Source organism: Lygodium microphyllum, unplaced genomic scaffold, assembly GCF_053477565.2.
Source record: "Lygodium microphyllum isolate KBCC unplaced genomic scaffold, Lygodium_microphyllum_v1.1.10 scaffold_31, whole genome shotgun sequence".
Taxonomy (NCBI): domain Eukaryota; kingdom Viridiplantae; phylum Streptophyta; class Polypodiopsida; order Schizaeales; family Lygodiaceae; genus Lygodium; species Lygodium microphyllum.
In genome coordinates, this window is record NW_028229514.1 from 14,859,975 (window position 1) to 14,932,063 (window position 72,089).

Sequence of the window (72,089 nt, forward strand, 5' to 3'; positions counted from 1 at the left end):
TGCACCTTGGTTTTTTTTACACCTTTCTATTCCTCGTTCGTGCGAGTTTACAAGGGCCATTAAGCCTTCCCCATGGCTTCAATGGGTCTTAGTCGTGAGAAATTTTGAGGCACCCCCTTCCAAAATCCCTACTTCTAGGAGGGAGCCCTCTAAAACTACTTTCGAACGAACAGTGCAAGGGAGCGACGGTGGAATTCCAAAAAGGAGTGTAAAGCTGATTCCATGTCCAAAAAACTACAATTGCAATGCCTCCTAAGAAAGTCCAAGGCGCAACCGCGGGATGGTTATCTCCCGGTATCCACGTGGATATCTCACCCCAAGCCTAGGTTTTCCTTCTTAATTTTTATTTGATATTGTTGTAATTCAAACATGCAAGGTTAATTATTAGAAATAGGATATATTTCCATCCTAGTTGTTCACAATGAAGGAACTTAGTCATCAATACTTTTAAATAAAACATGCAAATTAAGAAAGTATAAACACGTTTCTAGCAAATAGCTTATGCATTGAAATGAATTATAAGACTAGATTATTATCCATTAAAATAGTATACTTCGGTTAAGCCTAGAAGTATAAATTGCATCTCGCACTATTAATTCATATCGTAATGAATCATCATGGAAAGTACAAAGCATGAAACGACTCTTACGATGCATAAACTTTGTGAAATTATCGTTGTCAACTACATAAATTAGCAAGAAAAAGGTTGCTTATTTAGCATGAATTTTTTTCACAAAGAAAAGGGAAGATTAGTTGAAATTAACCTAACCTATGCCTCAAACCGATAAGTTAGGGTTGAAAAATCAATGTACGCATAGGCAACGAATCATGTGGAAGTAATCTTGAAATTATCTTCTAGAGTTAACCAATTGTCATAAAACTAAAACACCTAAGCCGCGGAGTACTTGTTCGGAATAAGCTAAATTCCAAGAACGCCTATACCTTAAATACTTGCCCACATATACTGAATGTAGGGACAGTGAAATGTAATCGTAAAGTGAGCTAGGGTTTGTCCCTAAGAATCTTACAAGATGAAACTTGGAAACCCTAGGTTTAACAACGTCAGCCTAGTAACCTGAAACATATTGTTTCGTGACTCCATAAACTCATAGTTGGATGTAGCACTTGCGCAACAAGTGCGGAGTCATTTGATCTTGTGATTGGATCACAAGGGGATGACCAAATTCTTGCAATGAGGTTGGCGGATCCTTATGCAAGTTATCTTGCAAGAGGATGAATACTTTAGTATCCTTCTTGAGTAAGGAAGATTAATTGGACTAAAGACAGCCAGTAAACTGAAATAACTGTTGAACTTAAGGTTTGACAAAGTTGGGTTAATAGGGTACGCCCTAACCCAGGATATAGGGAATCTTGCCAAGTTGCAAGTCATCCCGGATCGAGTGCTGGATGCGTTCGAAAGGAAGGATTCATTTCTTAGCAATTTGCCAACAAAAGCGATCAATGGAAATGTTTGTGCTTGCTACAGATTCTAGAGCACTGTTTGGATTTGTTTGATCAATAAATTAAAAGATAAATGGACATCTATACTTCAGGTTGAAGTCCTGAAGGGAGAGGCATCTTCACTTACCTCCGACTGCCTGCCTGACCCTAACCAAGGGGGTTGTTGACTGCGCCGGGAAAGTGGACCAAACCCGCCACGAGAGGTCTCTCCGTTGAGCGCTACTTGGAGCAGGAGGACGCTTGGGTGCCAGGGGGGCTCTGGCCCATAAATCCCTTGCCTTCTGGGCCCTGCACAAGAGGCTAACGTGACTCGGGATTGGATCTCGAGGCTTGCATACTAGTCTACGAGCAAAAACTTGGAATAGTGATCCCTGTGGATTTTTGGATAGCCTTCGGGTAGATTGTGGATAAACCTACGGGCTAGACTCTTTGTATTTCAAAGATAAATATGATAACCTGTTAATAAGGAACTTGTCTGATATTTTTTTTCTATGTCAAGTGATAAGATTACATGAAAGAACTAGTGCCTAATGGGTTAATTAAAGAAGCTGGTTGTTACATGTTCAACTAATGTGTTAGGTAATTAAATAACTAAAACAACCCGAGGAAAGTGCGGAGGATGGGCGATAGGTCCATCCTACGGATGGGTGGTTCCGGTTGGTCGGGAACTTTTCTCAAATTCATGATGGACAACAGGAAGATCGAACAACTAAAGCATTGACCTAGAGTTAAGAGTGAACCCGATTTACGTTGTTTTAGGGGAACGGAATGGGACTATGCCTTATGGAAGAGTGGTTGAGCTTTGCATCCCTCTCGTTTCCCATTCTCCTTGAACCAAGTGCAGCGTGAATCCGCTTTGGACCTGGCGTTTCTGCGTAAAGTAGTTCGATTGGGTCCGACGCTAGTTGCTGTTAGGAAATGACCAATAAGTAAAACCCTAATTCAGATCGATCCTAAGTGGGAAAAATTGGAATACTTCCACTATATAGCAGACGCGGAAAGCCCTAGAACGCAAACCCCGTAACATTCCATGGGAGGGCCAGGCGGAGCTTTCTAGACATCCTTTCTAATGGACTACTAAGACGTGTCCTAGAAGATACAAGCGGACATGTTACACTTGAGCAGCCATGAAATCTTGCATGCTGCCAATGCAACACCCCTGTACTCTGACTCAGTACTAGACAATGCAATCGTTGGTTGCTTCTTGCTGCTCCAGCTAATCATGCCACTTCCAAAGCCAAAAGCATAACCACTCGTAGATCTGCAATCATATGAGTATCCTGCCTAATCCGCATCTGTGTATCCAACCACTTTCAAGGGCTTGTCTCTCATATAGAACAACCCATAATCTACAGTGGACTTAACAAATCTCATAATCTGCCTAACAGCATCCAAATGTGGCTTCCTAGGCTTTTGCATAAACTGACTTATGAGCCCAACTGTATAACTCAAATCTGGCTTAGTGATGGTCAAGTAGATGAGACTTCCAACCATATGCCTGTACATAGTTACATCTTGAATTTCAGCTCCAGTGCTAATGTCTAGCTTGACATTATGATCAAGGGGTGTATCCAATGGTTTGCATTCAACCATGCCATACTTTTTCAGCATTTCCATGGCATAATGTTTATGCATCAGCCATAAACCATTTTCAGCCTTGATTACCTCAATACCCAAAACATACTTCAATTCATCGAGATCTTTCATGTCAAATTCAAATTTCAACATCTTCATTACATGTTGTATGCCCAAGTCATCATCACCAGTGATTATCAAATCATCAACATATATGACCAGCACTACCAAGCCACTGTCAGTCTTCTTTGTAAATAGGTTGTGATCAGCCCTACCAACAGTAAATCCCAACCTCTACAAATAGTCACTGATCCTAGCATGCCAAGCTCTCGGAGCCTTCTTCAGCCTGTATAGTGCCTTTTTTAGCTTGCATACATAATGCTGAAAATCAGGGTGAACATACCGTTCTGGTTGAAAAACCATATAGACATTCTTTGCTAAGTCACCATTAGGAAAGGCATTCTTCACATCCATCTGCTATAATCTCTAGCCTCTAGCAGCAGCAAAGCAATCACAGTGTGTATGGTTGCCATCTTGGCAACAGGGGTGAATGTTTCCTCATAATCAAGTCCATACTGTTAGGCATACCCCTTAGCAACCAGCCTGTCTTTGTACCTTTCCACACTGCCATCCAACTTGCATTTGATTTTGTAGACCCATTTGTAGCCAATGGACTTTTTTTCTTCAGGCAATGGCACAAGATCCCATGTCTTATTTTCAGCTAAGGCATTCATTTCTTCATCCATAACTGCACACCAGTTCTCATCTTCCACTGCTTCAGCATATGTACTTGGTTCTTTGATCTCCATCACTTTTTTCATGTAAGTATAATGCTTTGCAGTGTAGCCACTATATGTCAACCTGTCAATAGGGTATCTGACCCTCTGTGAGCGTCTAGGCTATGGTGCACTTCTCAATTCCTCTCTCTCATGAGGTGGAATGTACCTGCTCTACCTTGCGCCAGGTGTATAGACTGTTGGAATACCAAGTTCACTGTCTAAAGTGTCAATAGACTCATATCGAGAAGTCATTCTACCAGGTGTCATCATACCAGATGCATCCTCAGTAACTTTCTCTTTTCCTTTGCTGTCCAAGACATCATATCTCCCCCTCACTAACATACTGGTGTCAATGGATGGTGAGCTCCTCAATCTCCCTGTCCATGGGGATACTATCTGACTACTAGGTCCTATCATAGCAGTGCTCTGCTGCAAATCAACTGTAGATACATGAGTGGAAGGCATATTCGATGGCACTGTAGCCGATGATACATACCAAGAACCCATCTCATCAAAAATAACATCCCTGCTCACCAAGGTCTCCCTGGTAGAGGGATCATAGCATTTGTATGCCTTCTTCTCTTGCGAATATCCAATGAAAACACACTTATGCGCTTTTGGATCCAGCTTCTTCCCTTTTTCATCTAGAGTATGCACATAAGCAAGACAGTCAAAGACTTTCATATGACTTACATCCGGCTTATAGCCATACAGCTTCTCAACCGGTGTCATCTCATGAATACCTGCAGTGGGAGTCTGATTCAAGATATACATGGCTGTCATAATAGGCTCAGCCCAATAATAGAGTGGCATCTTCTTCTCATTCATCATGGCACGAGTAGCTTCCATTAAGACCCTGTTCTTTCTTTCAGCTACCCCATTCTATTGAGGATTGTAGCTGTAGGTAAGCTGCCTGCGTATGCCATTTTTAGCCATAAAGTTGTCAAACTCATTTGACACATACTTTCCACTGCTATCTGATCTCAAGCAAGAGATATAACAGTCAAATTCCTTTTCAACCTGCTTTTTAAACTGCTGAAAAACAACAAACACCTCATCCTTTGTCTTCAAAATGTAAACCCAAGTATAGCAACTGTAATCATCAATGAATGTCACGTAATACTTCGAGCCTCCCATAGATGCATTCTGGGCTGGCCCCCAAACATCAAAGTTCACTAACTGCAATGGACGTGCACTCTACCTTACATGCCTGACAAATGGCAACCTTGACTGCTTACCAAACTAGCAAGCATCGCATATATGACCAATATCTGAGTATTGGAACTTGGGTAGACTTGTAACGAGCTGTTTTTTTTGCATAATTTGCAGCCTTTGCAAATTCACATTCCCCACTCTCTTGTGCCAAATGTTCAAATCTCTGATAGTGCCAGAACCATGGGCAAACATAGTTGAATTCAGCTCTGGAAAGGTAGCATCAAGAGTAAACATTCTGCCATTCCTGTGACTGCGAGCTATCAACTTGCATCCATTGCCAAACTCTTCAATAAAGCAGCCATGCTTATTGAATCTAACCTACAAGTTCTGCTCTGTCATCTAACCGACAGACAGTAAGTTCTTCGTAATTGAAGGAACATGCAATACATCATGCAAATTTTTCTTTCTGCCATCATGAACCACAAGAGGCACTTTGCATTTATGTTCAATGCTATGCTGCGTGTCATCACCTGTACAGACATAGCCATGTTTTTCAGCCACCATATCAGTGAACCAATCACCGTGAGGAGTCATATGGTTTCATGCCCCCCTAAATCAATATACCAAACTACATCATCAGTGGATTTTTCAGCAACTCTGCCTTTTGAAGTATCATCTGTCTGACTAGATGTAGCAAAGTGTCCATGTTGTTTGCCTTTCTGATTGCCCTGCTTCTTCCAGCAGTCCTTGGCAATATGCCTATACTTCCCACAGTAATGACAGTCCTTATCCTTATTTGGATTGTCAGATGGACGCTGCTATTGCCAAGAGCCTCTACCTCTAGGGCTAGATCTCCCCCTGCCTCTAAAGTTTCCACCACCTCTTGCATTCGATACCTGCTGGTTGATATTGCCATAGGATGCATTCTACTGGCCTTCTCTCCCAGATCCATAGCCTCTACCTCGGCTGCCATAGCCGCACTGATTCGAATAAAAAATTGCATCCTTGTTTTTAGAAATACTTGACCCTATAGCCAAGCCAAGTTTAACCTCCTCATGTATAAGCAATGCAACCAACTCATTAAAATCAGGCATTGCATCCCTCACAGACACAGAAGTGTCAAAAGACTTATACTCAAGCCTAAGCCATTCAAAGTCACAGCAACCATGTCTTCATCTTCAACTTGTGAGCCAATAGATACCAGCTGATCCGCAATGGTCTTAACCTCTGTGACATAATCTTGTATAGATTTGCTCTTCTCTCCATGTTGTTGAACTTCTGCTTCAACTATATCTTCCTGGCACTTGTGGTTGTGCCATAGTACTTGACCAAAATGTCCCATGCATTCTTAGGAGAGCTGTAGTTCATTATTTCCATTACCATGGCATCTGAGATACATAAAGAAAGCCAGTGCAAGACTCTACGAGTTCTTTCTGTCCAAGCTCGATGTAATCGTCTCTAATCAGCTGTAGGTCGATCTGGGAGCTCAGGTTCAGCTTCTGCTCCAATCACCAACTCCCAATAGCCTTTCCCTATTAAGAAGTTCTCTTTGCGGAACTTCCATATGGCATAATTGTTACTGTCAAGCTTTTCCCCCACTATCTGGGTTATGTTGTCAGTCCTCTCTGCATTAGCCATGTCATATGCTCTGTCTGACAACCTGCAAGCCAAAATCTTTCTGACAATTCAGTTTTAGCCTGCAATTGTTTATGACAGTTTTCAGCAACCCCTGTGCTCAAACAATCAGTATTTCAGCCTGAAGACAATGGTACATTCACCTCATGACACTTGATAATCACCTAGGTATTGTAGCCTACATGTACGGACTGCATTCAATGCAAAACCATCATGTATTTGGGAAACCTGTTCATGTACAGACAAGCAGTCTATAGGTTGGCTCAACACAGAGCTCTGTATATGGAGTTCTAGACATGTCAGTCTGACACTATATACATCATGTACTGCAAATATAAGAGGAAGGTACACTTTATGTAAATTTTAGCCAAGCAAAGATAGTCAATGATAGTGTGTTTTACTCCACCAAACTCTTCAAAATGTCACAGACATATGCCACCATACATGGGAACCAATACATGAACCTGTCAACATTGATGACTGTCATGTCTTTAGGAGCAATGTCAGACAATGCATTCACTATTCATGACCAACCAATAGAGTGTCAAAGTATTTGTTTTCTGATCCAAATTTCAGTTTCCAAGAGCATCCAATGCTCATACCAATCCACAACCAATTTAGCAAACATATCCCATGTCATACATGTCATCAAGACTGACAAAAAAAACATGCAATCTTCCAAGATAGATAAGTGCTTCCTATAAACTATGAATGACAGTTTTCAGCCTGTCAAATGCTCACAAATCTGAGTGATTTCATCAAGAAAGTACACCTTTCAAGCATGACACTCAATACATATGTCTTCCTGAGCATATGTATGCTATATAAAGTTCTTCCAGGCATGTCTTAAAGCTCCCAAGCTCATGTCAAAGAAGTATACTTGCTGTGTATTCCGTGTTTGTGGCAGGCTTGGTCTGAATTTCAGATCTATAGAGCTGACTGTTTCAGCTCTTATCTCAGCTCCAACTTAACCATTGCCATGTCAGACTATCAAGATGTCTTCTCAAGCATGTGTACAAGCTACAAATGGCATAGATGATGCTTATCATGTCCATGAGCATCCAATGCAGACCATCAGGCAATTAGGCGCAAACACGCAGGCTATTAGAATGTCTCCAATAGTAGCTTCTCTTCATAATGATGACCAAGGTCTTCTTCCAAGTGCTCAACCAACCCTCCTCAAAGCTCCAAATAGGTCCTCACACACTCTCCTTCAAGTATAATGAAGATGCATTCAATACATACCTCTGCAAAAACAATGACAGTCAATCCTTCTACACAAGAGGTCTTTTTCCTTCAATCTCCAGGTCTTCTTCCATAATGCTACTCTCCACAGAGCCCAGTCATGGGTACTCTGATACCATGTTGAGATTCAGAGAGACAGAGACAGAGTGAAGAGCTGAGTACTCTCTTCTTTATTCTTCATTATCTCATAGACCACACACATAACATAAGTGTATACAATAGTACTAAGGTCCGTAAGACCATTCACACTAGGTCTAATACCACCGACTTATTTAATGTCCCACACTTGCTGATACAACTGGACACAGCTAATGTCAGTCATAAAAATTGACAGGAGAATAATAGGAGCTTGATATTCTAACAATTAAGTGCAGTTTGGGTGATGATACTGTCAGGATGGATGACCTCCCAAGAATATTTTCCTACAAGCTAGTGGGGCTTCTCATGTGTAGCCAAAGGCACCAACGAAGCCTTCATAGCCTATTGCCAAGTATGCCAAGGCCTATGCCTTGGTCACCACCTTGGAGTGATGCCGTCGGAAGATGCAACACATGGTGCTTGCCCCCTCTCTAACATCATCGATGATGTCATCAAATATGTTAAAAGAAAGCGTTCTCTCTTTATCATTGATGATATCATTAAAAACACTAAAAAGCAAGTGTTCTCTTTTTACTCTCTTTCCTCTCCCCCTGATTACTATATAAATAGGGGTAGAGTGTTATGTCAAAACAATAACTCATGTAGAAGTCTCTATGCTATTGACATGGCGAAGCTCTACTACAAGTAGCCTCTCTCTCTCTCTCTCTCTCTCTCTCTCTCTCTCTCTCTCTCTCTCTCTCTAGACCTATGCGGAAGTGCTGGTCAAATCCATCAAGCTTCTCCCATGGGGAGACGTCGAGATGCTGAGCAAGATCATGCTCGGAGAGCTATCCAATGAGAGGAGATAGTCGCTTTGGTGAGGGAATTCATCAAGAAGTTGAAGCACACTAGAAGCTATCCATTCAACTTGAAGGACTGGTTATTCCACAACAAATCGAGATTGCGGCCATAACCCGTAACCACGATGGATGGCTAAATGGAGATAATTAGGTTGGTACATAAGAAAATTATTATGATCAATTAGAACGTACTTAAAATTACAAAAACATATTAGTATTATAAATTTCTTTTTAGGAGGGAACACAAGAATCAATGAAGGGGCTAGATTCTATGCATCTCATACATTGAAAATTGTGCTAAAACTGTTTTATGGTTATGATTGCTTTTGGATCTTTGAATGATGAATTCTGGCTCTTACAATTTTGTGCTTGCACAAAACGATGAGTTGTGGATTGTGGTGGTTCGGGACATTCGGGTGTCCAACCCAATGCTCCCTAACACTTTGCAGAGTATGGAAAAACTCACCTATGAGGTGGGGATCCTATGCTCCCAAGGGAGGTAGGTGTTTTTGGAAAAACTCACCTATGATAGCTGGGGGTCCTATGCTCCCGAGGGAGGTAGGTGTTTTTGATTTTTGATCATTAGAGCACCTAAGAGAGCAAAGGGCCAAGTCATAAGTGCCCCTGTTATGTAGAACGACTCTTGAAGCTCAAGGAAGCTTAGAGGGGCTTTGAGCCAGTAAATTCTATGTTGAACGCAGATGGAGTGTGATCACATACAACCCAGTCTTGAGGGACTAGAAGGTCCTATCCTAGGCTATAAAGTTTATTTCTATGGAAAGACAATTTTGTACCACTTTGTAGAGTGATAGTTCTGGATGTTACTATGAAATAAAATATCTAATTTTTGAATTGTTTATTACGTGTTAAAGATTAAGTTTAACAAACCCATTTTAACAAAGCAATAAAAGAAGGATGATTTTATATGTCCAAACAGTGTGTTAGTATGTTTTTCTAATTAGAAAGCTAAGAAAACCCCATCGAGGAAAGTATAACGTGTCCACTTGTTTCCTTCAAGAGACGTCTTAGCAGTCTATCAGAAAGAAGATCTAGAAAGCTCAGTCCGGCACTCCCGTGGAATGTTACGGGGTTTGCAATCTAGGACTTCCCTCGTCTGCCACATAGCGGAAGTATTCTGGCCATTCCCACTTAGGACCGACCTGAATCAGGGTTTTTCCAATGGTCATTTCCTAAACGGCAACTAGCATTGACCCCCGAGCGAACTACTTTACGCAAAAACACCAGGTTCGAAGCGGATTCACGCTGCACTTGGTTCAAGGAGAATGGAAAATGAGAGGGAGGCAAGGCTCGACCTCTCTGCCACCATAAGGCATAGACCCATTCCGTTCCCCTAAAACATCGTAAACCGGGATTATTGTAACTTAGACTCTAGGTCAGTGCCCTTGTTGTTTGTGTCCTTTGAAACGATCTTCTTACTATCCATCATGATTGAGAAAAGTTCTCGGCCAACCAGAACCACCCATCCATAGGACGGACCCATGGTCACATCCATCGCACTTTCCTCATGTTGTTTTAGTTATCTAATTACCTACCACATTTAGTTGGACATACATCAACTAGCTTCCTTAATTAACCCATTAGGCACCAATTCCTCCACGTAATCTTAACACTTGACAAAGCAATGTCAAACAAGTTCATTTTCAATAGCTTATCATATTTATCTTTGAAATACATTTATAAAGTCCAGCGTGTAGGCTTATCCATAATCGCCCGAAGGCTATCCAGCAATCCACAGGGATTACTAATCCAAGATTTCGCCCATAGACTAGTATGCGGGCCTCCAGATCCAATCTCGAGTCACGTTGGCATCTTGTGTAGGGCCCGGAAGGCGAGGGATTTACGGCCAGAGCCCCCCTGGCACCCAAGCATCCTCCTGCTCCAAGTAGCGCTCAACGGAGAGACCTCTCGTGACGGGTTCGGTCCACCTTCTTGGCGCGGTTAACAACTCCCTTGGTTAGGGTCAGGCAGACAATTGGGGGTAGCTGAGGCTATCACTCCCTTCAGGACTTCAACCTGAAGCATTAGATATCTTTTCATCCTTTAATTCTTTGAGCAAACAAAGCAAACAGTGCTCTCTAAACTGTTACAAACACAATCATTTCCAGTGGTCGTTATTTTGGCCAACTGCTAAGGAGTGAATCCTTCTTTCCAAATGCATTCAGCATTTGATCCGTGATCAATTGCGACTCGGCAAGATCCCAAAGGGTTTGTTTGTTAACCCGTATGTCCTTGGGTTAGGGCCGTACCCTATTAAGCTAACTTAACCAATACCTTAAGTTCTATTAACAGCAAATTTGTTGCTCCAAATTATTGATTTGTCAATTGCTTCCAAGCAAATATCTAATCCCCTTATCTTGGTCACTTTTCCCAAGAAAGGTACTATATCAGGACGACTGCTCATCCTCTTGTAAGATAAACTTGCGCAAGAATCTGCCAATTTCATTTCAAGGATTTGGCCATTCCCTTGTGATCAAATCACAAGATCATGCGACTCTGCAACATGTTGCACCAGTGTCGCATCTAATCCATGGGACTATTTTGCCCATCAAATGACGTCTTCTAATCACGGAATTATGATTAGATAGGAAACAGGGTTAGGGTGTCTTCATAACAATCCGTTCCTGATTGCACTAGGCCGACATTGTCGGTCCTAGGGTTCCAATTTTTCATCCTTTTAGCGAGAAATCCTTAGGGTAGAAACCCTAGATCGATTCTTGCAAATATGTCATAATGTCCCTACATTCGTGAACGTGGACATGTCTTTTGGTTATGAGAGTTTCAACTTGACAATAAGTGCGACTAGGTCACTTCCCCAATGTGCTAGACCCTAGTTAGCACTTTGGAATATGTTGCATCGATTTAACCACTCCTAAGCGAGTCCCTCGTGGTTTAGGTGTTAAGGGTAAACCAATTTACTTGTCTATTCTTGAAGATATTTATGATACCTTTCTCGTAATCACATGATTCATTTGCCTACGTATGATTAGATTTACAATCCCTAAATTTTCTGGTTAAGATCAAAGCGTATGTTAGGTTATGGCATAATTCATATTGATCCTTTTATAACATGCAAGCAAGATTCATGCTACTAAGCTTTAGGGTTTTATGTGAACCATGCAGCCTTTTCCTAATTTCATTTTTGAATGAATTATTCGTATGCTGAATTTACACAACCTTTCGTAACTACTTACGTAATTGAGATTTATGCCAATTTCCTAGAGATTAATCTACTTCATGCAGCCCTAGAATCATTTCCGTGCCTTGCAAATTCCTACGGCTATTAACAACCTTCTTTAAAGAATCATTTCGAAGAAAAGATGTCTAATATTGCGACATGCAATTTATTCTTTCCATGCAATAATCAAAGTCTACTACCATAATTTTTACTTGTAAATATGGTCATTAGTTGATCTAAATTCGTTACTTTGCAATGCATAAAAACCATTTGCTAAGAATGCATAGAGATCTTATGCTTCCTTTTTTTGTTCATTTCATCAAAAAAATACCAATGACCGAATTCTTCAATCATGAGCTATTTCTTTTAAATTAGCCAAAGTATTTCAATCAAAAAAGTGCATCCTATTTCCATAAATGATCCATGTACAATTGAAATATTACGGCGTACATCAAAATTAGGAAGAAAACCTGGACTTGTGGATTCGGTGAAATGTCCACATGGATGTCAGGAGATGATCCTCCTGCGGTTGCGCCTTGTGCCTTTTTAGGAGCCATCGAGACTTTGACCTTCTTGCCTTGGCTGCAAACTTATGATCTTGGCCCGTCTCCTTCGCATGTGAAACTCTCTTTGAGATTCGGCTTCCTTGACCGGTTCCACCGTCTTTCGGAATCCGCTTTAGAAGACCTTATAGGCTTGTGGGAGTTGCAATAGGAAAGATAGTTTTTGAATCCAGCGGTTCGAGTGAACTTAAGGAGAATCAACGGAAAAGAAGGTTTAAAACCTACTAAAATGGCTTGTGTAGGAATGCAATGGGAGACCTTAAAAGACTTGTATAGGGGGAAATCCACGGAAATGACTTTGTGGAAATGCTAAAGGGAGGATTAAAAAGAAACGTGGGTTAAATAGCCTTGGAAATGCTATGAAAAAGTGCTTAAAAACCCGACTAGTATGAGCTTTATGGGGGATGCAAGGGAAAGGTTTAATTCCCGAGGATGCGAGGGGAAAAGGTCTTAATTCCAAGGGTTTAAAGACTGCTTTGTAGGGCCAATGAAAAAAAAGGGTTTTAATATTGGCTATTGCGGATCCAGAAGAAGGGGAAAAAAGAATCTGGGTATGGTGGGGATTTTTGGGATGCAAGGGAAAAAAGGGTGCTTTAAAAAAACACGTGGGTAATAAAACCCGCTTGATAAGGCAATAGAAAAGGGGGCTTTCTAAGGAACCTAGGGTTAGAATGAACTTTAGTGGAAATTGCAATAGGAAAGAGGCTTAGGGAGCCCCCCCGTTAGAAGCTTTCAAGAAGCTTCTTGGAAGCTTCTGAGCTTGTATACGTGGTGTGGAGAGGACGATGAATAACTGTCGGTACTTGGCATCTGGATGGCAATGGCAGTGGCAACCTTAGATGGAGTTGGCGGCAGCACTCGGTGACGATGCTCCTCTCTGGCTTGCAGCGTTACAGCTCAGCTCTCACGACTCTCTTCTTCAGCCTCTCAACCACTCCCTTGGCCTGGCAATGTTCCGACCTTCCTTTTTTTTCTTACTCTCCCTCCCCCCTGATTCCAGGAGGCATATTCCATGGTGGATTCCGTGCCACGGTGGATTCCGTGAGGTTTTACGATGGATTCCGTAAACTTAGATGACCGGGGCTCATACACAAAGAGGATTCTTTGTGCAAGAAGTTGATGGGGCGCCTGTCCTTTTCGGGCGTTTCATTAATTTAGTGTGTACATGGGTGATTCCATAGCGGGTGATTCTGCAAAATGCATATTAAATTAATAAACGTTTATGAGTTTAGAGTGCGCACTCGTAATAAATTAAGGTTAGGATTTATTTCTAACCAGTTGATTTATTTATGTAGCTGAAAACTGCTAGGTATTCACTTTTGTCGGTTTAATTATTTTATTTTACTAACGATTGTGAATGCTTCAGTTGATGTGTAGAGATAGCAGCAGTGGCGGAGGAAAGCATTGGAGTCTAGCGAGTATTCGACCTTTGGACTATATTTTGATAGGCACCACGCCTATATTTTGTTATGTCTATTGAGACATTGATTATTGATTATTATTTTGTATGCGCTTATGCGCCCGGATATGTTATTTCTATTTGGACATTGAGATTGGGTGTGCCAGACTGTATGGGCACCGTCCATTAGCTTTATTTTCCTATTTTTGTAGAAAGCAAACTCAAAAGCTAAAAGCTTGTCATATTTTTGTAATTGGGCTATTATTGAGCATGAAGATTGGAAATATACATAAAATACATGCTTTGTGAAGTGCTCACACAAGGCATGGGGGAGATTGAACCCAATTTGTCTCTTGTCTCTTGTCGTGCATGCTTTTACATGGTTTTTTGTGCAAAAAGGTAGAGTTCATTGTTCTTGGGGACCTTCAGGGATTCACTACGTGAGCTATCTGCGACCGATCTGCGCACCCCCCCCCCCCCACATGGGGTTTTTATAGGGAAGGGAGAGGTACCTCCCCCCACCCCCCCACACGGCCTGATGCATGGCCTATCCCCTTCCACGAGCTCTAGCAAACAAGCTCAGTCATCTGCACCTCACTCCCTCCCCTCCAGCACGGCCTTCAACTGGGGGAAAGAAAAAAAAATTGCCATAATTATATCCTTATCCTTTTGACCTCCTCCCAAGAGGAGATTCATACGAGGATATTCGGTTTCTTTTTCTTTGGACTTGTTTCTGTCAATCATGATACGTCGTGTATAATTGCATCGTCCCTAATTTCAATGGCAGCATCATCATTACATGAGACTCACACGTATATGTAATATTCTTCAGCAGTAATATTACATTCTCTCCTCCTTGGAGGAATCGAGATGTCCTCATCTCGAGATAAACTGGGGATATTGATGGTTGAGAGTGCTTTCAACTATCCAAGTGGCATCCTCCTCAGGATAATCTTTCCATTAGACAAGGCATTCTCTCAAGGTTCCAGATCTCAGTTGTCTCTCCCTAACATCTAAGATCCTGTCAGGCCATAGTTCAAGGACTCCTTGACTAGGCATTACAACTTGTTGGTCATTGAGTACATGACTAGGATTTGGTACATACTTCTTCAATAGGATGATATGGAATACATTATGAACCTTTAGGTTCTCAGGGAGTTGCAATTTATAAGCATTAGGTCCTAGGCACTTGAGGATTTTGTAAGGTCCACAATACCTTGGACTTAGCTTCTTGCAATTTCCTAAGGATAGGGAACATTTCTTTGGGCGTAGGTGAATGAAGACCATGTCTCCTTCCTCGAAGATTCTATCTTGATGCTTCAAATCTGCATATGCCTTCTGTCTATCCTTGGCGGCTTGGATGCCCTATCTTATAGACTTTACTTGGTCATCCATCTCTTCCAACATTTGCCTTGAAGCTTCAACCCTCAAGGTTGAGAAGTTTAGGAGACTTTGACAGTCATGACAATACAATGCTTGAAAAGGGGTCATCTGAATGCTTTGTTGGTAAGAAGCATTGTAGCCAAATTTAACCAAAGGCAAGTATTGAATCCACCTTTTTGGTTTATGATAGCAGTGTGCTCTTAGCATATCCTCAATGACTTGATTGACTCACTCTATTTGGCCATCAGTTTTGGGATGGTAAGTTGTGTTAAAACAGAGTTGAGTCCCAATGGCTTCAAATATAGTTCTCCAGAAGTGTGATGTGAAGAGAGAATCACGATCACTAATGATTCTTCTTGGTAGCCCATGTAGCTTGAATATCACCTTGATAAAGAACCTTGCAATGTTTGAGGCTTTATAGTTTGTCTTTACTGGAATAAGATGTGCAACCTTAGTGAGCATCTCAACCACAACCATGATGGAATTGTATCCTCCCTGAACTTGGGGTGGGGCAACAACAAAGTCCATACTGATGAATTCCCATTTCATTTGGGAAATGTCAAGTGGTTGCAACTTCCTTGGCATCTTGACATGTTCGGCTTTGATACGTTGTCAAGACAAACACTCAGTGACATATTTGAGAACGTCACCTTTAAGCCTCTCCCAATAGTAGCTCTTCATAACTGCATTGAGAGTCTTGGCATAGCGAGGATGTCCTGAGAAAGGGAAATCATGAGCTTCCCACAATATGTTCTACTTAAGTGACTGGCTTGCCATATACATACTCTCGTTCTATAGTAGACAAGTCCAGTATTGATAGAGAAATCATAATACTTAGTCTATAGCTTTTTGTTCTGGTCCTTGATAGGGATCTCCCTTAGCATCTTTTGATAGGATGGATCATGACATGCTTCCTCTATAGCTAGCTCAAGTATTGGGTTGTTTGGAATGGACACCTTTGTGGCCAGGGATCTAAGTGTTGATGGATTTTGCAAGATTAATGAGTTAAGGAATGCCTTGCGACTGAGTGCATCGGCAACTACATTCTCCTTCTTCGGTCGGTACTTGATTTCAAAGTCATACTCCTCCAACACTTCAATCCATTGATGTTGCCTCATGTTGAGCTCATTATGGGTAAAGATCCACTTGAGACTTTTATGATCAGTCACTAGAGTAGACTTGTTACCCAACAGGTAGTGTCTCCAAAGCTTTAGAGCATGGATGACAGCTAACAGTTCTAGATCATGGGTAGCATGATTCTTCTCATGGCTCTTCAGTTTCCTTGAAGAGTAAGCTACAAGGTGACCTTCCTGCATAAGCACACATCCTAAGGCAAGCGTGCTAGCATTAGTTACTACCTCGAACTCCTTACTGAGGTCTGGAAGTCTTAGGATAGGTGCTGATAGCAAACTTTGCTTCAATCTCTCAAAGCTGGTTTGTTTGGCATTTGACCATGTAATGGATGTTTGCTTCTTCAGTAAGTTCGTCAGAGGTGCTGCAATCAAAGCATATTTTTTAATGAAGACCCTATACCATCCTGTCAATCCAAGAAAACTGCGTACTTCTTTGACAGTTGTTGGTATTGGCCATTTTAGAACATTCGGATCCACTGAGATTCCTTCCGCTGATACGATGAATCTCAGATATTCAATCTGACGTTTGAAGAATGCGCATTTCTTCATCTTAGCATAGAGCTTATGTGCTCTCATTGTCTCAAGGACAATCCAAGTTCAGGTTCATGATCTTCTTCTTGTTTGGAATAGACTTAAGTGTCATCGAAGAAGACGAGCACGAAGTCATCAAGATATGGCCTAAAGATATCTTGCATTAACCAGTTGAAGGTGGCAGGCGCATTCGTGAGCCTGAATGACATAACTAGGAACTCAAAGTGTCCATATCTTGAGTTGAAGGCCTTCTTTAGGATATCTTCTTCCTTGATCCTTATCTGATAGTAACCAAGACTGAGATCAATCTTGGAAAAGATCTTCGCACCCTGAAGACAATCAAGAAGCTTATCTATTCTAGGAATAGGGTACTTGTTCTTAATAGTTGATTGATTGAACCCTCTGTAATCAATACACAGTCAAAGCGTTCCATCTTTCTTTTTCTGGAATAGTACTGGAGCTCCCCATGGTGAACTACTAGGACGGATGTAGCCCTGACCTAGCAGCTGCTTGAGTTGTTCCTTCAGCTCAATTGCTTCCGGGATGGACATTCTATAAGGTCTATTCGCAATTGGCGCAGCTCCTGGTACTAGCTTGATCTCATGATCCACTTCTCTTTGAGACGGGAGTTTTGTCAACTCTTCAAGAAATACGTTTGTGTATTCCTTTAGCCATGAAGGTCCTTCACTAGACTCCTATATCTTATCTAACTTATTGAGTTTAATCAAGTAGACAGGTAGTCCCTTTCTGACTCCTTTTATAATCTGAGATGCTTTGGCCAATTGAATATTTTTGCTTCCCAGCCTCTCCTTGAGTTGTGATCAATTTCCCTTGGCCCTTTCCACAATGAATGTGGGCGACATTAGGTTTAAGGCAATCCATTCCGAGTAGACACTCATGGATACCTAAGTTCATGACTGTGAATTTGACCGAAGTCGTCTTTCCTCCCAAGAAGAATTTCACATTACATTACATATTTACTTCAGCCTTTAGCCAAGTGACCAAATCACTTTACTTCTTTATCAATATTCACAGTCAAGAAAATCATTGATAAAAAGAAGTCTTATCCCATTCATGTGGACATAGCCCTTTCAAAGTTCAATTATTCTTGGGGCGATGGAACAAGATGTTACATTAATTCGAGGAGAATAAGATGTTGTTGCATTCAGCTATAGGAACTGAGTAGTAGTACAGATTGGGGTCATTGATTTTTAGGAATCGATAGGTCATCGAAAGATTAGGGTATTTTTTCCTTTGATATCCTTTTTCTCATGATGTCACAACACCTTGATTCGGTTGGCAAGGATTACTCGAATCACTTTTCCGTACACATACTTATTCTCACTAACACTTCAACCTCCGACATGTAGGGTCACGTTTGCTTGAGCCTCAATAAAGATGAACAACTTCATGATCTTTAAGTCCTCCATCCACTTGATTCTCTTCAAGTTAATTTGAAGGTACGCAGGTCGATGGGCAGCTATGTAATAGATCCCTGAAACACCCATCCATCTCCGTTCCACATACACAGGCGATGGATTGTAAATGCGGTCTAGGATGTTCATGATCTCAACCCTTTGTCGATAATCCAGGGAATGCATTGCGGTGATAAACATGACTCAGAACACTAAGAACCTATTCCATGCTTCATAATTCTGCAAGACAGCATCCAAAGTATTTTCTGAATTGTTTGTTATGTGCTAAAGATTGAGTTTCAACAACCCAATTTAATGGAGTAATAAAAAAGAAACCCGATTTTATATGTTCAAGCAGTGTGGTATTATACTTTGCTAATTAGAAAACTAAAGCAAAACCAATCGAGGAAAGTGGGAGGCTTTGATTCTAATGATAGAATGCCTATGGCTAAGTGGACCTAATAAGTCAGGTAACTTTCCAACACTAGATAGAGCTGATTAAATTATGACCCTCCCAATATCAGTAGGATTAGTTACAAGGTTTAACATCATTTTGGGGGGGCGAAGCTGAGATTTTACTTTATGGGTAGGGGGATTGAGTTACACTCTCCCCTGTCTCTTACTCTCTTTGAACCAAGTGTGGTGTTAATCTCACTCTTGCCTTTAATTGATTACAAAGTGGTCTTTCTTAGCTGGGTGTTAAGTTGTTGTTAGGGGTGACTTATCCATGATTCCCATATGAAGTAGAACTAAGATTCTCATGTTCAACTAAGTCCTAGGTTTCCCATGGGAAGACTAGATGGTGATGTGCATGGATATGAATTTTGGGTCTACTACTAAGAGGACTTCTCTAGGTCTGTTGGAGGAGGCACCTCACATAATTTAGTGCAATGGATCTCATAGAAGGAGATCAAGACATCCTCTTCTGATTCCACAAGGTGCGGAGCAGTGGAGTCAGTCAGTCTCTTTGAGAAGTACTTGCCCACCTGCATGCTCACGATACAAACTCACCTCCTGGTGCATCTCATAGATGAAGTGGAGATTGCGGGACCCGTATATGTGCAACAATGAGCTCGGCGAGAATGTAGGATGGCCAAAGGTTGGCTGGTGTCAAAGGCATTAGTTCATATTTCAAAGTGGCTACCAATGGTGGATTCAGGAAACAATATGCTATGGTCATTGAAGGATGATGATAGATTGTGGACTGAAGATGTGGTGGTTGAAAATGGGATAGAAAAAAGAATGGATGTTGCAATGAAGGAGAAAGTGAATAATTTTTGTATGTTACATCTTGCATCCATGGAGAAGTGGCTCTCTAGGTACGAGCAAGAAAGGAAATATCAGAAAGAAGTGTGATTGGAATTTTGATGTAGTACATGCCATTGACTCATTCGATATCCTGAGGGCATGGAGGAGATGCTACAATTTATGTCTATGTGCGAGTTACATGGAGCTTTGATCACAACTTCTCGCAAAGGGGTAGAGGTCAAGTGGGAATTCTCGAGTGGATGTAGTCCAGAGGTGATCGCATGTTTTATAAGCCATCCTATCTAGATTTTATATGCGACAACTAATCTCATCATTTCATTGTACAGTACAAAATCTACAATGCAACGTGGTCGCGCCAGTGACATTTCCGCATTGAGCACATCGACAAAATGTGCTCCACAATAGATTGTGGTGTCATGGAAAAGTTCAAGCAAGAGAGCTGACGGCAAGCCACAGATCCAAACACCATTTTAGATGAGATGGAGTATTTTGGGAACTTGCGAAGTGTTATCTCAATGGATTACCGTAGATTCTCCATGATCATATTCGATGTACAATGGTTCAAAGTGTTATTGGAAGGAGTTAGGGCAACCATTCAGTGAGGTCCATCTTGATTTCTAGAAATAAATTCCGAGAAACGATGGACAAATCTACGTGACACATTTGTCTTGCTAGCCCATTGTGAATAGGTGCATGACCTTTTTTTTTTAATGACATGAAATAGCCACAAATGTTAATTCACCCTTACATGTGATATTGAATAGGTACTTTTCTATTCAAATCCTTGATAACCTCGATGGTGGTATGTTGTGTCGTTAGCTCCTCAAAGTGCAAGAGTCTATCATGAAATAGATATTCTCAGCATAGACGAGAAGAGTATTATCAACATCTTTACCCTTTTGACCTCTCATTATAACCCACAGGATAGAAGCTTCAGAGCCATTGACACAAACAAATTCAACCAAACTAACGCAATTCCCACTAGATAGCTCCTCTATCATAGCTTGAGGTGTAGACACAATCTCAGTCCCAAGGAGATGTTTTAGCTCTCCCTAATCTTTTACTTAAACTCAAATTGTAATATGGATTTATTTTTAGCAATCCCATGCTCATCATCTCTAGTGATGATCAAGTCATCCACATAAATCATCAAGAAAACATAACCTTTCTGTCCACATGGATGTTAGGAGATGATCCTCCTACAGTTGCGCCTTGTGCCTTCTTAGGGGCCATCACGAATTCTTCCTTTTTGCAGATTTATGATCTTGGCCGTCTCCTTCGCACGCGAAACTTCCTTTGTGATTCGTCTTCCTTGATTAATTTCTCCATCTTTTGGAACCAGCTTTATAAGGCCTTAAAGGCTCCCTCCACGAAGTAGGGAATGGATTTAAAAGACTTGAGAGGGAAGGCTTTTAAAAGGAGACCAGGGTTATAAGGACCAATTGGGAAGGCTCATGGAAGTCCAGGGAAGGTAGTTTTAAATGGGCTTTGTGAAATGCTAAAAGGGGGAAAGAGGTTTAATTCCTGAACTTTAAGGTGACTTGGGTGGGAATTTCAAGAAGAAGGGACTAAGGTGGAAATTTCGAGGAGAAAGGAAACTTGGGTGGAATCCTCACGAAAAGGGGTTTAGGTGGAAATTGCAAGGGAATGGATGCAAAAATCTCGCGGGATCGTGAGTTCACCACATGGGAGAAAAAGGAAGGCGGCAGTTGGCGTATTTCTTGATCAGCGGCAGCATATGGTGGCGTATCCCAGTACTGACGGCCTGATCGATGGCATCCACCACTCTTCCTTCTCTTCAAGCCTTCTCCCTCCCACTCAACTGGCAGCGTTATGCCCTCCTCGGTCTTCTTTTGCCTCACGGTGCACACAGAGGCAATGCTTCTTCCTATTTCTCACGTGGCAGCACTGCAGCGATGTGGCTCTGTCCCTCTTCACTCCCCCCCACAAGGCTTTTATAGGTGAGGGGAGGGGACCTTCCTGCCCCCACGCGGCCATAATGCATGGCCACATTTCTTCTGCAAGCTCCAGCAAGGAGCTTAATCATCCTTGCTATAACCCTCTCCTCTAGCACGGCCTTCGGTTGGAGGAAGAAGGGATAATTTTAAAAAAATTGCCATAAATATAACAATCTCATCTCGATCTCCTTCCAAGCGGGGGTTCACACGTGCGTAAGCGGGTTTCTTTGATTTTGGTCTCGTTCATGCCAATGGAGATTGTACAATTGCCATGTCCGTATATTTAATATCGGCATCATCATTGTATTGGCACCTAATATTTTCCAACATAAATATTACATTCTCTCCCCCTTGGAGGAATCGAGATGTCCTCATCTCGAGATAAACTAGGGATATTGATGGTTGAGAGTGCTTTCATCTATCCAAGTGGCATCCTCCTCAAGATAATCTTTCCATTGGATGAGGCATTCTCTCAAGGTTTTGGATCTTAGTTGTCTCTCCCTAACATCTAAGATCCTGTCAGGCCGTAGCTCAAGGACTCCTTGATTAGGCATTAGAACTTGTTGGTCATCAAGTACATGGTTAGGATTAGGTACATACTTCTTCAATAGGCTGATATGGAATATAGTATGAACCTTTAAGTTCTGAGGGAGTTGTAGTCTATAAGAATTAGGTCCTAGGCATTTGAGGATCTTGTATGGTCCACAATACCTTGGACTTAGCTTCTTGCAATCTCCTAAGGATAGGGGACTCTTCTTTGGGTGTACGCGAATGAAGACCATGTCTCCTTCCTCGAAGATTCTATCTTGACGCTTCAAATCTGCGTATGCCTTCTGTCTATCCTTGGCGGCTTGGATGTCCTATCTTATTGACTTTACTTGCTCATCCATCTCTTCCAACATCTACCTTGAAGCTTCAACCCTCAAGGTTGGATCTGAGAAGTTTAGGGGACTTCCACAGTCATGACAATACAATGCTTGAAAAGGGGTCATCTGAATGCTTTGTTGGTAAGAAGCATTGTAGGCAAATTCCACCAAAGGCAAGTATTGAATCCACCTTTTTGGTTCATGACAGCAGTGTGCCCTAAGCATATCCTCGATAATTTGGTTGACTCGCTCCATTTGACCCATCGGTTTGGGGATGGTAAGCTATGCTAAAACAGAGTTGAGTCCCAATGGCTTGAATATCTCCTTGATAAACTACCTTGAAATGTCTGAGGCTTTATAGTTTGTCTTTACTGGAATAAGGTGTGCAACCTTAGTCAGCATGTCAATCACAACCATAATGGAGTTGTATCCTCCCTAAACTTGTGGTAGGCCAACAACAAAGTCCATACTGATGAATTCCCATTTCATTTGGGGAATGTCGAGTGGTTGCAACTTCCCTGGTATCTTGACATGTTCGACTTTGATACGTTGACAAGATAAACACTCAGTGACATATTTGAGAACATCACCTTTAAGCCTCTCCCAATAGTAGCTCTTCCTAACTGCATTGAGAGTCTTGGCATAGCCAGGATGTCCTGAGAAAGGGGAATCATGGGCTTCCCACAATATCTTCTGCTTAAGCGACTGGCTTGCCATTATACACACTCTCGTTCTATAGTAGACAAGTCCACTATGGATAGAGAATTCATGATACTTAGCCCATAGCTTTTGGTCCTGGCCCTTGATAGAGATATCCCTTAGCATCTTTTGATAGGCTAGATCATGGCATGCTTCCTCTCTAGCTAGCTCAAGTATTGAGTTGTTTGACATGGACACCTTTGTGGCTAGGGATCTAGCTGTTGATGGATTTTGCAAGATTAATGAGTTAAGGAATGCCTTGCCACTGGGTGCATCGGCAACTACATTCTCCTTTCTAGGTCGATATTTGATTTCAAAGTCATACTCCTCCTGCACTTCAATCCACCAACGTTGCCTCATGTTGAGCTCGTTCTAGGTAAAGATCCACTTGAGACTTTTATGATCAGTCACTAGAGTAAACTTGTTACCCAACAGGTAGTGTCTCCAAAGCTTTAGAGCATGGATGACAGCTAACAATTCTAGATCATGGGTAGCATAATTTTTCTCATGGCTCTTCAGTTTCCTTAAAGAGTATGCTACAGGATGACCTTCCTACATGAGCACACATCCTAAGGCAAGCGTGCTAGCATTAGTTACTACCTCAAATTCCTTACTGAGGTCTGGAATTTTTAGGATAGGTGTTGATACCAAACTTTGCTTCAATTTATCAAAGTTGGCTTGTTCGGTTGTTGACCATGCAATGGATGTTTGCTTCTTCAGTAGATCCGCCAGAGGTGCTGCAATCAAAGCATAGTTTTTGATGAAGATCCTTTACCATCCTGTCAATCCAAGAAAACTGCATATTTCTTTGATAGTTGTTGGTATTGGCCATTCTAGCACATCTCTGACTTTGGTTGGGTCCACTGAGATTCCTTCCGCTGATACGATGAATCCCAGATATTCAATCTGACGCTTGAAGAATGCACATTTCTTCATCTTAGCATACAGCTTGTGTGACCTCATTGTCTCAAGGACAATCCGAAGTTGGGTTTCGTGTTCTTCCTCCTATTTAGAATATACTAAAGTGTCGTCAAAGAAGACGAGCACAAAGTCATCAAGATATGGCCTAAAGATATCCTGCATTAACCTGTTGAAGGTGGCAGGCGCATTCTGAAGCCCGAGTGACATAACTAAGAACTCAAAGTGCCCATATCTTGTGTTGAAGGCTATCTTTGGGATATCTTCTTCCTTGATCCTTATCTGATTGTAACCAGACCTAAGATCAATCTTGGAGACGATCTTCACACCCTAAAGACGATCAAGAAGCTCATCTATTCTAAGAATAGGGTACTTGTTCTTGTCAGTTTATTAATTCAACCCTCTGTAATCAATACACAATCAGAGCGTTCCATCTTTCTTTTCTGGAATAGTACTAGAGCTCCCCATGGTGAACTGCTAGGACAGATGTAGCCATGATCTAGCAGTTGCTTGAGTTGTTCCTTCAACTCAATTGCTTCTAGGATGGACATTCTATAAGGTCTCTTTGCAATTGGCGCAGCTCCTGGTACTAGCTTGATCTCATGATCCACTTCTCTTTGAGGCGGAAGTTCTGTTAACTCTTCAGGAAATACATCTGCGTATTCCTTTAGCCAAGAAGGTCCTTCACTAGGCTCCTACTTCTGATCTAACTTATTGAGCTTAATCAAGTAGACAGGTAGTCCCTTTCTGACTCCCTTTATAATCTGAGATGCTTTGGCCAATTGAATTTTTGGCACTCCAGCCTCGCCTTGAGTTGTGACTAGATCCCCCTCAAAGTTTTGAAAGGAAATTTGGCCCTTTCCACAATGGATGTGGGCGCCATTAGGTTTAAGCCAATCCATTCCGAGTAGACACTAATGGATACCTAGGCTCATGACTCTGAATTTGATTGAAGTCGTCTTTCCTCCCAGAAAGAATTCCACCTTAGCAGTTCGCCTCGTACAAGTGACCTCACGACCATTTGCTAATTCCACAAGCAAGGTAGGTGCTTCTACTGTGGCTATTCCTAATCTTCTTGCACAAGCTGGTGAGATAAAGGAATGTGTACTGCCACAATCAATCAAGGTCTTGAAACCTTTACCTTGATAAAGGAATGTGTACTGCCACAATCAATCAAGGTCTTGAAACCTTTACCTTGATAGTCTCACGGTGTCTGAATCACCGAGAACTTGCGATTCAGGCCTTTCTTGGGAAGAGCGGCATGGACTGTCGCCCTTTCAAACTCTGCTTCAATGGTTGGATCTTCTTCTTCGCACATTTTCCTGTTGGAAACACAAGCGGTTCTTCCTCTGCCTCGGGTAGCGGCTCCTTGACCACGACCAGTTCCTTGGAAAAGTGCTTTTGGCAATGTCCCCCTCCAAGCTTGGGACATTGCCTCTTGAAATGATCGGGCTCGTTGTAGTGGAAACATTGGAGGTTTCGGCCATTGCTTTGAGTAGGGACAAAGTTGTTGACATTATTAGTCCTTGCCTTCTTTCTTTGTCCCCAATTCTGACCTTAAACTCTCTTCATTTGAGGCCTATATGCTCCTTTGTTTGGGTCATTATAAGACCAAGTTTTGTTACCTTTTGGCCTAGTCTGCACTTCCCGAATTATAGGCATAGCTCGAATGAGTGTGTCCTGAAGATCTGATGGGCGCATAGATTCGAGACGGGTATTCACTGGTGGATTTAAACTAGCACAAAATTTTGACACTTGCTGTGTCATGTCCATCTGTGGCGCATACTTAAGAAGTGAGACAAATTTAGAGTAGTATGCATCTAGAGTGAGTCCCAGCTATTTTAGCTCGTAGAACTCATTCATTTTCTGCGTGCAATACGCAGGTGGTAAGTATCTTCCCTCCACTGCTTTCTTCAGCTTCTCTTAGGTAACGGATCCTTCTGCGATCCCTTGATCTCTGCACCATTGTTTCTACCAAATCCTGGCTTTGTTGGTGAGCTTTAGCTTGGCGAGCATAGCCCGGTTGGAGGGTATAGTATCGGCTGCTTCAAAGTAATCCTCCATGGATTCAATCCAAATTTTAGTATCCGCTGGACGGATTTGCCTTTCCCGTCAAATTCAAGTGGCTTAATCTACTTGAGAAGAAACTTCTTCTCTTGGATTATAGCAGTACTTGATGTAGGAGGCGAACTAGGAATTTGTACCTGGGGTTGTGCCTGGATAAAGGTTTCTTAAGGTTATTACTCATTAATCGTTATGATTTATATTTCATCTCCATTTTCGCTATCAACCAAGCAATCTAACCACTTAACTTCTTATCAATTCTCATGAACAAAACAGACATTGATAAAAAGAAGTCTTATTGCATTTATATGGGCATAGCCCTTTCGGAATACAACATTTCTTGGGATGATAGGGCAACTGTTACATTTAGTTTGGGGAGAATAATGTTGTATTATATTTATCTATAAGAACTAGATAATAGTATGGTTTCGAGTCATGGATCTTCAAGAATCGGTAAGTCATTGGAAGATCAGGGTATCCTTTTCTTTGAAACCCATTCTTCTCATAGTGCCCCAACACTTTGATCCTGTTCGATGGGGATTACACGGGTCACTTCCTCATATACATATGAGTTCAGCTCAACCCTCTGACCTCGAATATGTAAAGTTGAGTTTACGTGAGCCTCCACAAAAATGAACAGCTTCACGATCTTCAAGTCTTCCAACAACTTGATCCTCTTTAGGTTGGTTTAAAGATATGCAAACCGGTGGGCAGTTATATAGTAGATTCCTGAGGCACCCGTCCATCTTCGTTCCACATATAAAGGCAATGGATTATAGATACGATCTGAGATGTTCATCATCTCAACCCTTTCTTGATAATCCGGGGAATACATTGTGGTCATAAGCATGACTCGGAATACTAAGAACCTGTTCCATGCTTCGTAATTCTGCAAGACAGTATCGAAAATAAGGAAATGTTCGAAATAGTAACATTTGCTTTAATTTTTCTTATTAAGATTTCTTAAAAACAAATCCTTTGTTGGTTTGCTCTGATACCAACTGTAATGTATCCACTTGTTATCATCACGACACATCTTAGCAGTCTATCAGAAAATATGTGTAGAAAGCTCCACCCGGCACTCCCATGGAATGTCACGGGGTTTGAGATCTAGGACTTTCCGCATCTGCCACGTAGTGGAAGTATTCTAGCAGTTTCCACTTAGGATCGACCTAAATCAGGGATTTTCCTAATGGTCATTTCTTAAACGGCAACTAGAGTCGAACCCGAGCGAACTACTTTACGTAGAAATGCCAGGTCTGAAGTGGATTCACACTGCACTTGGTTCAAGGAGAATGGGAAACAAGAGGGATGCAAGGCTCGACCTCTCTGCCATAAGGCATAGTCCCATTCCATTCCCCTAAAATAGCGTAAACTAGGATTATTATAGCTTAGACTCTAAGTCAGTTCCATTGCTGTTCGTGTCCTTTGAACGATCTTCTTACTATCCATCATGATTGATAAAAGTTCCCAGCCAACTGGGACCACCCATCCATAGGACGGACCCATGGCCACATCCACCGCACTTTCCTCAGGTTGTTTTAGTTATCTAATTACCTACTACATTTAGTTGGACATGCATCAATAAACTTCCTTAATTAGCCCAAAAGGTATCGGTTCCTTCACGTAATCATAGCACTTAATATAGAAAAACAGTATCAAACAAGTTCCTTTTTAACTGGTTATCCTGAACTTCCAATGATTTACTGATTCCTTAAAATCCATGACCCAAAACCATACTACTATACAATTCGTGTAGATAAATGTAATACAACATTGTTCTCCCCAAACTAAATGTAACAGTTGGCTTATCATCTCAAGAAATGTTGTATTCCGAAAGGGCTATGCCCATATAAATACAAATAAGACTTCTTTTTATCAATGTCTGATTGTGCATGAGAATTCATAAAAAGTTAAGTAACTACATTGCTTACGTGATAGCAGAATTAAAGATGTAATATAAATCAATAACGATTATCATATAATAACATTAAGAAACCTTTATCCAAGCACAACCCCAAGTACATGTTCCTAGTTCACCTCCTACATCAAGTACTGCTATAATCTAGGAGAAGAAGTTCCTTCTCAAGCAGATTAAGCCACCAAAGTTTGACGGGAGAGGCAAATCCATCCAAGCGGACGTTGAAATCTGGATTGAATCCATGGAGGATTACTTCGAAGTAGCCGGTACTGCACCCGCCAATCAGGCTATGCTCGCCAAGTTAAAGCTCACCGGCAAAGCCAGGCTTTGGTGGAAGCAATGGTGCAGGGATCAAGGGATCGCAAAGGGATCTGTTACCTGGGAGAAGCTAAAGAAATCCGTGCAAGGAAGATATTTACCACCTGCATATCGCACGCAGAAAATGAATGAGTTCTACGAGCTAAAACAGCTGGGGCTCACGCTTGATGCATACTATTCTAAATTTGTCTCACTTCTTAAGTATGCACCGCAAATGGACATGGCACAGCATGTGTCCAAATTTTGTGTGGGTTTAAATCCACTAGTCAATACACGTCTCGAATCTATGCGTCCATCAGATCTTCAGGACACACTCATTCGAGCGGCACCTATAATTCAGGAGGTGCAGTGTAGACCAAGGGGTAACAAAGCTTGGTCTTATAATGACCCGAACAGAGGAGCATTCAGACCTCAAATGATGAGAGCTCAAGGTCATAATCAGGGACAAAGAAAGAAAGCAAGGATTAACAATGTCAACAACTTTGTTCCTACTCAAAGCAATGGCCAAAACCTTCGTTGTTTCCACTGCAACGAACTGGGTCACTTCAAGAGGCAATGCCCCAAGCTTGGTGGAGGACATCGCCAAGCGCCTTTCTATGGAACGGGCCGTGGTCAAGGAGCTGCTACCTAAGGAAGAGGAAGAACCGCTTGTGTTGCCAATAGGCAAATGTGCAAAGAAGAAGAAGAAAAAGATCCGACCATAAGAACAGAGTTTGAAAGGGCAACAGTCCATGCCGCTCTACACAAGAAAGGGCCGAATTGCTAGTTCTCGGTGATTCAGACACCGTCGAACTATCAAGGTAAAAGTTTCAAGACCTTGATTGACTGTGGCAGTACACATTCCTTTATCTCACCAGCATGTGCAAAAAGATTAGGAATATCCATAGTAGAAGCACCTACCTTGCTTGTGGAATTGGCAAATGGTCGTGAGGTTACGTGTACCACGAAAACTGCTAAGGTGGAATTCTTTCTGGGAGGAAAGAAGACTTTGACCAAATTCAGAGTCATGAATTGAGGTATCCACGAGTGTCTACTCAGAATGGATTGGCTTAAGCCTAATGATGCCCACATTCATTGTGGAAAGGGTCAAGTTTCCTTTCGAAACTCTGAAAGGGAATTAGTCACAACTCAAGGTGAAGCTGGAGTGCCAAGAATCCAATTGGTCAAAATATCTCGGATCATAAAAGGAGTCAGAAAAGGATTACCTGTCTACTTGATCAAACTCAACAAGTTAGATCAGAAATAAGAGGCTAATGAGGGACCTTCTTGGCTAAATAAATACACATACGTATTCCCTAAAGAATTGACAGAACTCCCGCCTCAAAGGAAAGTGGATCATGAGATTAAGTTAGTACCAGGAGCTACGCCAATTGCAAAGAAACCTTATAGAATGTACATACCAAAAGCAATTGCGCTGAAGGAACAACTCAAGCAACTACTAGACCAGGGCTACATCCGACCTAGTAGTTCACTATGGGGAGCTCCAGTACTATTCCAGAAAAAGAAAGATGGGACACTTCGACTATGTATTGATTATCAAGGATTGAATTAAGCAACGGTCAAGAATAAGTACCCTATTCGTAGAATAGATGAGCTTCTTGATCGTCTTCAGGGTGCAAAGATCTTTTCCAAAATTGATCTCAGGTCAAGTTACTATTAGATAAGGATCAAGGAAGAAGATATCCCCAAGACTGCCTTCAATACAAGATATGGGCACTTTGAGTTCCTAGTTAAGTCATTCGTACTTACGAATGCACCTGCCACCTTCAACAGGTTAATGAAGGATATCTTTAGACCATATCTTGATGATTTCGTGCTTGTCTTCTTTGACGACACTTTAGTCTATTCTAAACATGAAGAAGATCATGAACCCCAACTTTGGATTGTCCTTGAGACAATGAGGTTGCATAAGCTATATGCTAAGATGAAGAAATGTGCATTCTTCAAGCATCAGATTGAATACCAGGGATTCATAGTATCAGTGGAAGGAATCTCAGTGGACCCAGCCAAGGTCAGAGATCTGCTTGAGTGGCCAATACCAACATCTGTCAAAGAGATATGCAGCTTTCTTGGATTGACAGGATGGTATAGGGTCTTCCTCAAAAACTATGCTTTGATTGCAGCACCTCTAACGGACTTACTAAGGAAGCAAACTTCCATTGCATGGTCAACTCCCGAACAAAATAGCTTTGACAGATTGAAGAAAAGTTTGGTATCACCACCTATTCTAAAACTTCAAGACCTCAATAAAGAGTTCGAGGTAGTAACTGATGCTAACATACTTGCCTTGGGGTGTGTACTCATGCAGGAAGGTCATTCTATAGCATACTCTTCAAGGAAATTGAAGATTCATGAAAAGAATTATGCTACGCATGATCTAGAATTGCTAGCTGTCATCCACGCTCGAAAGCTTTGGAAAAGAATTATGCTACGCATGATTTGGAATTGCTAGCTGTCATCCATGCTCTAAAGCTTTGGAGACACTACCTGTTGGGTAGCAAGTTTACTCTAGTAATTGACCATAAGAGTCTCAAATGGATCTTTACCCAGAACGAGCTCAACATGAGGAAACGTCGGTGGATTGAAGTGTTGGAGGAGTATGACTTTGAAATCAAGTACCGACCAGGGAAAGAAAATGTAGTTGCCGATGCACTTAGTCGCAAGGAATTCCTTGATTCTCTAATCCTGCAGAATCCATCAACAGCCAAATCTCTAGCTACAAAAGTATCTATGCCAAACAACCCTATACTTGAGCTAGCTAGAGAGGATGCATGCCATGATCCGGCCTACCAAACAATGCTAAGGGAGATCTCTATCAAGGATCAGAATCAAAAGCTGCATGCTAAATATCATGAATTTTCTATCAATAGCGGGCTTGTCTACTATAGAACAAGGCTATGTATACCAGCAAGCCAGTCACTTAAGCAGAAGATATTGTGGGAAGCTCATGATTCCCCTTTCGCAAGACATCCTGGCTATGCCAAGATTCTTAATGCAGTCAGGAAGAGCTACCATTGGGAGAGGCTCAAAGGTGGCGTTCTCAAATATATCACCAAGTGTTTGTCTTGTCAACGTATCAAAGCCGAACATATCAAGATCCCAGGGAAACTGCAACCGCTTGACATTCCCCAAATGAAATGGGAATTCATTAGTATGGATTTTGTTGTTGGCCTACCCCAAGTTCAGGGAGGATACAACTCTATCATGGATGTGGTTGGCATACTTACTAAGGTTGCACACCTTATTCCAGTAAAGACAAACTATAAAGCCTCAGACATTGCAAGATTGTTTATCAAGGAGATATTCAAGCTACATGGTTTACCCAGAAGAATCATTAGTGATCGTAATTCTCTCTTCACATCACACTTGTGGAGAGCTATCTTTGAAGCTATTGGGACTCAACTCAGCTTTAGCACTACTTACCATCCCCAAACAGATGGCCAAATAGAGTGAGTAAATCAAGTCATGGAGGATATACTAATGGCATACTGTTGCCGTGAGCGGAAGAGATTTGCCTTTGGTTGAATTTTCCTACAATGCTTCTTACCAGCAAAGCATTCAGATGACCCCTTTCCAAGCATTATATGGTCATGACTGTTGAAGTTCCCTAAACTTCTCAAATCCAACCTTAAGGGTTGAAGCTTCAAGGTAGATGTTGGAAGAGATGGATGACCAAATAAAGTCAATAAGACAGGACATCCAAGCAGCCAAGGATAGACAGAAGGCATACGCGGATTTGAAGCCTCAAGATAGAGTCTTCGAAGAAGGGGACATGGTCTTCATTCGTGTACGCCCTAAAAAGAGTTCCCTATCCTTAAGAGATTGCAAGAAGCTAAGTCCAAGGTATTGTGGACCGTACAAGATCCTCAAGTGCCTAGGACCTAATGCTTATAAACTACAACTCCCAGAGAACCTAAAAGTTCACAATGTATTCCATATCAGCTTATTGAAAAGGTATGTGCCTAACCCTAACCACGTACTTGACGATCAACAAGTTGTAATGCCTAGTCAAGGAGTCCTTGAACTAAGGCCTGACAAGATCTTAGATGTTAGGGAGAGACAATTAAGATCCAGAACCTTGAGAGAATGCTTTGTCTAGTGGAAAGATTATCCCGAAGAGGATGCCATTTGGATAGATGAAGGCACTCTCAACCATCAATATCCCCAGTTTATCTCGAGATGAGGACATCTCGATTCCTTTAAGGGGGAGAGAATGTAAAGTTCTAAATTTCTTCTTCACGTGAACTAACCCTTTTAGGTAATGGGGATAATGATATATCAATTTTGAAAATTGCCTAAGGATAATGCAAATTTTTTTATTATTCCCCTCCCCAACCGAATGTTCTGCTGGAAGGGGAGGGGAATAGAAAGGAGTCGGAAGCTCCTCGGTGGGAGCTCGCAGGTGGTAGTGCCATGCATGCTGACATGAAGGAGAGGGAGGATCCCCCTCCCCCCTATTTAACCAGAGAGAGTGCACTACCGTGATAGAGGACGGAGGAAGAGTTCGGGGTCGACGAGTTCTAGCTGCCGTGACGCTAGGCAAACAAGAGTGAGGCGGTCTTCATGTGGGAAGAGACCAGGAGCTACTGCGGTAGCATAGATAGGCACCACCAAAGGCATTTGCCCTGCCGCCGAGGTCCTACGCCAGCTCTGAGGGCGTGCTGTCGATTGTACTCCCCCTTGCCACATGTAAAAAAAACTTCTAGAAGCTTCTATAAGAGCTCCATTAACCCCCCTTCCTGTGCCTCATCAAATCCCCTCCCCCCGGGTTTTAAAATCCCTTAAGTCCCTTTCACCCCCGTACTAAAAACCCCATTCCCTTGGATTTAAAACCCTCACTCCCCCCCCCCCCCCCCAGTGCTTAAAATATTAAGCCCCTTTTCCATGGCATTTTGGAACCCCCCCTAGTGTTTTTAATTTTCCTTTAGCCCCTTACTTTTGGCTTTGGAATCATTCCCCCCCTCGTGTCCATGTTTTATAGACCCTTAAGCCCCCTTTTGCGTGGATATTGGAATCACCCCTTTTCCCCCATGTCTAAACCTTCTCTAGCCCTCCCCTTGTGGCATATTGAAACCCCTTTCCTCCGAGTTTGACCTAAGGGTCCTTAGACCTTACTTATAACCTTTACGGTTACTATTTTCCCTTGGAGTTTTTCCCTTAGAGTTTCTCCCCATAAAATTTTACTCTAATAACCTTTCCTTTCCCCCCCATGTGTTGTTAAAAATCCCCCCTTAGATCATGCAAAAATAACCCTTGGAGCTCTCCTGCACCTTGTTTTTTTTTACACCATTCTATTCCCCGTTCGTGCGAGTTTACAAGGGCCATTAAGCCTTCCCCATGGCTTCAATGGGTCTTAGTTGTGAGAAATTTTGAGGCACCCCCTTCCGAAATCCCTACTTCTAGGAGGGAGCCCTCTAAAACTACTTTCGATGGAAAGTGCAAGGGAGCAACGGTGGAATTCCAAAAAGGAGTGTAAAGCTGCTTCCATGTCTGAAAAACTACAATTGCGATGCCTTCTAAGAAAATCCAAGGCGCAACCGCGAGAGGGTCATCTCCTGGTATCCACGTGGATATCTCACCCCAAGCTTAGGTTTTCCTTCTTAATTTTTATTTGATATTGTTGTAATTCAAACATGCAAGGTTAATTATTAGAAATAGGATATATTTCCGTCCTAGTTGTTCACGACGAAGGAACTTAGTCATTAATACTTTTAAATGAAACATGCAAATTAAGAAAGTATAAATGCATTTGTAGCAAATAGCTTATACATTGAAATGAATTATAAGACTAGATTATTATCCATTAAAATAGTATACTTCGGTTAAGCTTAGAAGTATAAATTGCATCTCGCACTATTAACCCATATCGTAATGAATCATCATGGAAAGTGCAAAGCATTAAATGACTCTTACGATGCATAAACTTTATGAAATTATCGTTGTCAACTGCATAAATTAGCAAGAAAAATGTTGCTTATTTAGCATGAATTTTTTTCACAAAGAAAAGGGAAGATTAGTTGAAATTAACCTAACCTATGCCTCAAACCGATAAGTTAGGGTTGAAAAATCAATGTACGCATAGTCAACGAATCATGTGGAAGTAATCTTGAAATTATCTTCTAGAGTTAACCAAATTGGCATAAAACTAAAACACCTAAGCCGTGGAGTACTCGTTCGGAATAAGCTAAATTCCAAGAACGCCTATACCTTAAATATTTGCCCACATTCACTAAATGTAGGGACAGTGAAATGTAATCGTAAAGCGAGCTAGGGTTTGTCCCTAAGAATCTTACAAGATGAAACTTGGAAACCCTAGGTTTAACAACGTCAGCCTAGTAACTTGAAACAGATTGTTTCGTGACTCCATAGACTCATAGTTCGATGCAGCACTTGCGCAACAAGTGCGGAGTCATTTGATTTTGTGATTGGATCACAAGGGGATGGCCAAATTCTCGCAACGAGGTTGGCGGATCCTTACGCAAGTTATCTTGCAAGAGGATGAATACGTTAGTATCCTTCTTGAGTAAGGAAGATTAATTAGACTAAAGACTAGCCGATAAACTGAAATAATTGTTGAACTTAAGGTTTGACAAGGCCGGGTTAATAGGGTACGCCCTAACCCAGGATATAGGGAATCTTGCCAAGTTGCAAGTCATCCCAGATCGAGTGCTGGATGCATTTGAAAGGAAGGATTCATTCCTTAGCAGTTTGCCAACAAAAACAATCAATGAAAATGTTTGTGCTTGCTACAGATTTTAGAGCATTGTTTGGCTTTATTTGATCAATGAATTAAAAGATAAATGGATATCTATACTTCAGGTTGAAGTCCTGAAGGGAGAGGCAGCTTTAGTTACCCCCGACTGCCTGCCTGACCCTAACTAAGGGGTTTGTTGACTGCGCCGGGAAAGTGGACCGAACCCGCCACGAGAGGTCTCTCCGTTGAGCGCTACTTGGAGCAGGAGGATGCTTAGGTGCCAGGGGGCTCTGGCCATAAATCCCTCACCTTTCGGGCCCTACACAAGAGGCTAACGTGACTCGGGATTGGATCTCAAGGCCGGCATACTAGTCTACGGGCGAAAACTTGGAATAGTGATCCCTGTGGATTGCTGGATAGCCTTCGGGCGGATTGTGGATAAGCTTACCGGCTGGACTATTTGTATTTCAAAGATAAATATGATAACCTATTAATAAGGAACTTGTCTGATATTGTACTTTGCGCATATGGTAGCTAGAAAGAAGGCCTGAAGATGTTCAAGCAGCTATTGAGAAGCTAAAGAAAGCAAGACTAAATAACAAAAGAAGATTGGATAAGCCACATCGATTTCAGCCAAGAGCAATTCAAGAAAATGACTGGGTGCTTGTCTATGGCAATAGCCTAGACAATCAATACAGTGCTTCTAGGAAGATGGTAAAGCGTTGGTTTGGCCCATATATGGTAAAGGTCATTCATGACAATGCCACATATTCATTGGCTGAATTGGATGGAACAAGCATGAAGATACCCATAGCTGGAAAAATAATCAAGCTCTTCAAACAAAGAGAAAGTTGAACATATGAGCTAGAAGACTTGAATATAATTCAAGAGCATGAAGACATAGAGGAAGAAGAAGAGGCAGAAGATGAAGACATTGACATGGCAGAAGATACTTCTTCTGGCACTGCAAATCCGTAAAACTTTGGCAAATGCGCCAGAGGATTTGCAGGTTAGGAGGGGGTGAATGTCGTGTCGCTACATGCACACCATGTAAAAAATTCTAGAGTGTGGGTTCCTTTTAGATTTAGAGAGCCAATGCCACTTTAGACATTAGTATTAGTGTCCATGGTTCAAAATATTAAATTTTTTTGGACAAAATTTTAGTCAATTTTTTATATTGAGAGCGAAATTTTGGTGCCAAGAAGTGCTTAAAAATAGCTAAAAATTATGAATATCAAGGGAAAAATATTCAACGTCAAAGGCGGCGGCTCGATCTAGGACGATTTTAAGCGCCAAAGTGCTTTAAAGGCGCCCAAGCGACACTTGTTGATTTTTCATAAATTTTCAGACAGTCGTGCGGGTTTACACGAGTTACTGGCCAAATGCGGGATGCTGATCCGGATGCCCAAGATTTTTCAGAGCTCAATTCCGAGTCCGGACGGGGAAATGGCCAAGAATTGGTCAAGATTTGAAGAGGTGGACATGAGTTGGGCCAAATGGTATGTGACCCTTGGGGTCTTGGGAGGCATTTTATGCCACAAAAAATCGTGGCATAAAGAAGAAGGCAAAAAACATGAAGAAGAGGAAGAGAAGACTGCGCCCGAAAATCACGCCATGTGGGAGGATGAGGGTGATGGGGGGCTGCAAAAGCAACCCACCCAACTAATCATTGGCCTTGTCTTTCTTCTCCTTGCTGGTCATATCGCCGCCTCTTGCCCGTCAAATGGTGGCTTGAATGCTGAGATAGAAATCTAGTCTTTCTCTCTCCTCCCTCTCTCTCTCCTAAAGGCAGATTCATGTGGTGAAGAGGAATAAGAAGAATGGATGATGGATGCTTGTCCAATGAAGACCGGATTGCTCCATGGTGTAAGAAGATTGAAGATTGTTGATTGTGGACTGTCATGAGCATTAATGATGGCTGGAAATCAGTCCCGAGATATGGAAAATAAAAACCCGCAACCCGCAAAGAATGGTTATCTCATTTTTACAAAGGAAAATGGTGTTTTTATGCAATTTGCTTCATGAATTCTTGTTCCCATGAGATGATTATGCATTATAATGTTGTTTGTGATGTCTTTCAAATGTCTATGCTCAAAAAATTAGAAAATCAAAAAATCATAAGTGTTGTGGATGAAATTAATAGTGAAAAACCCGTAAATATGCAAAATAGGGGAAATTTTGGTGTTTTTGAGATATCAATGGGAAATATCATAAGACACACCAACTAAACTTGTCTTTTTGCTGCAAATGAACCTAAGGCCACAGCCCATAACTCATATTGAATTTTTAGTCATTAAATATTGCAAAAATACAAGAAAAATAGGGAAAATCCACTAAAAGTAGGGAAAAAATGGATTTTGAGTGCCGAAATTAAGGAAAAATAAGATTCATGTTTGTGGATGTATGGGGGGTCTGAAGTATGAGATTTAGCCTTAGTTCAGCCCTACCTCTATGTTCTAGTGAGTTTTTATGGCTTTTATGCAATAAAAATGTGAAAAATGAATCCTAAACCTATGCAATATGCACAATCTAAACGGGTGAGGGGGTGGAGTGTGTAAAAAGTGTTTAAATGCTGAAGGAAATGATGAAAAGATTGCTGGTTTTTTATGCATATCATATAGATTGGACGATAATTAAATATTAAGGACCTAGTAGCATGAGGGTTTCTCGGTGCTAGGTTCATGCAATGCCGCATACGAGTAATAGTTGAAATCATTGAAAGAAATGTTTTCCACATGTGCACCAATGCTGATTTTTGTAATTGTTTGAGCACGTGGGCATTCACAATTTGCATGAAGCATGAAATTTAAAATGTATCAGACAATATCTCCTGGATGCATAGCAATTGCTTTTTAGAGGAATATGACCAACGTTGAGTGGGTAAGGTTGTCCAAGCTGTAGGCTAGGCGTTGGGTCTAGGGGAAAGAAAGTGAGGAAGCATGGTATATCTCCTGAAAATATGCGAATCATAAAATAGAGAAGTTTGTGTTCGTATGTGTTATATATGTTTAGCGACGCATCGAGGGGCCAATCCCCAAGGTGTAGGAGAGTCGCAGTGAGGTAGCGGCATTTAGCCGTTGGAGGACCTCCTATGTTTGTACTTCGTGCTATTTGGCAATGTGTTGGGACTCCCTCTGAGGAGTGTTGATTGGGTTAGAGAGTTGGACTATGAGACGTAATACAAATGCAAGATGTTTAGGAAGATGATGTATGTGTCATCCACGCTCCTGGCCGCGAGGCCGTGGGGTTGTTGAGCGCATGATAGAGGTTCGGCTAGTGCATGAGCCAGTGCCGGCCCGTTTTAGGTCCCATCAGATATTCTAGATATTATCTCTTGTAAAAATCCATAAAACTATAGATAACTTCTCGATTAGGAGGACATGTAAAAGAAAGCATGTAGCTTTCAGCCAATTTGAGAGGATTTTGTGTAAAAAAAGAGATTAGCAAATGTAATGTGTCCGCTCCTCAAATCACGGGACACGTCTTAGCAATCCATCGAGAGATATATCTAGAAGACGCCACACGGCACTCCCACGGAATGGCACGGGGCTTGCCAACTAGTGTCTCTCGAGTCTACCTCGCAACCAAACTTATCTGGCTCTTCCCACTAGGATCGATCTGAAGTCCGGGTTCCTTGTAGTCGGGTCTTCCTAACAGCATTCTAGCGTCGGTTTGCAACAGCTCCACTTTGCGTAGATACAACTGGACCAAAGCAGACTCATGCTGCACTTGGTTCGAAGAGAATGGGAAACGAGAGGGATGCATCGCTCGACTTCTCTGCCTATTGTCGTACTGTTGCGCATCCGAGGTGTGGAATCTACCAAAAAGCTATGTGTGTGACAATTGTTACTTTGTACATACTTAGTCATTGTGTTTGCATTTTGTTCTACGTGGGTAGTATAGTAGAGAGAGGGGTCTTCTCCTGCCTCTCCTTTCAGCTGGGGTTGCACCTGAAAGATCCTCCTTCAACAATGGTGGGCATGCGATGTCTTCTATGGCTTTTCTTGGCTTCCAATTCCTGGGCGAAAAGAAGGAACGATCACTTCATCAATGAATTCAAATGCATGGAGTGCCTCATCAAGTCAGCCATATGAAAGGCTGTGTGCTGCTTCTTTTTGCTAGGCCTAGTGCTAGCTGTTCTAGATGGACGAGGATTAGAACTTACAAGGGTTCATGACTATGATGATGGCTTTCAATACAACCATACACTTGCTCAAATACTTGTGGAGTATGCTTTTGTGGTGTATGTCAATGATTTGGATTCTCTCATTGCTTGGAATTGCTCTAGGTGTGATGGCTACCAAGGGTTTCAGATTGATGGAGCTGATAGTTGATGTTCAACACTGCCTGCAGGCTTATGTCGGGCTTGCTCAAGACTTGAATGCAATTGTGATTGCATTCCGCGCAACACAAGAGAATATTATTCAAAACTGGATGGAGGATTTGTATTTTAAGCAGCTTGATCTAAATTATCCAGGAGTTACAGGTGCAATGGTACATCGTGGATTTTATACAGCCTACCATAATACCACACTTCGTACAAGAGTAGTTGGTGCAGTTATGTCTATACTTGATGAAGTGAAAGGATTGGACATTATGGTTACAGGACATTCTATGGGGGGTGCCATGGCTGCGTTCTGTGCTCTTGATCTCACGGTAAACTATGGAATGAGGAATATTCAAACATTAACATTTGGGCAAAACAGAATTGGTAAAAGCTTTATCTGCTGCTATTGTGGGAGGGGCCGCTTTTCTAGTCAAAAAGAGGCGTGTTGTAGGCCGCCCGGGGAAAAAAAAGCGCAGTGTATCTGACAAGAAGGAAAGATGAAGGACTGAGAGGTCTCCAAGCAGGTTCATAAATCTTTATGAGACAGTGGATGAGTTTGTTCTAGCCCATGCACTTGGTTGGTGGGGAAGACATGAAGGAGACGGTTCAGAAGTGTTATGAACTTGCAGGAGATTATAGTAATCCAGAAGGCCATTGTGATCTAGAAAAGCTCAATGAATTAGGCACAATTTTGAATAGCCTGGAACCAGGAAATTCCATTGTGGTTTCTAGCTCCTTTTACAGTTCGATGATGATGACAAGAATGTGTGTCTGTTACGCTTATTTGATCAACATTTGTTGATCTAGTGGGTATTGCCTTTAATTACAGGTTGCGTGACACTGCTAATCGGCAAGTGGCTATGAAGTCCTTACTTTCTGTGAAGTCCCTTGATGCACGTATGCATTAGTTAGTTCCAGCGAGAGTGTCTGAAGTTAATAAGCTTGTAGAGTATGATGCACTTTTACTCAATCACTTCTTGGAAGTTCTTTAGGATTTACATGGGGGGGGGGCATCAATCCAATCTCCTTCCTCATTGGAAGGGGCATAGAGGAAAAAGAATAAACAGAAAAGAAGAAGGAAGAAGAAGTGAAGTGTATCTGACAGGAGAGGAGGATGAACGTCAATGAGTAAGAACGTAGAGTTCTGATGTTCTAAGTTCCAGGACTACATGGCTGGGATTGCGATGTATGGAGATAAAGGCAAGCCACAAACCATGGCAGCTCTTTTACTGGGATGTCTCTACAGGCAGTGCCAGACTTGAAGGACAAGATTGTACAAGCTACATGGTCTCAAAGGCAACACAAAGTAATAGTTGAGATCCTCAGATCCATCGCACCCAATGTAACTTACTCCAACTACATACTATGCCACACATAATCAGACAATACCTCCATGTAATCAAGTTATATCAACTGAGGCAACCAATATCTTACTACGACAATTTTATCAAAATGCAAAAAAGAACTTGGGATCAAAAAGGCCAGCACAGGATACTCTCACATCAGAACATGTAAACAAGCAACTAAACTTGTGAGTGATTGTTGAGGGCCTGCAGAGGATGAACTATCAACAGAGGTGTCTGGTGGAGTCATGCAGAGTTGAACATGTTGGCTGATTTGATTAGATCAAAGGAAAGAGTCATTCTCCAATTCAGATGTGACTTTATTATGGCCTGCATGATTGTATTTTCTTCTTTGATATTGTATCTTCACTATTTATCATTCTTTGCAGTGTTCAGTATGTTGTGGAAAATGTATTGCAAGGTGTAAGCATATTGTGCCTGTATGCTTGTATTTTTTATGTAATCCTCTTACAAGGGATAGAACGAAAACAGGGAGTTGAAGGGAAGTTTCTGGGGGAAGTCACAGGCAGTGACAAGGTGCTGTGCCACTTTTACCATTGGGAGTTTGTGTGTTGCAAGTAGGTTGGAACTACAAGTGTCAGAACCCAGAGCTGGAGCACCTGCTTATAGTTTGCTGGAAGCACTTTATGTATTTTGGCATATTCAACAACAAAATGTCTTCACGTGGACTGCAATTATTTCAGCTCATGTGCAGCTTGGACAAGAGGAGCAAACTGTGAGATTGTATTGGCAGATGTATGAGTCTTGTGTGAAAGCAGACAAATATCTCTTTGTGACTATCCTTAAAGTATGCTCTAGCAGCCTTATCCCATGGGATGTTTATTCATAATCATATTCTTGAAAGTAGCTTGGAGTTGGATCTTTTCGTTGAAGGTGCTCTTGTTGACATGTATGCTAGATGTGGGAGCCTAGAGAACGAACAGTTTGTCCTGCATAGCCTGATCTCACTTGATTGATCTTCTATCTTGGAGTTTCTCAAGAACCTCTGTGGTTACAACTTTGCTTTCGAAAACCCTTCGACACTGTAGGGCATAGTCCCATTCCGATTCCCTAAAACGGTATGAATTAGGTTTTAAACTTACAAGTTCTAAGGTCCTTGTCTATCTAACGTTCGGATCAAATAAACTCCATTGAGGAAAGCTCTCCGCTAATTGAGAGCACCCTGCCGTAGGATGGACCCGACGATCACATCCACCACACTTCCCTCGGGGGTTGTTTTAGTTATCTAATTACCTATCACATTATGTTTGACACATAAAATAAGCTTCCTTAATTAACCCATTAATCACACGTTCCTTTACGTAATTTAGGGCACATACACTAATACAAGATAAAACAAGATTAAATACTTTCTTAACTTATCTTCAGATTAATGTTTGCCTCCTATCCATATAGGAGGATTAACAGTCCCTTTCTGCCTCTGCATAAAAATCCTTCCATCTCCTGGCAATAAAAACTTGAAGATTTATCCTACCAAGATTCTACCTTGTAACTAGTATCAAGGCCTTGAGATCCCATTTCGAATCATGTAGTAGAACACTTGTGTAGGGTCTGAAGGCATTGGGATTTATGGCTAGAGCCCCCCTAGCACCCAAGCGTTCTCCTATGCCAAGTAATTTCCATGGAGAGACCTCTCGTGGTGGGTTCAGTCCACATTCTCAGCGCGGATTCATAACCCCCTTGGTTAGAGTTTGGTGGTTCGTGGGGGTAGCTAGCGCCATCCTTCCTTAATTATCCCTTTAGGAAATCATCCACAGCTAAAGCAACCAGCCCAATAACATTTACTAGGAAAAACATCCATTTTGTTCCCATGGCAATTTATCCTTACAATTCCTGCCATGAAAATATAATCACTTGGATATTCATCCAAAACCACAACCAATCCTTAAGTATCCTTCTGGAAACAATCAGGCTAAAACAACTAGCCTAACATCCTTTAACTAGGAAGAAATCCTTTCCTAAACCAGCAAGTAACCACTCTGCTTACTAACCTCTTTTCCATCTCAAACAAGGTCAACCCTCATTAGAAACATCAATGGTAAACCATCTCAACTTTCCCTTAAGCCACCGTTGCATTGGAAGTTAGCTTTTCCCTACTTAAGTCATTTTTAGTCTTGATATACTACCTCCCTAGGGTTTACTCTCCCCCTGGGATCTAGGTTTGCTCAAGGAACAACTTTAACGGTTATCTTCTAGATCTTTTTAATAATCTATGTGATTTCACCTTGACCCTTATTAATCAAGGCTATCTATTTAGGGTAGAAGATCAAACCATCTTAAGCCCTTTAATGGTGAATACATGCATTTATTTTTTTCATGATACATCAAATTAGGGTCTATCTTGCCCATCTTCTCTCCTAAGACAACTTTTAACTTTATCCTACAATTTCAAGGTATCATACAAAACTTGAATTCAAGCACTTCAATGTACGTTAAAATTAATGCAATCTTCCTATGGAACCTTGACACGCTTCTTGTTATATTTTATGCAATTTTCCTTCAACGCATCATCTATTTTCACTTGCTTTTCAATCTCCTTTCTTATTACTCATCTAATGTAACACTACTGACTTTTACCTATTTTATGCATGCAATTCTACCTTTATTTAAGAATTCAAGATGCGTGAGAAGAATCTAAATCTTGGTACAACCTGGATATGAGTTATAATTGCTGGAGGGTTGGTGGTATTTATGTCTTCGCTTGCATTGGATATATTCCTAGCTCCCTTTGCAACTTCAACACTTGTGCTCCTTGTAACTCGTCTCTTGGGTGCCATCCTTGTGCGTTCTTGGTTCTACAACCCTTGAGGTAAATCGACTGCTCTTGCCTTGGCAGAAGGATGTGGTGCTAAGGCCAATCAATGTGACCTGAAACATGTAAACTCTTCTTCTTCTTTTACCCTCTCCCCAATTAGTTTTCCTTCTATCTCACCCTTTCCATCTCATAGTTTTCTCTCCCTCTCTCTTTCTTTCTCAGTCTTGTTTTACTTCTTCTTCTCCTCCACTCTCTCCCTCTTCTTCTTCTTATTCTCCTCCTCTCTCACCTTGTTCTTTTTCTTCTTCTTCTTCTCCTGTCTCTTCCTCTTCTTCTCCTTCTTTCTCTCCCTCTTCTTCTTCTTCTTCTTCTCCTTTCTCTCCCTCTTCTTCTCCTTATTTTTCTCCCTTCCTCCTCTTCTTCTTCTTATTCTCCTTCTCTCTCTCCCTCTTCTTTTTCTTCTTCTTCTTCTCCTCTCTCTCCCTCTTCTTCTCCTTCTTTCTCTCCCTTTCTCTTCTTCTTATTCTTCTTCTCCTTCTCTCTCTCCCTCTTCTTCTTCTTCTTCTTCTCCTCTCTCTCTCTTCTTCTCCTTCTCCTTCTCCTTCTCTCTCTCTCTCCCTCTTCTTCTCTTTCCCTCCACGCTGATCAGGGGAGAGGGGGGGGGTTTTGTTGCAAACAATGGAAAAAGGGGGGGTTTCTCCCTGAACATAGCCAGGGGGGGTGCTCTATATGCCAGGCGGAGGGGGGGAGCTTGCTGCTTGTTGAGACCACCGGTAGGGGGGGCGATGCCGCCTTTTAAGGTAGGGAGGAGATGGCTTATGGGGGGGGAGGAGATGCTTCTCCCCGCCATCTAGGGGGTTGCATGCCCCCCTTCTCTCACTTCTCTTCCTCTCTCTCTCTCCCCGACATGCTGTCGGTGGGGAAAGAGAGAGGGATAAAAAAAATTGTGTAATTAAAAAAAGAAGAACTCTAAGGGGGGGTTCGCATGTAGGGAAAAGTACGGGGGTCACAGGGGGGGAGATATTATTCTCTCCCCTTTCGAGGAATTGAGATGTCCTCATCTCGAGAGAAACTGGGGGAGAGAAGCACTAATGGGGCTTATGACCTGTGGGTTAAGACCCACCATGCATTCGCTGCGCTACTCTTAATGTTTCAAGTAGTGCACTCATATTATTCAAACTAACAATAGGTACAAGAGTAGGATTTATTCTCAATTGTGTTACATGTCGATTAGTTCTAGGAATTTTAGTCCTCCTAATAAGGTTTAGTGGGCTCTAGATCTTTGTTTTCATCTGATTCGTCTCTATATCCATAGATTGCACCTGTGTAGCTCCGTTTTCTTGGGGGTTCAATGTCTTTTGGACTTAGATCAGGGCAGTCTACTTGGATATGTCCTAGTTCATTACAATGGAAGCATTGACCGTAGGGACATCTCCTACGGATGTGCCCTATCTCTCCACACGTATGGCATCTCTTATCCTAATCTCCATAGTCATCTTTGCTACAATTGCCCGATTTAAGTTTTTGGACGATTGCATTCGCTCAGAGTAATGCGTCTTGCAAGTTCGTTGGGCACATTGATTCCAATCGAGTGTTTATGGGTGGATTCAACCCAACACAGAATTTTGACACCTGTTGTGTCATATCCATTGGGGGTGCATATTTTACGAGTGAAACAAACCTTGAATAATATGCTTCAAGGGATAATCCTACCTGCTTCAAGTCATAGAATTCATTCATCTTTTGTGTGTGGTAGGCATATGGTAGATATCTCCCTCGCACAGATTCCTTAAGCTTATCCCAAGTGACTATCCCCTCCAAGATCGCTTGGTCTCTACACCATTGTTTCCACCAACGTCTCGCTTTTCCTATAAGGTTAAGTTTGGCAAGCATGGATTGGTTAGCAGGTGCAATTCCTGCTACCTCAAAATAGTCGTCCATGGACTCAATCCAGATCTTCTCATCGGCTTGAATAGTCCTCCCCTTGCCATCAAACTCAGGTGGCTTAATTATTTTGAGAAGGAACTTCTTCTCTTGAATCACATTTCTATTTAGTGTAGGAGTCAGGCTTGGAACTTGCACTTGGGGTTGCATCTAGACAATAAGATTATTTATGTTAACATCTTATCAAACGTTCCCCATATTACGTTATTACGACTAGCACAACTTTTAGCCAAGTGATTTAATCACTTAACACCTTACCTAACATTTACAAACAAGATAGACATTATTAAAAAGTCTTATTCATTCATGAGGGCATAACCCTTTAAATACACATATTTTTGGATAAGTAGGACAAGCTGATTGGTACATCAGTTTGGGAAAAATAGGATTGTGTTACAATCGGCTACAAGGACGGAATAATAATATGGAGTGGGGTCATGGATTTTCAGGAAACGGTAAGTCATAAGAAGCTTGGGGTATCCCTTCCTTTGATACCCGTTCTTCTCATAGCGCCCTAACACTTTGATCCTATCGGCAGAGATCACCCGTGTAACTTCATCATAGACATACTTGTTCTACTGGACTTGCTGACTGCTAACATGCAAAGTTGCGCTTACCTGAGCTTTGAGAAATATGAACAATGTCACGATCTTTAAAACCTCCATCCACTTGATTCTCTTCAAGTTGGTTTGAAGGTACATGAGTCGGTGGGCTACTATGTAGTATACTCTTGAATCTCCCATCCATCTCCACTCCGCATACAGGGGTGAAGGATTATAGATGTGGTCCAGAATATTCATCATGCCTAGCCTTTGACAATAATCCGAAGCATGCATTGCAGTCATGAACATGACCTGGAACACCAAGAACTTGCTTCATGCTTCATGACTTTGCAACCTAGCATCCATAAGTGAGTAAAGAAATGTTTTCAACAGAAAACACTACAATATTCCACTCACCTTCCCCTAACTATCCCCTTTTTCCCTTTATTTTCCTCCCTTAAGTTCCCTTGTAATCTTAGATCCCGTTGGTTTGCTCTGATACCAATTGTAATGTGCCCGCTCCTCAAATCACGGGACACGTCTTAGAAGTCCATCGAGAGATATATCTAGAAGACACCACTCGGTACTCCCACGGATTGGCACGGGGCTTGCCAACTAGGGTCTCTTGAGTTTGCCTCACAACGGGACTTATCCGGCTCTTCCCACTAGGATCATTCTGAAGTCCAGGTTCCTTGTAGTCGGGTCTTCCTAACAGCCTTCTAGCGTCAGTTTGCAACTACTCCACTTTGCGCAAATACAACAGGACCAAAGCAGACTCATACCGCACTTTGTTCAAAGAGAATGGGAAATGAGAGGGATGCATCGCTCGACCTCTTTGCCCGTAGGGCATAGTCCCATTCCAATTCCCTAAAACGGTATGAATCAGGTTTTTAACTTACAAGTTCTAAGGTCCTTGTCTATCTAATGTTTGCATCAAATAAATTCCATTAAGGAAAGCTCTCGGCTAATCGAGACCACTGTGCTGTAGGATGGACCCGACAATCACATGCACCACGCTTCCCTCGGGGGTTGTTTTAGTTATCTAATTACCTACCACATTATGTTTTACACATAAACGAAGCTTCCTTAATTAACCCGTTAATCACAAGTTCCTTTATCTAATTTAGGGCACAGACACTAAGACAAGATAAAACAATTTCTTAACTTATCTTCAGATTAATGTTTCATACAGGAGGATTAAGTGTCCCTTTCAGCTTCTGCAGAAAAATCCTTTTGTCTCCCGAAAATAAAAACCCGAAGGTTTATCCTACCAAGATTTTGCCTTGTAACTAGTATCAAGGCCTCGAGATGCCATCTCGAGTCACGTAGAACACTTATCTAGGGTCTGGAGGCATTGGGATTTACGGCCAGAGTCCCCTAGCACCCAAGCATCCTCCAATGCCAAGTAATTTCCATGGAGAGACCTCTCGCGGCAAGTTCGGTCCACATTCCCGGTGCGGATTCATAACCCCCTTAGTTAGGATTTGGCAGCTTGCGGGGGTAGCTAGTGCCATCCTTCCTTAATTATCCCTTTAGAAAATCATCCATAGCTGAAGCAACCAGTCCAATAACATTTACTAGGGAAAACATCCCTTTTGTTCCCATGGCAATTTATCCTTACAGTACCTACCATGAAAATATAATCACTTGGATATTCATCCAAAACCACAACCAATCCTTAAGTATCCTTTCGGAAACAATCAAGCTAAAACAACCAGCTTAACATCCTTTAACTAGGAAAACATCCTTTCCTAAACCAGCAATTAACCACTCTGCTTACTAACCTCTTTTCCATCTCAAACAAGGTCAACCCTCATTAGAAACATCAATGGTAAACCATCTCAACAAGTCCCTTAAGCCACCATTGCATTGGAACTTAGCTTGTCCCTACTTAAATCATTTTTCAGTCTTGATATACTACCTCCCTAGGGTTTACTCTCCCCCTTGGGATCTATGTTTGCTGAAGGAACAACTTTAATGGTTATCTTCTAGATCTTTTTAATGATCTATGTGATTACCCTCTCCCCAATTAGTTTTCCTTCTATCTCACCGTCTCCATCTCATAGTCTTCTCTCCCTCTCTCTCTCTCTCACTCTTGTTTTACTTCTTCTTCTCCTCAATTCTCTCCCTCTTCTTCTTCTTCTTCTCCTCCTCTCTCTCTCCCTGTTCTTCTTCTTCTTCTTCTTCTTCTCCCTCTTCTGCTTCTTTCTCTCCCTCTTCTTCTTCTCATTTCTCTCTCTCTTCTTCTCCTTCTTTCTCTCCTTTTCTCTTCTTCTTCTTCTTCTTCTCCTTCTCTCTCTCCCTCTTCTTCTTCTTCTTCTTCTCCTCTCTCTCTCTCTTCTTCTCCTTCTTTCTCTCCCATCCTCTTCTTCTTATTCTTCTTCTCCTTCTCTCTCTCTCCCTCTTCTTCTTCTTCTTCTTCTTCTCCTCTCTCTCTCTTCTTCTCCTTCTCCTTCTACTTCTCTCTCTCTCCCTCTTCTTCTCTTTCCCTCCACACTGATTAGGAGGGGGGGTTTCGTTGCAGACGACAAAAAAAGGGGGGGGGGGTTCTCCCTGAACACGGCCAAGGGGGCGCGATGTACTCCAGACGAAGGGGGGGAGCTTGCTGCTTGTTGAGACCACCGGGACGGGGGGCAGTGCCGCCTTTTAAGGTGGGGGTGAGATGGCTTATAGGGGGGAGGAGACGGTGCTCCCGCCATCTGGGGGGCTCCATGCCCCCCAGATGGCGCTCCCCGCCATCTGTGGGGCTGCATGCCCCCTTCTTGTTAGATATGATCAATGCCCCACCCTCATTAGGTGCTACCAATGATCCATGGTGCTCAAAGTTGTAAGGCCCCCATTATGAGGAGAAGCGAAGTGTGAGCCCGGACATTGGTGGAGTCCTGACTTGTATATGAGATGAGGTCTATGTGACCCGATGGCAAAAAGGTGACCATTGTGGGTCTAATCTTTGGGTTAGACGGAGTGGTTAAGCTGGTAGCAACTTGAGGCGCATTGCATCGAGTTGCAGTATAAGGGAGTTAAAAGGGGCCCCTATTGTGGGGTCCGGGGGCCGCGGAAGCGGCCCCTGGCTAGGGGGTCCCAGGGGGGCCAGCGACCCCCCTAGAGGGGGTCCGGGGGCAGCGGCCCCGGCCCAATGGTAAAGGGAATATTCCCTGGAATATTCCCTGGCCGACTAGTGGAGGCTCATATGGTAGGTCAGTCAACAGGCCGACCTAACGACCTTCGCGGGCTATAAAAGCTAAACCCTTTCGCAGCCATCACACACTCATATTTCACCCAGTCAGAGTTGTTATTCCAGCTAGCCTTAAGCTCTTCACCTATCTTCTGTCTAGATCGCCATCTAAGCTTCACACAGTGGAAGCGCACGGGTGGACAGAGCCATCTTTGTATCAGTTGTTTGGAGTTAAAGAATTTACTCATTTTCCTCTTATCTGTTGTGTACTCTCTATCTCTTTCTCAGATTTTGTTCGCCGCGCCGTGTAATATTTTACACTTCTCTCCCTCTCTATCTCTCCACGACGTGCTCTTGGCGGGGAGAGAGAGGGATAAATTTTTTTGTGTAAATTTAAAAAAAAGAATTCTAAGGGGGGGTTCATATGGGGGGAAAAAAATGAGGGTCACGAGGGGGGGGAGGGGGAGATATTACATCCTCTCCCCCTTAGATGAATCGAGATGTCCTCATCTCGAGAGACATTGGGGAAGACAAGCACTAACGGGGCTTATGACCTGTGGGTTAAGACCCACCATGCATCCGCTACACTACTCTTAATGTTTCAAGTAGTGTACTCATATTATTCAAATTAACCATAGGTACAAAAGTAGGATTTATTCTCATCAATTGTGTTACATATCGATTAAGCTTCTAGGAATTTTAGTCCTCCTAATAAGGTTTAGTGGGCTCTACATCTTTGTCTTCATCTTATTCGTCTCTATATCCATAGATTACGCCTGTGTAGCTTCATTTTTTTGGGGGCTCAATGTCTTATGGACTTAGATCAAGGCAGTCTGCTTGGATGTGTCCTAGCTCATTACAATGGAAGCATTGTTTCTATGTCAAGTGATAAGATTACATGAAAGAACCAGTGCCTAACAGGTTAATTAAAGAAGCTGGTTGTTACATGTCCAACTAATGTGTTAGGTAATTAAATAACTAAAGCAGCCCGAGGAAAGTGCCAAGGATGGGCCATAGGTCCGTCCTATGGATGGGTGGTCCCGCTTGACCAAGAACTTTTCTCAAATTCATGATGGACAGCAGGAAAATCGAACAACTAAAGCATTGATCTAGAGTTAAGAGTGAACCCAATTTACACTGTTTTAGGGGAACGGAATGGTACTATGCCTTATGGCAGAGAGGTTGAGCTTTGCATCCCTCTCCTTTCCCATTCTCCTTGAACCAAGTGCAGCATGAATCCGCTTCGGACCTGGCGTTTCTACGTAAAGTAGTTTGATTGGGTTCGATGCTAGTTGATGTTAGGAAATGACCAATAAGTAAAACCCTAATTCAGGTCGATCCTAAGTGGGAACGGCTGGAATACTTCCGCTATGTAGCAGACGTGGAAAGCCCTAGAATGCAAACCCCGTAACATTCCATGGGAGTGTCGGGCGGAGCTTTCTAAACATCCTTTTCGATGGACTGCTAAGACGTGTCCTAGAAGATACAAGCGGACACATTACACTTGAGCAGCCATGAAATCTCGCATGCTGCCAATGTAGCACCCGTGTACTCTGCCTCAGTACTAGACAATGCAACTATTGGTTGTTTCTTACTGCTCCAGCTAATCATGCCACTTCCAAAGCCAAAAGCATAACCACTCGTAGATCTGCAGTCATATGAGCATCCTGCCTAATCCGCATCTATGTATCCAACCAGTTTCAAGGGCTTATCTCTCATATAGAACAACCCATAATCTACAGTGGACTTAACAAATCTCATAATCTGCCTAATGTCAAGAATCGCGTGGTGGGGGGACTTGCTCAAGATGCTGCGTCGATCACACACAAAATGCACAAGGAGAAGCTCACTCAAGAGACAAGAAGAGAGATGGAGGCCAAAACGTTTTCTTGCTGATTTCTTCTTCTTCTTCCACACACTTTACAATGTACACAAAGTATAGATAATATACAACATAAAAGGAAAGTGGCCTCCTAAGTCAAACAATGCATAACCGACTACACTAGTCGACTGGCGCCATAACTATGCCAGCTGTAAATAGGTGTAACAACCTGAATATAATAAGTAATGAGTCAGTGGCCATGTGTGAGTCATAATGACCACCAACCTGCTAAGTGTAGACGTGTGGACCCATCTAACCAGGCGGTCCATCATCAATGTCTGCATGTGTTGAGCTTGTCATCTCAACACTCCCCCTCAAGCTCAAAAGCATCTCTGCAACTCCAAGTAAGCTTCGAAACTTTTGAAGCTTCTCTGTACCCAATGCCTTCGTGAAGATGTCAGCTATCTGATCCTGTGTGCTGACATACACCAAGTCAATCTCGCTAGTATCTTCTCTCTCACAAAGTGGTAGTGTACCTCAATATGTTTTGTCCTGGCATGGAACACAGGGTTCCTAGCCAACTGTATACTGCTCATGTTGTCACAATAAATGACAACTAGACCTTCCACCTGCACATCCAAATCAACCAATAACTTTTGTAGCCATACTACCTCACATGCTACAACAGTAGCACCTCTATACTCAGCCTCTGTACTCGACAAAGCAACTGTAGATTGCTTTTTGCTGCTCCAAGCAATTGCTGCACTACCAAGAGAGAACATGTATCCGCTGGTAGATCTTCTATCAGACATACTACCAGCCCAATCTGCATCTTTGTATCCAAACATTGTATATCTGTACCTGCCTCATAGAAAAGTCCATAATGTAATGTGGACTTCACATATCTCAATATGTGTTTGACTGCATCCAAATGTGGCTTTCTAGGTACTTGCATAAACTGACTCACAAGACCAACAGTGTAGCTCAAGTCTGGCCTTGTAATGGTCATGTAGATCAAACTCCCCACTATCCTCCTGAACATAGTAGGGTCTTCTATCTCATCCCCAACATCAGCACTTAACTTTACATTCTGCTCCAACGGGACTGAAAGTGGTTTGCATGCTGTCATACCATACTTGGACAACATATCCAAGCCATACTTGTTGAGATATCGAGCTCCACTCGTGATACGCCAGGGTTCTACAGGTCGGTGACCACTTTCGCCAGTTTTGCAGATTTGCCCTTGTGAGGGTGAAGCTGTGTTTTTTGCAATGATAGAATTTTTTGCAGTGCTTTGTAATGGCGTCTGATTCTCTTTCACAGATTGTCACTGAAAAGCTTGACAAGAACAACTTCCAAGCATGGAAGTTTAGAATGACGAATTTCCTCATGGGAAAAGGATATTGGGAATTTGTTGTAGGAAATGAAGAAGAACCAGTTCTTCCTGATGTTCGCAATCAACAGCAAATGCAGGCATTTAAAGCATGGCATGAGAGAGCTAGGAAAGTTATGTATTGGCTGTCTATCAGCATTTCAGACTCTATGATTGTGCATATTCAGGATGCAAGTACGCCAAAGGAGGCATGGGATACTTTGTCAAAAATGTATAGCACAAATACGCAAGCCAAGAAAATGCAGCTTAAGCAAGAGTTGCATAATGTGCAAAGAGAAAATATGAGCATCAATGACTACCACATGAAGGTGAAGAAGATTGCAGATGCACTTGCTTCCATTGGGTCGCCAGTGGAAGATGATGATTTAGTTTCTGTGACCTTGAATGGTCTAGGAAAGGATTATGCACAGTTTCGGACATCCATTTCAGTTCGTGAAAGATTTCCTAATTCTGAGGAGCTGATTGCTCTTCTAATTTCTGAGGAGCAGAGAAATGGTGGTGCACCTTCTTCAGGAGGAACTTCAAAAGAAGCTATCTTCTACTCAAATGCTGGAAGAGGTAGAGGCAGAGGTAAAGGAGGCCGATCTGGAGGCCATGGTAGAAATCAGAATATGCAGCAAACTCAAGAAAACCAGTCCTATGGAGGAGGACGTGGTAACTCTAGAGGCAGGGGGAGCCAAAGAGGTCATGGTGGATGGCAAAGAGGCCAAAATGCAAACAGCAATGTTGAATGCTACTACTGTGGTAAAATGGGTCATATGGCTAAAGACTGCTATAAAAAGCAGAATGACATCATGAATGGAAAACTGCAACAAGGGAATTATGCATCTTCTAGTAGACATGGTGATGACAGAAATGAGCACTTGTTTATGGTGCAGCACATGAACAATTCTGTGACAAGTGCAGAAGAAAGCAATGATGTATGGTATGTTGACTCAGGTGCATCAAACCACATGACAGGTCATGTAGAATGGATGGAGGATGCAAGGAAAATGGAAAAACCAGGATTTGTGGAGACTAGTGATGATACTGCACATCCTATTGTGCAGATTGGAAAAATTCCTTTGTCTATGCAGGATGGGAAAAAGAAATACCTATCCGATGTATTTCATGTCCTGAATATCACCAAGAATCTGGTTTCTGTTGGTCAAATGGTTGAGCAGGGCTTGCAGGTCAGATTTAATCTTCATGGATGCTTTGTTGAGGATATGAAAAATAGAGGTCGCTTGATAGCAAAAGGAAAGAAGAAGGGCAGAATGTTTACGTTGGATGCAGACATGTCTAAATTGAGTGCAACAATGTTTGCACATGGGACCGGTGTAGTTGCAGATATTGATATCTGGCATAAACGCATTGGTCATGTTAATGTACAACGACTTAAATCAATGCAGGCCCAAAACATTGTTGCAGGATTGCCCAAATTCAAGGTTGCAGAAATGCATAAGGTATGTGAAGCCTGTCAGTTTGGAAAACATGCAAGGAGACTATTTCCTAGACATGTTCAAGAGAGTGAGAAGCCATTGGAATTAATCCACTCTGATGTGTGGACTACTAAAGTTGCATCTCTTGGAGGCTGTCATTATTTTGTCACTTTTATTGATGACTATAGCAGAAAAGTTTGGGTGTATTTTATGAAAAAGAAAAGTGAAGTTTTTGGGCATTTCAAAACCCTTAAATCTATAGTTGAAAAAGAAACAGGTTTGCAAATAAAATGCCTAAGGTCAGATGGAGGGGAGAGTACCTCTCAAATGAGTTTGCAAGGTTCCTGCAGGAGCATGGCATAAAGCAGCAATATTCATGCAGTTATACCCCACAACAAAATGGAATTACAGAAAGGAAAAACAGGCATATTGGAGAGGTATCTCGTGCCATGCTTAATGAAAAAGACTTGCCAGATTTTTATTGGGCTGAAGCAGTTGCTACAGCAGTCTACATAATGAACAGGACTCCCACTGCAGCAATACATGGAATGACTCCAGAGGAGAGGTATACTGGTAGGAAACCAGATATTTCTCATTTGAAAATTTTTGGTTGCATTGCCTATGTACATGTGCCAGATGAGTTGAGATCCAAGTTGGATCCAAAAACTGAGAAGTGCATCTTTATTGGTTACTCTCTGCAGCAAAAAGGGTATAGATGCTATAACCCTTCTACTCGTAAGTTTACAATGAGCAGAGATGTTGTTTTTTACGAGATGAGTAGCTGGTATAAACCAGTAAATGTGATTGATGATGTAGATGCACAAAATGGTAATGGTGCACAAAATTCACAGCAGCAGTCACAAAATATTAGTGGACCTGGAGCGTCCTCTAGCAGTGGTTCACATTCTTCACCATGGACAGGCAGATTGAGATCAGGAGAATCTTCTCAAAGTAATGCAGATAGTGGTATGCAGGTATCACGAAAAGGAAAAGAGAAGGTTGATCAGCCCATGTTTGATGTGAATGCAGGTCACTCTTATGTGGATGGTGAATCCAGTGGCTCAGAACAGAGCATTGATGATGAGTTGGGTATTCCTTCTATTGTTACACCTGGAGTAAGGAAGACGAGGGATGTTTTGAGAGCACCTAGGAGTGAACCTACTTTGCGCAGGTCTACAAGAGCTAGGTATCCTGTGGATAGGCTGAAATATGATGGATTTACAACCATTCACTATGCATATATGGTCAAAGTGATACAGGAACCAGAACCCACTTCTTTTGAGCAAGCCATGGGAAAAGAAAAATGGGAGAAAGCCATGGATGAAGAAATGGATGCCTTGGAAGCAAATGCTACATGGGAATTGGTACCTTTGCCTAAAGGTAAAAATACAATTGGCTGTAAGTGGGTTTATAAAGTGAAGCACAATGCAGATTGTTCTGTGAACAGATACAAGGCAAGATTAGTAGTCAAGGGGTATGCACAAACATATGGCATTGACTATGAAGAAACATTCAGTCCGGTTGCAAGGATGGCAACCGTAAGAGCAGTCATTGCTATGGGTGCATCAAAGGGATGGTCTTTACATCAGATGGATGTAAAGAATGCCTTCTTGCATGGTGATTTGCAAGAAGAGTTCTATATGGAGCAGCCACCAGGTTATGTGCATGCTGTTCATCTTGAGTTTGTTTGCAGGTTGAAGAAAGCCTTGTATGGCTTGAAGCAAGCACCTAGAGCATGGTTTGACAAGATAGGACAGTATCTTGTCACTATTGGCTTTCAAATTTCCAAGGCAGATTTCTCACTTTATATGAGAAAAACAGAGAAAGGTATTATACTACTTGTCATTTATGTTGATGATTTGATTATGACAGGTGACAGTGATGAAGATATCCTTCATGTGAAAATGCTATTGAAGCAGAAGTTTGAGATGAAGGATTTGGGAGAGCTGCGCTATTTCTTGGGCATTGAGGTTATTAGATCACCAAGTGGGATACAGCTCTTGCAGAGGCAATATGGATTGGACATGCTGTCCAAATATGGGATGACAGGCTGTAAGCCTATTTCAGTTCCTTTGGAGCAGAATGTGAAGCTGAGCACAGATGCAGGTGAGCTTCTAGAAGACCCTACTATGTACAGACGCATAGTAGGAAGTTTGATTTATATGACTATTACCACGCCAAATTTGAGCTATGCTGTTGGATTGGTAAGTCAATTTATGTAGGCTCCAAGGAAACCACATTTGGATGCGGCTAGATGCATACTCAGGTATGTGAAGTCCACATTGCAATATGGACTATTTTATGAGACTGGGATTCAGATACAGCTACATGGATACACTGATGCTGATTGGGCTGGTAGTATTTCTGATAGACGATCTACCAGTGGATATGTGTTCTCTTTTGGGAGTGCTGCAGTCACTTGGAGCAGTAAGAAATAGCCTACGGTTGCCTTATCGAGCATAGAGGCAGAGTACAGGGGTGCAGCAATGGCTGCATGTGAGGTAGCTTGGTTGCATAAGCTACTTTATGATATGCATTAGTCTACAGATGGGCCAGTTGTCATTTATTGTGGCAACATGAGTAGTATACACTTGGCAAATAACCCAATCTATCATGCTAGAACAAAGCACATTGAGGTGCATTATCACTATGCGCGAGAGAGGGTTTTACTAGGTCTTATTGATCTAGTTTATGTCAGCACAGAGGATCAGGTAGCTGACATATTCACGAAGGCATTGGGCGCAGAGAAGCTGCGCAAGTTCAGAGACTTGCTTGGTGTGCAGGAATTGGGATTGAGCTCAAGGGGGAGTGTTGAGATATCGAGCTCCACTCGTGATACGCCAGGGTGACCGTTGTGTATTTATGTCACCGACTTGTCAGTTGCAGACGCGGTTGGTACACCGCCCATGAATAATAGCTACATGATAGCTATCCTTATCTACTCTAGTTCGTGGCTCAGTTAGTATGCCACCTTAGTTAATTGAGTTTGGTTTGAGACCCATACATAGGGTTCTTCTATTTCTTTGTACAAGAATTCTTTTTGGCTTACACAACTAAGAAGAGGAAAACTGTTTTCAGCCTCCACCCTTTGTGTATTCCCCCATTGTGCAAGCAAGAAAGCTACAAGTGAGACTCCTTCCTTCTCTCCCACAATCTTGACAATACTGTCTTTGGGATAACCATATATCATCATCACATCTGATCACCTCAATGCCAAGGAAGTACCTTAGCTCACCTAAATCCTTCATCTCAAACTTCTTCTATCACTATCACCTGTAATAATCAAATCATCCACATAGATGACTATGATGACCAAACCTGCATCTCCCTTTCTCACATAAAGTGAGTGATCAACATCAGAAACATAAAAGTCAATATTGACAAGATACTCTCTGATCTTGTCAGACCATGCTCTAGGTGCTTGCTTGAGCCCATAGAGTGCCTTCTTCAACCTGCACACATATGTGGAATGCTCTAAATCTTCATAACCTGCTGGTTGATCCATATACACTTCTTCTTGCAAATCACCATGCAAGAAGGCATTCTTCACATCCATTTGCTACAACCTCCAACCTTTGGCTGCTGCCAAAGCAATCACACATCTGATAGTTGCCATCCTAGCAACAGGACTGAAGGTTTCATCATATTCTATGCCATATGTTTGGTTATAACCTTTTGCAACCAGCCTAGCTTTGTACCTACTAATAGAACCATCTGCATTGTGCTTAATCTTATAAACCCACTTATATCCAATGGCTTTCTTGCCTCAATCTCCCTATCCATGGGGATACTGTCTGACTACTAGGTCCTATCATAGCAGTGCTCTGCTGCAAATCAACTGTAGATACATGAATGGAAGGCATATTTGATGGCACTATAGCCGGTGATACATACCAAGAACCCATCTCATAAAAAATAACATCCATGCTCACCAAGGTCTCCCTGGTAGAGGGATCATAGCATTTGTATGCCTTCTTCTCCTGCGAATATCCAATGAAAACACACTTATGCGCTTTTGGATCCAGCTTCTTCCCTTTTTCATCTGAAATATACACATAAGCAAGACAACCAAAGACTTTCATATGACTTACATCTGGCTTATAGCCATACAGCTTCTCAACCGGTGTCATCTCATGAATACCTTCAGTGGGAGTCCGATTCAAGATATACATGGCTGCCATAATAGCCTCAGGCCAATAATAGAGCAAAATCTTCTTCTCATTCATCATGGCACGAGCACCTTCCATCAAGACCCTGTTCTTTCTTTCAGCTACCCCATTCTATTGAGGAGTGTAGCTGTAGGTAAGCTGCTTGCGTATGCCATTTTCAGCCAGAAAGTTATCAAACTCATTTGACACATACTCTCCACCGCTATCTAATCTCAAGCAAGAGATATAACAGTCAAATTCCTCTTCAACCTACTTTTTAAATTGCTGAAAAACAGCAAACACCTCATCCTTTGTCTTCAAAATGTAAACCCAAGTATAGCAACTGTAATCATCAATGAATGTCACATAATACTTCGAGCCTCCCATAGATGCATTCTGGGCTGGCCCCCAAACATTAGAGTGCACTAACTGCAATGGACGTGTACTCTACCTTACATGCCTGACAAATGGCGACCTTGACTACTTACCAAACTGGCAAGCATCGCATACATGACCAATATTTGAGTATTGGAACTTGGGTAAACCTGTAACGAGCTATTTTTTCTGCATAATTTGCAGTCTTTGCAAATTCACATGCCCCACTCTCTTGTGCCAAATTTTCAAATCTCTGATAGTGCCAAAACCATGGGCAAACATAGCTTAATTCAACTCTGGCAAGGTAGCATCAAGAGTAAACATTCTGCCATTCCTGACCACGAGCTATCAACTTGCATCCATTGCCAAACTCTTCAATAAAGCAGCCATGCTTATTGAATCTAACCTGCAAGTTCTGCTCTGTCATCTAATCGACAGACAGTAAGTTCTTCGTAATCGAAGGAACATGCAATACATCATGCAAATTTTTCTTTCTGCGATCATGAACCATAAGAGGCACTTTGCCTTTATGTTTAATGCTATGCTGCGTGTCATCACCTCTACAGACATAGCCATGTTTTTCAGCCACCATATCAGTGAACCAATCACCGTGAGGAGTCATATGGTTTGATGCCCCTGAATCAATATACCAAACTACATCATCAGTGGATTTTTTAGCAACTCTGTCTTTTATATACTGCATGGCAAACAATCTATCTCTTGAAGTATCATCTGCCTGACTAGATGTAGCAAAGTGTCCATGTTGTTTGCCTTTCTGATTGCCCTGCTTCTTCCAGTAGTCCTTGGCAATATGCCCATACTTCCTGCAGTAATGACAGTCCTTATCCTTATTTGGATTGTCAGATGGACGCTGTTGTTGCCAAGAGCCTCTGCCTCTAGGGCTAGATCTCCCCCTATCTCTAAAGTTTCCACCACCTCTTGCATTCAATACCTGCTGGTTGATATTGCCATAGGATGCATTCTGCTGGCCTCCTCTGCCAGATCTACAACCTCTACCTCAGCTGCCACGGCCGCACTGATTCGAATAAAAAACTGCATCCTTGTTTTTAGAAATACTTGACCCTATAGCCAAGCCAAGTTTAACCTCCTCATGTATAAGCAATGCAACCAGCTCATTAAAATTAGGCATTTCAGCCCTCATAGACACAGAAGTGTCAAAAGACTTATACTCAGGCCCTAAGCCATTCAAAGTCACAGCAACCATGTCTTCATCTTCAACCTGTAAGCCAATAGATGCCAGTTGATCTGCAATGGTCTTAACCTCCGTGACATAATCCTGTATAGATTTGCTCTTTCTCTCCATGTTGTTGAACTTCTGCTTCAACTATATCTTCCTGGAACTTGTGGTTGTGCCATAGTACTTGACCAAAATGTCCCATGCATTCTTAGGAGAGCTGTAGTTCATTATTTGCATTACCATGGCATCTAAGATACATAAAGAAAGCCAGTGCAAGACTCTACGAGCTCTTTCTGTCCAAGCTCGGTGTAATCGTCTCTGATCAGCCCCCGCAGGTTGATCTGGGAGCTCAGGTTCAGCTTCAGCTCCAGTCACCAACTCCCAATAGCCTTTTCCTATTAAGAAGTTCTCCATGCAAAACTTCCATATGGCATAATTGTTACTGTCAAGCTTTTCCCCCACTATCGGGGTTATGTTGTCAGTCCTCTCTACATTAGCCATGTTGTATGCTCTGTCTGACTACCTGCAAGCCAAAATCTTCTTGACAATTCAGTTTCAGCTTGCAATTGTTTATGACAGTTTTCAGAAACCCCTGTGCTCAAACAATCAGTATTTCAGCCTGAAAACAATGGTACATTCATCTCCTGACTCTTGACAATCACCTAGGTATTGTAGCCTACATGTATGGACTGCATTCAATGCAAAACCATCATGTATTTGGGAAACTTATTCATGTACACACAAGCAGTCTATAGGCTGAAAATGACAGTAATCAATAGCTCTTCTTTGAGCTCAACACAGAGCTTTGTATATGGAGTTCTAGACATGTCAGACTGACACTATATACATCATGTACTACAAATATAAGAGGAAGGTACACTTTATGTAAATTTTAGCCAAGCAAAGATAGTCAATGATAGTGTATTTTAGTCCACCAAACTCTTCAAAATGTCACAGACATATGCCACCATACATGGGAACCAATACATAAACCTCTCAACACCGATGAGTGTCCTGTCTTTAGGAGCAATGTCAGACAATGCATTCACTGTTCATGACCAACCAATAGAGTGTCAAAGTATTTGTTTTGTGATCCAAATTTTAGTTTCCAAGAGCATCCAATGCTCATACCAATCCACAACCAATTTAGTAGACATATCCCATGTCATACATGTCATCAAGGCCGACAAAAAAAAACATGCAATCTTCCAAGATAGATAAGTGCTTCCTATAAACTATGAATGACAGTTTTTAGCCTATCAAATGCTCACAAATCTGAGTGATTTCATCAAGAAAGTACACCTTCCAAGCATGACATTCAATACATATGTCTTCCTGAGCATATGTATGCTATATCAAGTTCTTCCAGGCATGTCAGAAAGCTCCCAAGCTCATGTCAAAGAAGTATACTTGCTGTGTATTCCGTGTTTGTGGCAGGCTTGGTCTGAATTTCAGATTTGTAGCTGACTGTTTCAGCTCTTATCTCAGCTCCAACTTAACCATTGCCATGTCAGACTATCAAGATGTCTTCTCAAGCATGTGTACAAGCTACAAATGGCATAGATGATGCTTATCATGTCCATGAGCAGCCAATGTAGACCATCAAGCAATTAGGAGCAAACACGCAGGCTATTAGAATGTCTCCAGCAGCAGCTTCTCTTCATAATGATGACCAAGGTCTTCTTCCAGGTGCTCAACTAACCCCCCTCAAAGCTCCAAATAGGTCCTGAGACACTCTCCTTCAAGTATAATGAAGATGCATTCAATACATACCTCTGCAAAAACAATGACAATCAGTCCTTCTATACAGTAGGTCTTTTTCCTTCAATCTCCAGGTCTTCTTCCATAATGCTATTCTCCATAGAGCCCAGTCATGGGTGCTCTGATACCATGTTGAGATTCACAGAGACAGAGATAGAGTGAAGAGCTGAGTGCTCTCTTCTTCATTCTTCATTATCTCATAGACCACACACATAACATAAGTGTATACAATAGTACTAAGGTCTGTAAGACCATTCACACTAGGTCTAAGATCACCAACTTATTTAATGTCCCACACTTGCTGATACAGCTGGACACAGCTAATGTTAGTCATACAAACTGACAAGAGAATAATAGAAGCTTGATATTCTAACAATTAAGTGCAGTTTGGGTGATGATACTGTCGGGATAGGTGACCTCCCAATAATATTTTCCTACAAGCTAGTGGGGCTTCTCATGTGTAGCCAACGGCACCAACAACGAAGCCTTCGTAGCCTATTGTCAAGTATGCCAAGGCCTATGCCTTGGTCACCACCTTGGAGTGATGCCGTCGGATGACAAAATGGATGGTGCTTGCCCATGTATTCGTAAATTTTTATCTTCGGGCTATAAAAATGGAGCCCCCTCTCTAACATCATCGATGATGTCATCAAATATGCTAAAAGGAAGCGTTCTTTCTTTATCATCGATGATATCATAAAAAACACTAAAAATCAAGTGTTCTATTTTTACTCCCTTTCCCCTCCCCCTGATTACTATATAAATAGGGGTAGAGTGCTATGTCAAAACAATAACTCATGTAGAAGTCTCTATGCTATTGACATGGCGAAGCTCTACTACAAGCAACCTCTCTCTCTCTCTCTCTCTCTCTCTCTCTCTCTCTCTCTCTCTCTCTCTCTCTCTCTCTCTCTCTCTCCGTCTAGACCTATGCGGAAGTGCTGGTCAAATTCATCAAGCTTCTCGCATGGGGAGACGTCGAGATGCTGAGCAAGGTCATGCTCAAAGAGCTATCCAACGAGAGGAGGTAGTCGCTTTGCCGAGGGAATTCATCAAGAAGTTGAAGCACACTAGAAGCTATCCATTCAACTTGAAGGACTGGTTATTCCACAACAAATCGAGATTTCGGCCATAACCCATAAACAGATGGATGGCTAAATGGAGATAATTAGGTTAGTACATAAGAAAATGATTACGATCAATTAGAACGTACTTAAAATTACAAAAACATATTAGTATTATAAATTTATTTTTAGGAAGGAACACAGGAATCAATGAAGGGGCTAGATTCTATGCATCTCATACATTGAAAATTGTGCTAAAACTGTTTTATGGTTATGATCGCTTTTGGATCTTCGAATGATGAATTCTGGCTCTTATGATTTTGTGCTTGCACAAAAGGATGAGTTGTGGATTGTGGTGGTTCGGGACATTCGGGTGTCCAACCCAATGCTCCCTAACACTCTACAGAGTGTGGAAAAACTCTCTTATGATAGGTGGGGGTCCTATGCTCCTGAGGGAGGTAGGTGTTTTTGGAAAAACTCACCTATGATAGGTGGGGGTCCTATGCTCCCGAGGGAGGTAGGTGTTTTTGGTTTTTTAATCACTGGAGCACCAAAGAGGGCAAAGGGCCAAGTCATAAGTGCCCCTGTTATATAGAACGACTCTTGAAGCTCAAGGAAGCTTAGAGGGGCTTTGAGCCAGTAAATTTTGTGTTGAACGCAGATGGAGTGCGATTACATACAGCCTAGTCTCGAGGGATTAGAAGGTCCTATCCTAGGCTATAAAGTTTATTTCTATGAAAAGACAATTTTGTACCACTTTGCAAAGTGATAGTTCTGGATGTTATTATGAAATAAAATATCTGATTTTGGAATTGTTTATTACGTGCTAAAGATTAAGTTTAACAAACCCATTTTAACAAAGTAATAAAAGAATGATGATTTTATATGTCCAAACAGTGTGTTAGTATGTTTTTCTAATTAGAAGGCCAAGAAAACCCCATCGAGGAAAGTGTAACGTGTCCACTTGTTCCCTTCAAGACACGTCTTAGCAGTCCATCGGAAAGAAGATCTAGAAAGCTCAGTTCGGCACTCCCGTGGAATGTTACGGGGTTTGCGATCTAGGACTTCCCTCGTCTGCGATGTAGCGGAAGTATTCTGGCCGTTCCCACTTAGGACCGACCCAAATCAGGGTTTTCCCAATGGTCATTTCCTAAACGGCAACTAGCATCGACCCTCGAGCGAACTACTTTATGCAAAAACGCCAGGGCCAAAGCGGATGCACTCTGCACTTGGTTCAAGGAGAATGGGAAACGAGAGGGATGCAAGGCTCGACCTCTTTGCCATAAGGCATAGTCCCATTTCGTTCCCCTAAAACATCATAAACCGGGATTATTGTAACTTAGACACTAGGTCAGTGCCCTTGCTATTCGTGTCCTTTGAAATGATCTTCTTACTGTCCATCATGATTGAGAAAAGTTCCCGGCCAACCGGGACTACCCATCCATAGGACGGACCCATGGCCACATCCACCGCACTTTCCTCATGTTGTTTTAGTTATCTAATTACCTACCACATTTAGTTGGACATACATCAAGCAGCTTCCTTAATTAACCCGTTAGGCACCAATTCCTTCACGTAATCTTAGCACTTGACATAGAAAAGCAATGTCAAACAAGTTCCTTTTCAATAGCTTATCATATTTATCTTTGGAATACATTTATAAAGTCCAGTCCGTAGGCTTATCCATAATTGCCCGAAGGCTATCCAGCAATCCACATGGATTACTAATCCAAGATTCTGCCCGTAGACTAGTATGCGGGCCTCAAGATCTAATCCTGAGTCACCTTGGCCTCTTGTGCAGGGCCCAAAAGGCGAGGGATTTACAGCCAGAGCCTCCCCTGGCACCCAAGCATCCTCCTGCTCCAAGTAGCACTCAACGAAGAGACCTCTCGCAGCAAGTTCGGTCCACCTTCTCGGCGCTGTTAGCAACTCCCTTGGTTAGGGTCAGACAGACAATCGGGGGTAACTGAGGCTACCACTCCCTTCACGCCTTCAACCTGAAGCATTAGATATCTTTTAATCCTTTAATTCTTTGAGCAAACAAAGCAAACGGTGCTCTCTAAACTGTTACAAGCACAATCATTTTGAGTGGTCGTTATTATGGCCAATTGCTAAGGAGTGAATCCTTCTTTCTGAATGCATTCAGCATTTGATCTGGGATCAATTGCGACTTGGCAAGATCTCGAAGGGTTTGTTTGTTAACCTGTATGTCCTTGGGTTAGGGCCGTACCCTATTAACCCAACTTAACCAATACCTTAAGTTCTATTAATAGTAAACTTGTTGCTCCAAATTATTGATTTGTCCGTTGCTTCCAAGCAAATATCTAATCCCCTTATCTTGGTCACTTTTCCCAAGCAAGGTACTATATCAGGACGACTACTCATCCTCTTATAAGATAAACTTGTGCAAGAATCTGCCAATTTCATTTTGAGGATTTGGCCATTCCCTTGTGATCAAATCACAAGATCATGCGACTCTACAACATGTTGCACCAATGTCGCATCTAATCCATGGGACTATTTTACCCATCAAACGGCGTCTTCTACTCATAGAATTATGATTAGATAGGAAACAGGGTTAGGGTGTCTTCATAACAATCCGTTCTTGATTGCACTAGGCCAACATTGTCGGTCCTAGGGTTCCAATTCAAACCGAGTTTCATCCTTCTAGCAAGCAATCCTTAGGGTAGAAACCCTAGATCGATTCTTGCAAATATGTCCTAATGTTCGTACATTCCTGAACGTGGACAGGTCTTTAGGTTATGAGAGTTTACACTTGACAATAAGTGCGACTAGGTCACGTCCGCAACATGCTAAACCCTAGTTAGCACTTTGGAATATGTTGCATCGATTTAACCACTCCTAGTGAGTCCCTCGTGGTTTAGGTGTTTAGGGTAAACCAATTTACTTGTCTATTCTTGATGATATTTACGATACCTTTCTCGTAATCACATGATTCATTTGCCTACGTATGATTAGATTTACAATCCCTAACTTTTCTAGTTAAGATCAAAGCGTATGTTAGGTTTTGGCATAATTCATATTGATCCTTTTATAACATGAAATCAAGATTCATGCTACTAAGCTTTAGGGTTTTATGTGAACCATGCATCCTTTTCCTAATTTCATTTTTGAATGAATTATTTGTATGCTGAATTTACACAACCTTTCGTAACTACTTACGTAATTGAGATTTATGCCAATTTCCTAGAGATTAATCTACTTCATGCAGCCCTAGAATCATTTCCGTGCCTTGCAAATTCCTGCGGCTATTAACAACCTTCTTTAAAGAATCATTTCAAAGAAAAGATGTCTAATATTGCGACATGCGATGTATTCTTTCCATGCAATAATGGAAGTCTACTACCATAATTTTGACTTGTAAAGATGGCCATTAGTTGATCTAAATTCGTTACTTTGTAATGCATAAAAACCATTTGCTAAGAATGCATAGAGATCTTATGCTTCCTTTTTTTGTTCGTTTCATTGAAAAAATACCAATGACTGAATTCTTCAATCGTGAGCTATTTCTTTTAAATTAGCCAAAATATTTCAATCGAAAAAGTGCATCCTATTTCCATAAATGATCCATGCACAATTGAAATATTACGGCATACATCAAAATTAGGAAGAAAACTTGGACTTGTGGATTCGGTGAAATGTCCACATGGATGTTAGGAGATGATCCTCCTGCGGTTGCACCTTGTGCCTTTTTAGGAGCCATTGAGACTTCGACCTTCTTACCTTGGCCGCCGCAGACTTATGATCTTGGCCCATCTCCTTCGCACGTGAAACTCTCTTTGAGATTCGGCTTCCATGACTGATTGCATTGTCTTTCGGAATCGGCTTTAGAAGTCCTTATAGGCTTGTGGGAGTTGCAATAAGAAAGATAGTTTTTCAATCTGGCGATTCGAGTGAACATAAGGAGAACCAACGGAAAAGAAGGTTTAAAACCTGCTAATATGGCTTGTGTAGGAATGCAATGGGAGACCTTAAAAGACTTGTATGGGGGGAGATCCACGAAAATTACTTTGTGGAAATGCTAAGGGGAGCATTAAAAAGAAACGGGGGTTAAATAGCCTTGGAAATGCTATGAAAAAGTGCTTAAAAACTCGACTAGTATGAGCTTTATGGGGGAGGCAAGGGAAAGGTTTAATTCCCGAGGATGCAAGGGAAAAATGTCTTAATTCCAAGGGTTTAAAGACCGCTTTGTAGGGCCAATGAAAAAAAAGGGTTTTAATATTGGCTATTGCAGATCCATAAGAAGGGGGGGAAAAGAACCCGGGTATGGTGGGGATTTTTGGGATGCAAGGGGAAAAAGGGTGCTTAGAAAAAACTCGGGGGTAATAAAACCCGCTTGATAAGGCAATAGAAAAGGGGGCTCTCTAAGGAACCCGGGGTTAGAATGAACTTTAGTGGAAATTGCAATAGGAAAGAGGCTAAGGGAGCCCCCCTTAGAAGCTTCCAAGAAGCTTCTTGGAAACTTCTGAGCTTGTATATGTGGTGTGGAGAGGACGATGAATAACTGTCGGTACTTGGTATCTGGATGGCAATGGCAGTGGCAACCTTAGATGGAGTTGGTGGCAGCACTCGGTGACAATGCTCCTCTCTGGCTTGCAGCATTATGGCTCAACTCTCACGACTCTCTTCTTGAGCCTCTCCACCACTCCCTTGGCCTGGCAGCGTTCCCGCCTTCCTTTTTTTTCTTACTCTCCCTCCCCACACGGAATTTTTATAGGGAAGGGAGAGGTACCTCCCTCCCCCCCCCCCCACACGGCTTGATGCATGGCCTATCCCCTTCCACGAGCTCTAGCAAACAAGCTCAGTCATCCGCACCTCACTCCCTCCCCTCCAGCACGGCCTTCGACTGGGGGGAAAGAAAAAACATTTGCCATAATTATATCCTTATCCTTTTGACCTCCTCCCAAGAGGAGGTTCATACGAGGATATTCGGTTTCTTTTTCTTTGGACTTGTTTCTGCCAATCATGATACGTCGTGTATAATCGCACCATCCCTAATTTCAATGGCAGCATCGTCATTACATGAGACTCACGCGTGTATGTAGTATTCTTCAGCAGGAATAGTACATTCTCTCCCCCTTGGAGGAATCGAGATGTCCTCATCTCGAGATAAACTAGGGATATTGATGGTTGATAGTGCTTTCAACTATCCAAGAGGCATCCTCCTCAGGATAATCTTTGCACTGGACGAGGCATTCTCTCACGGTTCCAGATCTCAGTTGTCTCTCCCTAACATCTAAGATCCTGTCAGGCCGTAGTTCAAGGACTCCTTGACTAGGCATTACAACTTGTTGGTCATCAAGTACATGACTAGGATTTGGTACATACTTCTTCAATAGGCTGATATGGAATACATTATGAACCTTTAGGTTCTCAGGAAGTTGCAGTCTATAAGGATTAGGTCCTAGGCACTTGAGGATCTTGTAAGGTCCACAATACCTTGGACTTAGCTTCCTCCAGTTTCCTAAGGATAGGGAACTCTTCTTTGGGCTTACGTGAATGAAGACCATGTCTCCTTCCTCGAAGATTCTATCTTGATGCTTCAAATATGCGTATGCCTTCTGTCTATCCTTGGCAGCTTGGATGTCCTGTCTTATTGACTTTACTTGGTCATCCATCTCTTCCAACATCTGCCTTGAAGCTTCAACCCTCAAGGTTGAGAAGTTGAGGGGACTTCGACAGTCATGACCATACAATGCTTGAAAAGGGGTCATCTGAATGCTTGGTTAGTAAGAAGCATTGTATGAAAATTTAACCAAAGGAAAGTATTGAATCCACCTTTTTGGTTTACGAGAGCAGTGTGCTCGTAGCATATCCTCAATGACTTGATTGACTCGCTCTGTTTGGCCATCAGTTTGGGGATGGTAAGCTGTGCTAAAATAGAGTTGAGTTCCAATGGCTTCAAATACAGTTCTTGATGGACCTAAAAACGGGCCAACACTGGCTCATGCACTAGCCGGACCTCGTCACTATGCACAAGACAACCCCTCGGCCTCGCGGCCAGGAGCGTCTATCAAAATCTCTGCCTTCCTAAACATTGCGTTTGTAATACGTTGCAGTCCAACTGATCCTAACCCAATATTGTTCCTCAGAGGGAGTCCCTTTCACATAGCCAAAAGGATCGAATCACATACACATGGGGTTCCCCCTACGGCTGAATGCCGTCAACCCTCTGCGACTCTCCTACACCTTGGGGATTGGCCCCTCGATGCGCCGCTCGACATTTAGACATTTTGCACAAACGTCGCTCAAGGTACCAAATAAACGTATCCAGGAATGTACCATTGTCCTTACTTGACTTCCCCTTTATGATCCCACGACTAGCCTACAGCATAGGAACCTCACGCTCTCAACGGTGGGTCAAAGGCCTACTGAAAACAATTGCTATGCGTATCCAGGAGCTGACTCTGATACTTTTAATTTCCTCTAAATGATCATGCAAAGAGGTGGATGCCTAGTGCTCAAACATTAAAAAAAAAAACCAGCAGCGTGCAAGTGCAAAACATCTCTTTCATGCTTTTCTTTCTAACCGCTTTGTGCTTCGCTGCAACACCTAGCACCGAAGTGATCTTCGTGCTACTAGGTTTTAATTTTTATCATTATTATTCCGTCCTAGATGCAATGCATATAAAATCAGCAAATTATCCCTCATGCTCAGCGGCATTTAACCATTTTTTCCACAACTCTACCCTTCCCCGTTGATAGTGCATCATTGCATTCATTTCTTTTAGGGTTTCCTTGTCATTTTATGTGGAGAAAGGAAGGAAACGCGCACTAAAACATATAAACAAGGCTGAACTGAAGCATAACTTCATGCCCCAGCCTTGTTATACATCAACAAACATAAATCCTATTTTTCTATATTTTTCGTAGCCCCAAATGTATTTTTCCCCTATTTTCCATGGGTTTTTTTACCATTTTCCCCCATTTTCTTCCTTTTCTTGTATTTTTTAAATTGCTAAAAATGAAAACCAGTTTGTGGGCTGTGGCCCTTAGTTCATTTGCAGCAAAATTGAAAGATTAGTTGATGTGTATCGACGGTTTTCCCCATTTATATGCCCAAAACCCTTGTTTTTCCCCATTTTTCATGCGTTTTCGGGTTTCTTGACATTATTTCGAGCCATGAAATGCATGTTTTTCATAATTTCTGGTTATAAACAGTAAGAACTCAGAAGAATCAGCAGCACAATCAAATCTTAGTCCATATGAACGGCATTCCATCAATCAAAAGCATAAAACACTAAATTTTCTTTGTAATTTTTTAGTTTACCGCTTAAACGCGTGTTTCGGGTTTTGTGTCCATGGCTGTAGATTTGGAAAACAGCAACACTTCATTTCCAGCAACATCACAAATCACCATTCTCAGCCCGTGGAGCAATCCGGTCCATGCCGGACAAGTATCCATCATTCTTTCTTCATTGCTCCTTCCCACACATGAACTACCTCTTAGAAGAGAGAGAGGGAGGAGAGAGAAAGACTGAAATCAGAATTCTCCAAAGAGGGCATCATTGCGCGAGCGAAGGGCGGCGATAGAGTCTGCATACAGAGGGAAATGAGGGCCAATGATGATTGAGGGGGGTTGTGTGCAGGCTGTAGATTGATCATCCATCATCCAAGCGAAAAAATCGGGCGCAGTTTCTCCACGCTTCCTCCACGACTTTCTTCCCATGAAATGCATGAAACTTTCATGCTACATTAAAATTTTGGCTCCCAAGGGTCACTTGCCCATTTTGGCCAAGTTTTGTCCACCTCTTCGCATCTTGACCGGTTTCTTGGCCATTTCCCCGTCCGGACTCGGAATCGAGCTCTGAAAAATCCTGGGCGTCCGGCTTAGCATCCCACATTGGCCAGTAGCTTGTGTCAACCCGCACGACTGTCTGAAAAATTATGAAAAATCACCAAGTGTCGCTCGGGAGCCTTTAAAGCACTTTGGCGCTTAAAATCATCCTAGATCGAGCCGCCGCCTTTGACAGTGAATATTTTTCCCTTGATATTCATAATTTTTAGCTATTTTTAAGCACTTCCCGTCACCTAAATTCCGCTCTCATTGGCGACCACGGGATAGGGTGACTCAGCCCGTCGAATCCACGAACATGTCTGCACATAAACAACCAAAGAAGCATCAAACTGATACAAAACAATTATCATCATAAAACTCAGCACAATGCTCCCCCTACCCCTGGACAAAACCAAGGCATGACATCCACAAGGAGTAGGCCTAGCATCATTTAATAGAAGATCCGAAGCGAATCACTAACCAGCTGCTCCAACACAGCCAAACTAGAAAGAACTGCCAAAGAGGTTGCCCTAAGTGGTAGTCTGAACTACTTACCAACTAAAGACAACACCACTAGGAGCTCCTGCAAGGCGAGGACTCCTATAGCCTGATCAAAGAATATTTTCTTTCAGTACATTTCTTCTTTTAGAGTTTGTATTGGATGAACATACTTGGGCATGTAAAAAGGAGGGAGCTGAGCGTAGTGACCCAAGGAGAACAGGGCATCGGTCTCAGGACCTGTCTCGGCACCCAAGAACCTACCAAGCCCTCGCAAGGCGACACTTAATCCTTTTCTAACGCTCACTTTTATTTTCGCTCCAACCTTCCTTGTTTTGTCATTATTTTTCCAGCAAGAAGCCACCCCTAGGAAGACAAGGTATCGGCCCCGGGTCTGACTCGTCCCCAGGAACCTACCAGGCCTTCGCAAGGCAATGAGCAACTGCTTATATATATTTTTTATTTCATTTCTTTTCATTGATAGGGGTTAGAACCCCTTTTTACACACCTTCGCATTTATATTCATCTTTTAGGATATTCAGGATTTCTTAATATCATTATTATTATCTTCTAGCAGGCTTCTCTAACTGCCTCACTACTAACAGAAACTCCTAGAACGGCTGCCTAGCAGGTTAGCAGAACAGAGCCACTAGGACTTCCTTCTAAAACAGGTCTTTCAATGTCTAACAATGTCTTTACAGGAGGCAATGACTACTCCGACCTCCCTCAAACATACTTAGCCTAAACCTGGGACTTCATGCCTTGGTTGCCGGTCCCAAAAAAAAATGTGCCCCCTCGACAAGTACAAATACACATATAACAGGAAAGAAAGGTACTCGTAAAGGAGAAATATCACCTGGAGTGGCCACAAGAAGCTTCCATCGCAGCAAAGGCTCCTCCAGGCTCCACAAAATTCCACAACCCGCGAAACCTGTCCAGCACAACACTAAACAAAAACCCAATTAAACGCACCCGCACTAGACAGGGAAATGGCCCTCTTGGCCTAATGAATTCAAACATGACTTTGCTACAAAACTGAATCGGCCCTCTTGGCCTAATGAAATCAAACAATACTATGCAGAACATCCACCTGGAAACAACCATGATAGACATCAAAGCATACTATTCCCAGGGGAACAGGGATTGTAGCCCTAAACTAGGTGCAGTAGATTATGACCTATCCCTCCTGCGTATATCGCAAGAGGTGTTTGCATCACATGTCGTCGAATCAGTCTATGGGTTCGAGATAATAAAGGTAGATGAGTCTCGCTTACCCTCTGCATCACCCAAATCAACCATCGTCTGCCAAAGAGGGCATGTTCAGAAAGCATACCCCACAAACGACCAGGTCCTGTCTCACCATCAATAGATATATCGGGACAAGGGCCACAA

At 42.1% G+C, this 72,089-nt stretch overlaps 1 pseudogene; it reads left to right on the forward strand.

Moving 5' to 3' along the window:
* Window positions 1–19,815: 19,815 nt before the first annotated feature.
* On the forward strand, window positions 19,816–40,704 carry LOC148009337 (uncharacterized; annotated as a pseudogene).
* The last annotated feature ends 31,385 nt before the right edge of the window (window positions 40,705–72,089 follow it).